At 44.1% G+C, this 72,089-nt stretch overlaps 1 protein-coding gene across 1 annotated transcript; it reads left to right on the forward strand.

The window, feature by feature from the left end:
- The first annotated feature begins 8,993 nt into the window (after positions 1–8,993).
- GRP (gastrin releasing peptide) lies at positions 8,994–51,073 on the forward strand. The gene is made up of 3 exons (XM_085640701.1): positions 8,994–9,352; positions 13,180–13,427; positions 50,755–51,073. The coding sequence occupies exons 1-3, from the start codon at positions 9,196–9,198 to the stop codon at positions 50,806–50,808; spliced, it is 459 nt and encodes a 152-aa protein (XP_085496827.1). The 5' UTR covers positions 8,994–9,195; the 3' UTR covers positions 50,809–51,073.
- Positions 51,074–72,089: the final 21,016 nt, after the last annotated feature.

Raw genomic sequence — 72,089 nt, forward strand, 5'->3', positions numbered from 1 at the left:
TACACAGCCTCTCACGCACCCACTCACACACCCATACAGCCTCTCAACACAGCCACTCATTCACATACCCACTTACATATGCATTCACACATCCATACATCCATTCACACAGACACTTAATCTCCAATACAATCACTCACACACCAACTCACTTAACCAAACAGCCACTCAAAGAGCCCCTCACTCACCCATACAGCCACTTACACACCCACACAGCCACTTACACACCCAGTCACTCTCTCATACAGCCATTCAGACACCCACTCACTCACCCATACAGTCACTCAAACACCTACTCACTCAGCCATACAGCCACTGATACACCCACTCATTCACCAATACAGCCACCCACACAGTCAGTCACTCACCTACACAGCTACTTACACACCAACTTATACACTCATACAGTCACTCACACACCCATACAGCCACTCAGACACCCACAAACACACAGCTACACACAGCCAGTCACATAATATTTGTTAGAAGTAGTATCACTCTTTAATAGTATACCTAGAATGCTAATCAAACTTTTGTAGTAACAAAGTATATATGTTTAACACTCATAAACTCTTTGAAAATGCTTACACTCACTGGATTATGTCATCAGTGATGTCATTTGAGATGTTATCAGTGATGCTACTGACCATGTCATGAGTTATGTAATATGTTAGGTCATAAACAGTGCATTGCAGTGCAAAAGTGATAGTTACCTCATGTAACTATAACTACTGAATTTCTATGGTTTTGTACAAGTGAAATCCGAACCTAACTGTAACGTCCCTGTAACCTTTGCTATTTTTCAGTGAAAAAATAAATAAATATATATATACAACCGTGATCAAGTTATCGGTGATAACGAAACGCGTTGGTTGTTTCTTCAACCTGGAAACCTTTGAAAATTAAAAGATTTGGGAAATCTAACTTTCTTGCGAGTGCGTTTTCAATAATCCGGAAGGATGTTGTGGACATAATTTTGCGTCGTGGCTCTGCCTATGAATCCGCACCGAAAAAGAAGCGCCATGGGTCTGAGTGACGGTTGAGCCAGGATATACTTACTGTTTAATTGTAAAACCATGTGTGGTAAATGCATAAGTGTGGTAAAGGGAATGCATGGTAAAGACATTGCATGATAGTGGTTGCGTAGTAAAGGCAGTGGCAGCAGGCAATTATGCTGATTGGAGGGGCAGGCAAAGGAGTAGGGGCATACAATAAATACACACAACAAAGTAAATGCATGAAATAGATTAAAAAACACTTACCTGCTTGTGCAAACATGTCCTACTTGCTCTGGTCCTCTATTTTCCAATGTCACATCCAGTGCGCCAGCTAACCTACTTAACCAATCTTGGTCTCAGCATTAGAGCAGCACCAGGATTAGAGGGAGTGGTGTCTCTTGCTGCTCCCGAGGACAGTAGAAGCCTGTGCAGGCTCTCAACCCAGATGTTTAAGACAGCTGGGTTGAAAGGTTTATAGTGCGTATGTCAGGGTGGCCGTTGCAAGATGGCCGGTTAAAGGGACATGCGCACTATATACTAGTGCCCGGCAGCCCACCACTGCTGACAAAAAATTCAATAGTAATGAATTAACTGAATTTTATATGTCATCTCTGGGGCTTTTCTGGGGGCATTTAAGTGGGGTGACGCTCCTCCGCTCCAATAGAGAAGCCTCCATTACGCAGTAAAGACCACATTGTAAAGGATGATTCCCAAATTGCATTCTACAGCAAAGCCTCAGGCTGATACTAGCCTTCTGCACATCCATGCTGGAGTTTTGCTAGGTCACACGAAAGACTTCCACCCAGCAGGACCCATCTACAGTGGAACGCTGATCCTTGACACACAAAGGGGCTGGCCTCAAGGGGAAATGCTTGGCACTCTGACAGAGCCCACTCTCGTCGTGGAAATAAAGATGATGCAGCACTTGAATATCACAATCCCTGTTCTTAAGAAATTCATAGTAAAAATTGATATCTCATGAGCTGCAGAGGATGGTTGAGATTTTTTTAGTGGTGGTGGTGGTAATTTTCGGTTCAAAAGTTCTCATCTTAGAAATTGTTGATGGCTACGGTTTCCCATACCAATGAGTGCGCACATCCCATGAGACATGGATTGGGAAAACAAAGAACTTCATGAGTTGGGACTTCAACAGCTCGCAACTATCCAGATGCATTTTATCATGGTTTGCAGGGTTCAGGTAAACATGTATATGATACTTGCCCGCCTCCAAAAGAGAACCATGATAATCTTTGCGGCCCGGTGGATATAAGTAGAGGCCCACAGGAGGGGTCGTGGTCAAACGGGACTCACTAAAAGTCTTTTCAGGACTCATCCCTCCTCTGGTCCCTAAGCCATGAAAACTGTGATGATGCTTGTCTTTTCTGCACTGGCAGGACAGTCTCCACTTAGCTGAGGTGACGTACTTCTCCAGTTCTCTTCTAGTCTGGCTCTCCCGTGCAGGGCGCACTTCAGCTCTCCTCTCTGAAGCGGGTAGAAATACTCTTCCCTCAAGGCAGTCCAGTGGCACTTCAAGCAGGAACCAACACCCAGGCTCCGTCACCAGCCTGGTAAGATGCCAACAGTCAGAAGATCCTGACTTGAAACATAGCCATCTTCTCACCTCCACTGGCGTGTTGCAGCTACTGTAGCTCTTTTTTTCAATGAAAGGTCTGGAAACACTGTCATGGGCAAACTGCCCAGTATTTATCATTTTTTTCAAACATATTTATTTTAATATTTTAAAACATAGAAAAACACAACTTAAGGCCTTCCAAAGACAGAGTATTCAATCAAGGACAATAATACTTTAGCAGATGTTTGACATTGGTAAGTACGTATACAGAATGTTCAGGCTAATTAAAACATCCCCCCTCCCGCTTCCTAATATCTATTAAGTATCAAGGCCCACCCTCCCCAGACTCATAGCAAATATAGTATTGCTTGTGCATGTCCCCCAAGACTCTGAGTAGAGCATCATTTTGGATTATACCTGGTACTCTTAACTATCATATTCGCATGAGATATCTGCGGGGTCTGTCTTTTATTATGATCACATTATTTTTGTTTAGTCTGGCCGCTGCTAGTTGTTTAGTGCAGTGAAGGTTCAGGTTAAAAGTTTTCTCACCCCTGAGGCGGAAGCCGGGGGCTTAGCAGTGTTCCTATTTTAAACCTGTGTATATTTTTAAAATTACCTTATTGCATCTGGCGATTTGACTGCAATACATCCTCCTGCACGTTTTCTTCGCCCCTCGCGCCCGTTGCACAGCGCGCATTGATAGATTCTGGCGCTCGTGGAGAAGAGGTTCGGCCATCTTGGGTGAGGGAGAGTTAGCGCTGTAGCTGCTGGCCCCCTCCCGCCCTCCCAGAGTATTTAACTAGGCGAGTAGCGCTGCGCGCTTGACTCTAAAGTTGTCTCACCCCTGAGGCGGAAGCCGGGGGCTTAGCAGTGTTCCTATTTTAAACCTGTGTATATTTTTAAAATTACCCTATTGCATCTGGCGATTTGACTGCAATACATCCTCCTGCACGTTTTCTTCGCCCCTCGCGCCCGTTGCACAGCGCGCATTGATAGATTCTGGCGCTCGTGGAGAAGAGGTTCGGCCATCTTGGGTGAGGGAGGGTTAGCGCTGTAGCTGCTGGCCGCCTCCCGCCCTCCCAGAGTATTTAACTAGGCGAGTAGCGCTGCGCGCTTGACTCTAAAGTTGTCTCACCCCTGAGGCGGAAGCCGGGGGCTTAGCAGTGTTCCTATTTTAAACCTGTGTATATTTTTAAAATTACCTTATTGCATCTGGCGATTTGACTGCAATACATCCTCCTGCACGTTTTCTTCGCCCCTCGCGCCCGTTGCACTGCGCGCATTGGTAGATTCTGGCGCTCGTGGAGAAGAGGTTCGGCCATCTTGGGTGAGGGAGGGTTAGCGCTGTAGCTGCTGGCTGCCTCCCACCCTCCTCACACCAGATATAAGGGCATGAACACCCGTCCGCGCAGCGGGCGGGCGCAGCGGGCGGGCGCAGCGGGCGCGCCGGTGGTGCGCCGAAGGCGCGCCAAAGGCAAGCCCGTCTGCGCCCGTCCGCGCCTGGCCCGCGCCTAGGGCCACGACTCCTGCCCCAGTGCCCTCACAGCATAAGCTAACTTACACTCGCATAGCTTTGATGAAGCTTCAGCCTCCCCCTCCTCACGCTGCACCAAACTTGACTTATCACAAGTACCGATGGTTGCTAACCTGACCTGTTCCCACTGTAATACTACGATTTGTATTAATAACTCGAACACGCCCCATAAACTACAAAGTGACGTCAACGAGGTGGTAATTCTTATGGCCCTCATTAATGCTCGGTCATTGAGCAAACATAGCCAGGAAATAGCTGACCTAATCACCGATAATAAATTAGACGCCCTTTACATTACGGAAACGTGGACTGATGATGCATCGGCCCCTGACCTAGTAATTGCAGTTCCTCCCGGCTACAAAGCCTATCGACAGGATAGGGTTGGCAAAAAGGGAGGAGGCTTGGACATCATAACAAGAGATCGGTTTGAGGTCCGAATATCACCTATCCCGGTTACCTCATGTGAAGCCATGCATTTCAATATAAAGTTCACAGCCCTTTTTAACTTCAAAGGAGTTCTCTGATACCGCCCCCCTGGAACTAAAGCAGCTTTTCTGACTAACTTAAGTACTATTACTGAATCAATAGCCATCGATGAGGCCACGACAATGATGGGTGACATGAATTTCCATTTAGAACTAGCAAATGATAGGGATACTGCTGCCCTTACATCAGATCTAGAAATATTAGGCCTCAGACAATTGGTCACTTCTCCCACCCACCAGGCAGGACATACGCAAGATGGCATCTTCTCCAACGTAGAGGGCCTGCACATATTAAACATTCAACCTATGTCATGGACGGATCACTTTGCCATATTTAGTGGCCTGACAATTAATGATTCATCGAGGAAGAAGGTCACACTCCCTAAGCCAGGCTCTTTCAAAGACTGGAAGAATATAAACTACACTGATCTAAAAATACTACTGGACAAAACATATCCAGCTCTATCAGATGAACCCAATACTGCCACCTGTCAATTCCATGAATGGCTGGGGGATGCTACGAATCTCCTAGCACCCATTAAATGCCATTCCAGGAATAGAAGCACACCGACCGCACCGTGGTATACAGAGGAACTAAGAGCTCAAAAACAATTAAGTAGGAATAGGGAGAGGCAATGGCGTAAAGCTTATGACACCGAAAGCAAGACTAAATATAAAGAATCATTGGCCATTTACAAAACTATGATTGTTGCAGCCAAAAAAACATTCTTCTCACAACAAATTGAAACTGCAAAAAATTCCAGCAGGCAACTATATGACATCACTAGAACCCTATCCGGTAATGCACCAGATCTAAACCCTCCCTCTTCACAATCACTCTGTGACGCTCTGTCTGAATTCTTTTTCTCTAAGGTCAATGACATCTATCAGGCCTTTACGTCAAAAATTAACACCACCACAGCCTCCACCTTTCACATTCCCTCAGGAAACATCTTGTCTAGTTTCAGGGCTCTCACTATTGACCAAACAAAAATCATTATTACATCCATTAAATCGGGGTCGGCTCTGGACCCTTGCCCTTCTTCAGTCCTTTCCTTGGTGATGGACACTACTGCTCCGGTCATCACTCATGTCTGCAACACAATATTGAGCTCCGGGACCTATCCAGATCCCTTAAAAAACACACTGATCAAACCCCTGCTGAAGAAACCTAGTTTAGACAAAGAAGAACTTAAGAATTACAGGCCAATAGCAAGCCTCCCTTTCCTAGCTAAAGTGGCAGAAAAAGCCATGAACCAGCAGCTTTCTGAGCATATAGAGAAACATCAGCTACTGGATGATACACAGTTTGGCTTCCGTAAATTTCATGGTACGGAAACTGCCCTCATCAAGTCAGCAGATGACATCAGAATTATTTGTGACCAGGGAGGGACAGCATTACTTGTACTGCTAGATCTCTCGGCAGCTTTCGACACGGTCGACCATACGATCCTGGTGGACCGTGTCGGAAGGATGGGCATTCATCACACTGCGAGAGAATTGCTCTCTTCCTTCCTGGCCGATAGAACGCAGGTGGTCACACTGGGGCCATTCCAATCGGCCAAGCGGTCACTTCCGTGTGGGGTGCCTCAAGGCTCCTCCCTCAGTCCGACACTATTTAACATCTATGTGTCGGACCTTGCAGGCGTAATCAAAGCATACGGGATGAGCCTAACCTCATACGCCGATGACACGCAATTGGTGTTGGCCATCAAAGGTGACGGCCGGGAAGCGGCAGAGCGTTTCCAAAATGGAATGAAGGCGATCGGAGAGTGGATGGCAGGCAACTGCCTGAAGCTTAATTCCGATAAAACGGAGGTGGTCATCTTTGGTTCCCTCTCTCCGACCTGGCCTACATCTTGGTGGCCAACAGCCTTTGGTAACCCTCCCAACCCAACCCCCAAGGTTGGGAACTTGGGAGTAATTTTTGATGATCATCTTAATTTCATGGCACACGCAAATAAAGTAGCAGCCACAGCCCACCATAAACTTAGAATGATAAGGAAAATCATTCCTTTCCTACCAGAGGCTGCTGCTAAAACATTGATCAGCTCCCTGGTCCTCTCTTCCTTAGATTATTGCAATGCTCTCTTTCTAAACGCCCAAACTAGAGTAACAAAAAAATTGCAGACAATACAGAACGCAGCAGCACGTCTGCTATCCAGAACACCAAAGTTTGCACCTATTTCTGACACCATTAGGACTTACCATTGGTTGACGACTCAAAACAGGATCAAATTTAAATCTCTTTGCATTGTCTATAAGGCACTCCACGATCAAGGACCACGTCCTCTCAAGGATCAGCTTATACCTTACAGACCGGCCAGACAGCTTCGATCCACTACTCTCAATCAATTAGTGGTTCCACGTTCCAAAACAGTCTCCTGGGGTGACCGCCGATTTTCAGTTGCGGCTCCCAAGATATGGAACACTGTGCCACAACATATCAGAACCAGTCCGTCACTCTCTTTGTTTCGCAAGAAACTGAAAACCTGGCTGTTTAGTCAGTAACATTGCTCATGATCTTTTGACGTCTTCCACACCTCAGGGAAAGATAGCTGCCTTAGTCTAGCGCCGAGACGCCTACGGGTATTCGTTCGCGCTTAATAAATGTCAAAATAAATAAATAAATAAAAAGCAGTGATATCGGATCTTTCCTTAGATCCCTATTTTCTTCTCTGCGTATCGCCATACTTTCAGCCCTCCCCACTGCACTACTTCAGTATACCATGTTAACACTGCCGGAAGTTGCATGGATTTCCCTCTCATTGTAATTGATCGTTTCGTCAATATAAGTAGTGAATTAGCAAATCTATACTGCGTTCCTTGAGACCTGCTCTTTTTACAAATCCCTAATATACCAAATTACACAGTGTTTTTTCCTATTCCTGGTGTCACCTCATTAAGGATTTTGTAGACTGTCTCCCAGAAGGGTGCCAACTTTGTGCATGTCCAAATCATGTGTAGCAGCCCCGCCGGTTGTGTGTGGCATCTGGGACAGACATCCACCGTACCCGGGAACATTTTACTCAGTCTATGTGGGGTCAAGTATGCCCTGTGTACCCGCATAAATTGGATCAGCTTGAATTTAGGGTTACGTGATACTTTCTTGGGGTATTCTAATCATTTCTCCCAATCCTTATCTGTTATCTCATGTCCCAGATCTGCTGCCCATTTCTGCCCAGTATTTATCATCAGGGCCAGCCAATCAGCTCTGGTGCATCTAGCAAACTTTAAGGGCACTTCCAGCCACCAGTAAAGTCCTACGTGTCTCTTTCGTGACAGTACATGGTCAAGGCATGCCAAGGTGGTGTTAGACAGGAGCCCTTCACGAGCTGGGTCCAACCAGTTCATTTGTGGGTGGGAATTGGGCTCATCCAGCTTTGTCAAATCCTTTCTGACGTAGGTGAGGTAGGATGAGAGTGAGGAGCGAGGACGATTCTGCCAGGGGCAACAGGAGAAACTCTGGGGAAGGGGGCGTTTTGTTACAGTGCAGGTTCCTTAGTTAACAAACGCTTCACCGAAGGCCCTCAGCCATTTTTTTTATGACATACATACACAAACCACAGCCAAACTGGACTCCGTGAACCGTGATGCATGCAGCAAAAGAAGCACACAGGCTACCTGTTCACCATGTTCCGTAGGTACGGCTCACCTATACCTTTTCTCACGTGTGCCAGTGAAATAACTAATTTAAGAGGGACCGGCATAACTATTTAAACAGGGCGGCAGGTAGGTATTTCAACCTAAAAGAGATAGGTAAAGGCCTGACCCTTCTGCTAACACCATGCTGTCACCGCCACCAACCACACAAAGCCAGGCAGGGAGTGCAGAAGCCATTTCTTAAAGAGTTGTGCACTGTGAGTACCCCCTCCACCTAAGAGTCAACTCTCCATTCCCAATGAGATATCGGGGTACACTGTACAGAGCATATGTACAATGAACTCACAGTCCGCACTCTAGCTCTTGTGAGGTCATTTTTATTTGGAAACCACCTTCTTACTTTTCGAGGAAGAGGAATGGCGCGCTTATGCTAATAGGGAAGTCAACGGAACCCTGTCGTTATCACCTGACAATACTCTTGTCTATTGACAAATTACCTGAATACAGTGCTGCGACGTGCCTGGCAAACAGTGACGATGGTGGCGTACACTTTAACGAGCAGCTGCTGAAAGCTTGGTGAATATAGGCTTATCTTGCATCTGACTGCGTCACATGTGATGTGTATGGAGGCGCGGGGGTGAAGATGGGGGTGGGGGGGGTTATCTGGCATCTCTACACATCAGGAAGTGGGGAGGTGTCACCCCTGGGTGCCAGGTCACATCTCGCGGCCAGGTCTGACACGCGCACCCTGTGTGCAGAGACGTCAGGCGGATGCAGCCTGTCATCGGGCGGGACCTGAGCGCAGCCCAGCGCCTGTATAAAGGCTCTTCCACCAGAGGAACTGAGACTTGAGAACCAGCCGCTGAGCGAGAGCAGAGCCGCGCTCCTCCCTGAGCCCGCCTGCACCCTCCCGCCCCGCGGAGCTCCGTCTGAGAGGGGAAGCCCCAGCTCCACTTCTCCTCAGCCTCATCGCGCCCCGCTCCGGAGCCGGCCCTGGCCATGACACGCGCGCAGCTCTCGCGCACTCTGCTCTCCGCGCTCCTCCTCGCGCTGCTCCTCTGCCGCGTGCCCTACAGCAGCGCGGCGCCTGCGCCGCAGCCCCAGGAGGGTGCCGCCCTGTCCAAGATCTACCCCAGGGGCAGCCACTGGGCGGTGGGTAAGTGGCAGGCTGCAGCCCCTTCGTCTTACTTTCATCTCTTACGCCCTTCACTCCTACCTCCGCCTGGCTATCTCGCATCTTTCCAAACTAAAGCAACTTTTTTTTTTTTCCAGATTCCGTCTTTTGTGCATTATATCCAGTTCATGTTACTCTTTTCTGTCTTGTGTTTACTCTGCTATTGGCTATGTTTTGTTCGGTTTTTTATGCGCATGTCTCGCCGCTTACATCCCTAACTCTTCACACTTCACACTTTATTTTTGCTAGATGTGTAAAAAGTATGCTCGCATTTTAAATTGATTTTCGTCTAACTACAAGCGGCACATTCCGTCAATTAACAGGTGACGTACTTTGCCCTGGTGACTGATCAGTTTTGTGTTGGTGGCCAGATAATTTCGCACTATCATTTTGCTTTAAACGAAAATTTAAATATTACAAGTTCGTTGGCTTTCCCAATGGAGATGATGTTTCCCTTTATCTAAATTTCGTTTTTGGCGGTCTTTGAATGCAAATACTAGTGTACAATTGTCCAGAGAACATCTCACACTCGATAGTCATGATGAAACGTATGTCATCCTGCCTCGTTTACAGGGTAGCACAAAACGAATGAAAGTGAGTTATGAAGAGGGCAGCGGCTAACGAATTTGTGGCAGGGGTGTGCATGATAGAGCTGCAAGAACAACATTTGGGGTGAATAAATCATTAACGTCAGTTCGTGTGCATTGGGCTGGCGACAGAACAATTTTGCACCAACGAAAAGGAAAATTTGACCCAAACTTACCCTCCCCTCCCCCACACGTCCGTCCAGTTACTGCAAAATGCCAGTTGCACTCACCCTCCAGTGCATGATTGCTATCAGCCTCACCTGAAATAAGCATTTTTCAATAATTGGTGTTTTTTGGGGGGTACAAAGTTGCGGGTACACAATTCTTAATTCGTTTGCAATGCGGGCAAACTGATCCCTGGAACTACCGGTCTACAGATATGTTTCCATGTAGTTACACAAGGGCGGCAAGTATACCTTTCTGGGGCGTTTGCCTCCAGAGGGCACACCTCTTGTCCCATTCACAGTTGCTGCTCATGCGGAACGAGAAGCGAATATTTATGACAGCAGTTTATCGTGGTACCCTTTTCTACTGAAAATGTTCATCCTCAAACATGAGATAGTATACTTTCGATGGAGTCTCATTTTAAATGTACATATTCTTTTAGTGGGTGCGACACAACTGTATCAGCAGCTTCCAGAAATCGTGTGCGCCTTCCAGCATTTCCCACCTGTGGCGATGTTTAATTTATGCGCTTTTCCCCAAACGGCCTATCTTTATCTTTTTAACTAAATGCACTCATTGTGGATCAATTATACGGCAAAATAGCCCATTGGGCCCTGTCCGTAGTAACACAACGGCACATTCTTGAAATGACGTGAAGCCCGACTCAGCCTCTCATCCACGTGAGGCTCACAGAATGAACCTCGTTTAGCTGCTAGCATATAGTAGTCACATTCAAAGTTTTTTAGCTAACCTTTCGTTTGCGATGCGTGCTATCTCATCGGACAGAGTTATTATGTTTTATTGACTTCATACATAGCTACATACCTAGAAGTAGACAGGGTACTCCAGCTGAAAGGAGCTCTTTCCCATATATTTCAAAGAGCCATGCAGAAAAAACACCAACAAATCTAGTTCTCGTTGCACAGTCCTGCATCGCCCACACCGAAAGCTTCAGAACGTCCCTTTGCTTGATGGGCCACAGCTAGGGATATGTGACGTCATTTTCTAGGTCGCTCTAGTAAGTCAAAGAACTATATCCTCACTGACACCTGAGGCGCACCTTTCCAAACGCGGACCAGCTCTTATTGGCGGTAAATGGTACCACCAACTTCCCGATATCCCAGTCTTTAAAATTAGAATGGATGCTTTTCGGAGAAGTGTGGCTCAATGATTAGAGCGGCAGACCCTGATGCAGAGGTCTAGCCCGGGACCAGGGTTCAATTCCCTGCCTCGGCGGTCTTGGGCTCAAAAATTCCACGGACCTGATAATTCTTGCCTCGGTGCCATTCCAATCATGGAGTCCCACTCTGCAACTCTGGGCAATAGCTTGCTTAATCTCCACAACGGCCCCCACAACGCTAAGGATGCCTGGCCTCCACCTTGGGGGTGCCCAGGAGTGGACGCCTCACAGGGAAAGCCAGGATGGGTTCTACAGTGGTATTCGTACAAGCGCCTTGGACCCTTGCGGGTGAGTAGTGCGCTATACAAGTGTCAAATTTATATTTTTTACATTTATACCTAGCTCTTCGTGAAACTCCCCTGCAACTTCTAAGAGCTCGATAGAACAGGTGATTCTATTCCTAACGTCAGCGTTTTCAATTTAGCGACCTTGCAAGGATGGTAGGCCAATTCGGCTACGTAGGGATGCGCGATCGTGACCACCAGATCTCCGCATACCTCAGTGGCAAGCGTTCAACCCACTGAGGTGCTATGGGGGATAATCAGTGGTGAAAAAGGCATTTCCACTGCAGACAGGCAGAGTGCAAGGGGCGGCTGCGTCAGACCCCCAAAGGGCCAACTGAGAGAACAGAGGGCAAACATACAACAAAGGCATCTCAGAGACAGGCATTCACACACTGGATACCAGGTAATGCACCACCACGCTGCGTCATAGGTTAGCTTCAGTTTTTCTGGACTTAGGGCACCACCACCAGGAGGCGCCAAGAAACTAGAAGAGTCCAGAAAAAAAAACGTCCGGGTTCTTGGTGAATGTCGAGTGCTGCAGCTGCAAACACACAAACAAACAAAACACTACCTGGAGCGCCGACCGCCCTTAGCACATCACCCATCTGCACACAAACAGGCAATTCCTTCACAGGGAGGATAATGCAGGCAGGGAGGAAGAACGAAATATACCTCTTCTGGGTCTTGGCGATTCTGCTTAGCAGCTGTTTGGTACGCTGCGCACGCTGCGATTGAAACAGGTCATTTGTGGTTAGCGCGCGGTCTCGACTGACGCTGCTCGTGAAACACTTTCAGCCACACTGCGAGTACTGCCACAGGGAAACTGCGAGCACTGCCACAGGGAAACTGCGAGCACTGCCACAGGGAAACTGCTCGCAGTGAAACAGCCTCTGTCCGTGGTGCTGAAACACAGCACCGACGGGAATGCAGGATGGCTGTGTCCGTACATAGAGTGCGGCGCCGGCGAGTGTGACTCGACTGCGTGAATACCCCCACCCTCCTTGGACGCCTCTCTGCAGGCTGAGCCAACAAGGAGCAGCAGAAAGCAGGAACCCCAAGTTCAGTGCCTGCGGGAGATTTGCGGCTTTATCGGATGGGGTAGCTTTGGCACAACATTTTAGTGAAGATTCTTCCCTTTTTACCACTCGCCACACTACTGAGTTTCTTGTATTCCAGATAACCAGTTACACATAGTTTCTACCAAATTCAGTGGCTTAGATGTACATTTACAGACCTCTTCTTAAATGACATGCAGAACCTTTTAGCTCACCCCAGAGTTCTATTCAAACTATTTGCGAGTGTCGCATTGTAAACGTTATTTTATGATACTTCAGTGCGCTACTACGGAACATAACACAGTTGGGCTTTTTATTTTGCCAGCAGAAACCCCCTGGGTTTTCTCCAGATAATTCGGTGGTCAAAAGCCCATAATTACCACTGGGTCCAGTAGACGTCAGTCAAACGGGTCAATTGCCATTTCTAAAATGTTAGTTATAAATATCAACTTGGTTACTTTCCTGCAGTTATAATTCTTTTTCAAAGCACTGAGGTCACACATTTTGTCTTTTCAACTTTCTTTAACTTTCCTTCTAGGGCACTTAATGGGTAAAAAAAGCGCCGGAGAGTTTCCCTATGGCTACGAGGGGGGAGAGAAGACCCCCTTCTCGGACTTCCCAGAAAGTCACAAGCAGCTGGAGCGGTATCTACAGTGGGAGGAGAGCCTGAAGAACCTGCAGCGGTTATTGGAAGTGAGCGAGAACAGAGCCGGCCAGCCCTGGAGGGAGGAACTTCCTGTCAACAGCCGGAAGTCCTGGGATTTGGAAGACGGCAGCATCAGAGAGGTACAGCGAAGAGGGCATGGATGAGTGAAATGTATGGCACGTTTTTAGGTCTCGCCTGACCCAGCGCATGCGCTGGTCTGTCGAGACTTATTGAGAGGGCTCCAAAAAGTGCTACCAGGCCAGCCTAGAGCTACAGTGTATGTGCGCGGGCGCGCGCGCCGCGCTTTACCGGATTACTTTCACTTTTGCAGCCTCAGGGCCGCTTTGATGTTTGATCGTGATCTCGATCGCGTTCACTTTCGTGGCCATACGGCCGCTTGGCATAGACAGTAGGTCTCGCTTTTGGGACCTTATAATTATTTAGTTATGCAACTGTTGCATGGCTAAACACTTATAAGTTCCCAAAGGCGAGACCTATTGGCTATGCCAATGCTTGTTTAAATGAACGGTTGCATCCTGTAACACAACATGTGGTATCCGATAATGACGTTATAGATTCTCTTCCAATGATCGAAATGTGTTGTGTGTCATCTCGCAATTGTGATATGCTCTGTTTATCAAGCCCTGGGTCCAGGGCGCGGTCATTACGTGAAATTCATATCTGAGGGTTAAAATAGCTGGATGGATTGACACACACACATAATTAGATTATTCAAGGTTGTGAATGTTGGTTGGTGGGGCGACTCAACACGAGATTGGTAAAACTGAGTTTCACTGTATTGGAAAATAGGAACATATTTCACTTACAGTGCTATGAACCTGAAAGCCTGCAACAACATGTTATAACATATGAAGGGGGCAGTGGCGGGTGGCATCTACTGAGGGTGGGCGGGTAAACAGAAAAAGGAAAAGCACTTATCAGCTCCTGACGGCGTCCTCCTCACTCCGACTTCGTCTGCTCGGACTGCAGTCAGGCCCCTGAAAACTCCCTCGACCAATCCAGGCCTGTTAACCAGCATGTGAGCAGTGCCCTTATTGGTGGGAGTGGATACTCTTGGCGCTCCTGAGGGCACTGGATGCCTGCACTTGCTCTCAACCCAGATGTCTTCAGAAATACAAAGGGTGCATGTGTGGCTGGCTGTCTCAAGACGGCCGGCCAAAGACACACGTGCACTTTAAACAAGTGCACAGGCAGCCCTCTGCCCACCACTCTTCACTGTTCACTCCGCAGGCCCACCCCGTCCTGACGCTCCATTCAGGACAGGACGATAAAAAAAAAAATTATAATTAATTACCATTTTATTCTATATCCCTTGGGCTTTGGGGGTCATGTAAGTGGGGCAACGCTTCTCTGCTTCAATGGAGGAGCTGACCCTGGAAGGGGGTTACACTTACTTTATACATCTCGCCTACCTGCAGCTTTTAGCTGTACGTTTGTGGAAGACATATATTAGACAGCATCAAAACTTGCAGTAGGCTTATTGCCAATGGTTAGCTTTCTTGTCACTCTCCTTTGCTTGTCTTCCTCTTCTTGTGTTTGTCCCGCCTCTGGAGCATAGCATCGTTACCATCCTTTTGACTGGGTGACTTGTATCCTTAGACTGCACACATTCAGGAAGCAACTTTTTTTTCATTTTCCTTAAGCACTTCACGAGTATACACATCTGTTTTCTTGCTCTCTCCCTCATATTCTGCTGCCCACCTTATATACCTCCCCCAATCCCACGTGCCCCAGGTTGCTCCCTTCTAACACACCCCACCTCCCACCCACCACAGCCTTTTTTTATTTTTTATTTATTTACTCCACCTTGCCTCAAGCTCCTACATTTTCTCCTGTGTTGCTGTCTTCTCCACCCACTCCTCTTTCCCTCTCCTTCTGCTGTAGCCCTGTACACAAATATATATATATTTGAAGACTTTTTTTGGAGGGCCTGCACCTGCCATTTGCTGCCGAGTGAATCCATTTTCTGGATGCACTTTTGCACACAATTAAAGTAGTTTTGTTAATTTACCACTCCAAGTGACGGCCAACATCTTGCATCGGTATATAAAAAAAAAATGCTGGCCTCATGGCAAATGTGCACGCATAAATGCTGACGCATACCCATGCATACTTCATCACGGTGGCCAGCCATAGCATCATGCTAGGTACATGTACTTGCACGCATACACATCATTGCCCCCTTTATTTTCCCCAATTCTGCACAACCTCGGCAAAACAAGCATTAGCAATTCCTATAGGTCCAATAGGCGAGGCTTATTGCCTTTACAAATTCTTGTTCCTGTTTGTGACACAGTCAGTGTTGCCCAGAGTTTTAAGTGGGATGAAAAAAGTTGCGGTCTCTAAAAGGGGTGTAGCCTATGTAATTTAGGGCGTGGTTTAAACACATAAAAATCATTTCTGTGATTTGCATGGTGCACCACCCGAACAGTATTTTGGTGCCTTTCTGAGCTTTCTGCTATTGCATCCAAATGTATAACACAACTGACATACACCTAAAACCAACCAGGACTATATTTTGTTGTAAATAATATTCAAAATGTTTTAATTATGAGACAGTGAATTAAACATTATTGAGGCCTGTGGAATGGGTCTTCAGAGTATCTCAATCACACCCATTATGTTCACTCAGTGCTAGACATGTATGCCTTTTTTCTCTCCACACCCACCCCCCGTCCATATGTTACACCTCATCTCTTTCCTCTTCAGCAGCCTGCTTTTCACTCCTTCTTGAATGCAATTCCTCGTATCTCCTCCTGTCACCATCACCGCACACAACACACCCACTGCTTTTTATTTTATTTTCACCGTGTCAATATTTTGACACCTGTGTACCCCATTCACACACATTTGCACAGAATTAAACATGACCCACTGACAGGTACTGTGAAAACACTCACTACCTTCAGCCTCAAGTCTGGAGCTCTCAACTGTGGCCGTTGTAAATACCTGGAGGTGATTCAGTTCAGAGCATGCGCTACACAAGAGGAATAGGCTACATGAAAATAAATACAGAAACACATCATCAGGGAAGGAGGAAACACTCCTAGTGCATGCAAGACTAAGGCTAAGATGAAGTAAAACGTGACACAAAAACAGGAATTCAATCCCTGATGTAGATCACCGTCATGTTTTTCACATTCATTATTCAGAAATCACTCGGTGTTTTTGCCTGCACAGTTCAGGACATGAATACAGAACCCAATAGGGACCCGTGTCAATGTCCGTTTTTAACTATTACCGGGGTATGAGACCCAGACGGGCACAGCCCACTTAACGCCCTGGTGTTGCCAACTAATTTAGTATATGTTCATTAAGAATAAAACAGGGCCCCAAAAATTCATACATACATTACGTCTGACTTGAATTAAAAATCGCTCTGTGGAAAACCATAGCCACTAGTTTTAGTCCTTCACTTTCATATCATGTTGCTGGAACATATTGTATTATTGTACTGCTTTGTTCTTATGACCTTGACTTTATTGGTTGATTTCAAAATACTTTGCAGGGCATCCTATTGACAAAATGTAGTACAACATGTTATTTTCATTGTATTTTCAAAACCACTTAAAACATTTTTTTTCAAGTCAGTACAATAGAAAGCTATTTCTCATTTTTTAATGTGCTATAAATAAGATCGCAAATTAGAATATGATAGTGAATGTCTTGAAATTCTATATCACCATCACTATTTTCTGGATTCTGTTAGGATTTTATGACAGATTTACAAATAATTTTTTTAATATAATAAATCTAGTGTTGGGTTGAGTTGATGACATTTAGTAGAATATATGTGGCAAGTCTCTAGATGTATTTCAAGGGAGAGTTCCTTGGTGGATTGTAGTGGAATTTAGGCTATTTGGGAATATTGAATACCACTCCTAAATTTCAGAAAATGGGTTTTCTAGACACAGGTCCACTGGGAGGTTGTTACGTAGCATCGCTCCTTGAACAAAGAGCATAAAACCTCAAAAACAAGAGAAAATGAAAAGACGAGGGCTTGAAGGTGCATTTGTTGGTAGAATTTGCATCCTTTTGATGGGGAAGCAGCATCTTATCAGTTAAGTGTTGAAGGCAGTACAGTACAAATGAATTTAAATTAGATCCAGCTGATGGTGTGCAGCCTGTTGAATCCAAAATATCAATGCATGCGTATATTAAAAGGTAAGTAAGTATAGATTTTTTATACCTAACTCCACATATATGTACCTTGGTGATATATATTTTACAGTCGGTAGATATGGTGTTAAGAGTAGAAAATCTAGACTTTCCTTTTCACTCTTACCTTTCGATAGTTTGTCTCTCGATATTCTTTCCACAATACTCTTGTATGTCAATATTCTTGGGCTTGGGATGCAGTAGTACAACCCCAGCTGAATAGATTGATCTGCAATCCCACTGTTGGCTTTCTCCGACAATTTGTGTAGACTCTTGACATTAAGGAGATTCACAAAACCCCCCACAAGTACGCACAAAAACCATTTTCATACTCCTCTTCCACTATTCTTCACCATGTCCAGAGAGAACAGTGGATAATCCACTGGTACAATTATTGGAGGCATCTGAATCAGAATATTCAACTTTTTATTTTTTTCTCTACCTGGAAAATAGAGAAAACCTCTCCTTGCAACCTTTACAATATGGTTGTGTTCTAGGCTCCCTTTGCCCCTGTAAACATGTTTTCTTAGGAGTACATTTATTTACTTGTATTTCCATGCTCAGAATGGCCTAAAAAGTTTACATTTGCAGCTGTTTCAAGCATTTTATATTGGCATACCCGACTGTCCTCTAATTTCCTTCTGTGACCCCAGTAGATCCATCTAATTTTTGGATTTTTTCAGAATAGTAATTTGTATTTGCGGATGAAAAAATCTGAAGATCCAGATTATTTTAATCCGGTTGTGGAATTCTCAAACACATATTTATCTTTTATTTAGCAGCTGATGTTTTCTGAATAAAAGTCATTATGACCCCTGATTACAAGTCGGACAAATTTAGGTACAGAGATATTGGATAGATGGAATTTATGATTCCGGCTGGTACTCCAAGCACCTAAATCCACCTACTCTGAGGTAACTCCCATAGAATGGGAAATAACTGTTTGGGCCTGTTTTAAAAAAAAAAAATGGATGACGTTCCACAGGGAATTTCCCGTTCTGTGGAGATTAAAGCTTACATTTACCAACCCTCAAATAAAAATATCATTGCATAGTTTAAAAAAATCTATGTCTGTTTTAGAATTGAATCAATATAGTGAAGTAAAGCATTTTCAGACTATTATAGCATAAAAGAAATGTAGTTGCCACTCTACATAGAGTCTTCGTTGAAAACAAGAATTCCATTGTGTCTCCCCTTGCTTAAATCGGGTAATTTCCCCCTTCAACGGGAGGATGTTCTAAAAGCATTATAGTCTGATCGCTGAAGTCTATGCCATTCAATATGCACTCTTCACACCTGCTACTCTTAAAAGTAGAATTTAATTGCTGCTACAGACCACTTCAAGGGCTACAATAGTATGCTACATGGAAAAATGAATGTGAGTGAGGCTTCAGTTATCTATTGATATTGTATTGTAATTGCATTTATATAGCGCTTCCTGGCAATGATGAGGCATTAATGCACTTTATTCCAGGCAGCAGGCCTGGTTATTGTGGGTGGTTGGGATTAGTCTTGTGCTCTAAAACACAATTCTATTTATTTACTCCAGTGTCTTTGTAGTGGATTAAATGAATAGGAGGTAGGATTGATCATTTGTGGGGGAGGGGTATGTTAGTTCATGCAGATTGTTGGTGGGATTAGTACATGAGCTTGAGGAAATCATGTATTGCAAGGCTGCAGGGTATGACTTTCAAAGGTGGACAGGTATGACCTTTGTAAGAGGTGTAGACAATTTTCAGAAGTACAGTAATAGAGAGTAATGAAAATATGCATGTGACTAAGAGAAGGTTGTACTCAGGAGGGGAGAATTGGAAGTTTTAAGTCAAGGTCAAAAAGTTTGCATGAAGGGTTTTAGGAACTTAGCATAGACGTCTGTGATGGCATGCATTCCGAGGATGCAAAACTATAGGAATAAACATCATTGTTTGTATGTTACTGTGATAGTAGGCACTTTTTAGTAGGCTCTAAAATCAGGTGAAAAGTACTTTGTCCACTGCTACTGCTACACCACCACTTTAGCAAAGACAGCTAATCAGCTAATCAGCTCAAGGGTTGAAAGAATACAGTTCGTGTTGGGCACATTTATAGGGAAATATTGAGAGCTTCAGGCTGCGCTTCAATGTAACTATATGAGAAAAGCAATGTCAGAGTCTGTACAGGGTAAATCATGCACATGTCTAATGCAAACATTGAAAAGGAGATTCTGCAAATGCTGGAAGAAGTCTTCTGATGTTTATCTCACTGTATTAATTACCAAAACAAAGCGGGGTCCATCTGGATGCTCCTGGTCAAGCATGGCACAGGATGGGTTGAGGATAGATTATCAGGCAGTGGAAGTGTAGTTTCAGGTGGAGGAAGGAGTCCTTGACACTGAAGTGAGGATTGTTAGACCAGGCTGCCTTTAGAAATTTGAAGAGACCTTTTGTTTAACAAGGAGACGCCGAATAGTATTCCTGAGCACCGTCATTTGGTGGAAGGCAGGTGTGAGGGGTGGGGATCCAGTTTCTTTATTTCAAGGACAGAAAGTTCCTAGGCCACACCTGTCCTTTGTCTATCCTTGATTTTTGCGCCAGGATCATCTCACACCTCAGTGTGCCCATATTGTGGGTGCTCAAGCTTGGATTCAGCCCAGTTCCACTTTTTGTGAGAAACATCACTTAGCACAAATGCTGTGTTTCCAGGGCAGCCAGAGAAAGATACCCAAAAGAGACACTCCACATTTAAATGTGTGACAAATGTGTGATTTACAAAATAAAAAATACACATAATCGCACAGAAAAGTGAAAAGAATACGATTTATTTGGGTTTCAGGCTACACGTTTCGCATATCGCTATGTAATAATATAACAAACAAAACCATTCAAAGGTATGCCTTGAAAACAATAGAAAAAACAAACAAAGTTACTGAAAGCTTTATAGAACAGCTGGAAATTATATAGGACAGCCAAAAGGTTGTACACAACATGGCTGCTTATTGTGCAAGGAGTTATGATACTCCCACAAAAGTAGTAAGTGTGCGGTGAAACAACTGGCAGAGCATGGCAGTGAAACAGCACTGTGCATTACCTCAGAGAGCAGTTAGTGCTAAAATACAAATCTTGCGACAACACTACCCAGCACCGGGAGTACAATACAGGATCATGTACAAAGAAGCAGGATGATTGTGGATAAAACGATACATGATCGCTTACAGTCAAGGAATTGAACTGTGGGTGGTGAGGTGAAACATGAAGTGACATAGTACTCTCTTCAGTGGCGGGTCCACAGTTCCTTTCTGAATCGCAGAAGGGTTGGGGCAGAGCTGATGGTAATGAGGATGTTGATCCAGTACCTGGAAGCCAAGATGGAGAAGGACTGCCCTCTGATTTTCTCATTTTACCAACGTATTGCGTCCAGCCTGGCAATCTCCTCGATTGTGCAATGATGCCCTTGTTAAGCTGAGGGTGTAACTTTCTTAGGCAGGTGTCCAGTGTTGTTAGTTCTGGTAGCATGGTAAATGATGCACCCAGCGCAGGCTTGGGAGGAGACCCATATGTAGGATGTGATCTCAGACCATAAAGGTGATGTCTGGGAGACGGTAGAGCTGGTCCATTGGTACCGTCTGAAAATGAGAGGACAGAGGCTTGGACCACAGTCTGAAGTCTGTTTCCTTGAGGAAAGACTTCACTTCCTTCAGGAAGGAGAGGTGGTGCCAAGCTGTCGTGGTTTTATTGGTGATGTGTTCTTTGAAGGAGAGGTTAGGCTTACAGGTGGAATCCGGTGATTTTGAGTTCTTTGCCAAGTGGGGAAAAATGTATGACTTGGAACCCTGAGGTGGAAAACTTCACGTGGTTGACAGCTAGCCTGCTACAGTTTAATCTTGTACATGCTGCCATATCCTCTTCCCCTGTTCAGCTGTGGCTTACACCATGGATGCTCTGCTGAGGTAGAAAAATCATGGGGCAATAATTCACAACATGGTTGCTCCTCCCTCCTCCCCATTTCGTACATTAAAATGTATAGCTGATATTGAATGACCCACCCCACCATCACCGTGTTACCTCCCCTCTCTCTCTTTCTCTCTCTCTCTCTCTCTCTCTCTCTCTCTCTCTCTCTCTCTCTCTTACTCACTAAACAAGCTTTGGCTAAGCTAATAGGGCTCGGCTGGCCGACTCGCTAAAGAATAAAAAAAAAAAACTTTTCATGTGGCATTTTGTAGGCATGTACACCACACGTGAGCGCGTCTACAAAGTGACACAGGTGCTCTTTTTCTTCTTTTTAGTTACCGATCCAAGTTGGATCAGTAACTATCAGGGGAAACACATGTGGAAGTGTGTTGTATTTTTTTAAAGCAGATCGGGGAAGCAAGTGGGGGAAGCAGCATGGGGCCATGGGTGGAGGGGGGAAGCAAAGTGAGGGACTAGGGTTGAAAGCAACATAGGGTGGGTTTGGGGGGGCTATTAAAGTGGGTGGTCCCCTTTTACTATTGGCTGCACCAGCAGAAATCCATTTCTGGTGCATGAACAGAATGGAATTCTGTAGACTCCCATGGGGTTATATCCACATGCAAATGAAGGAATCCTTGATTCCCCCAGCACCCTTTACATTGATCAGTAAAGGTTGTGGAAATTGACCTTCCAAAATGAGCTCGCAAGTTTGTTGAATAACATGCGCCTCCCAATGCCCCTGGAGAATCACTGACTCTCTTGGTCCTCCCAGCCCATAGTGGAGAGTGAGCGCGGCAGCGTTTGGTGTTATTGATTTTGCTGGGTGCTTTGTGGAGTAGGGAACGTAGTGTGAGCCAGGGTTCAAATACTTAGCCTTAATCTATGCCCAAATGTTGTCCCTGGCTGAAAGTGAACAGTTCTGTGCCTAGTTGGAGGCAGCTCATGAAAGCACGCTTGGGCACCGGGCATACAGTCAGAGGCTCCGCTGCATTTATTTGCATAAGCGCAGAGCAAGGTGGACAGCCATTGCATTGGACTGATTTTTGTCCCTTTTGTAGAATTTAAAACCCCAGACGAGGCAGCGATCATTAGTTCCTGGCACTAACTTTCATGCTAAACATAACTGCTCACAAACCACGTTTTTTACGAAAAGGTTTAAAGTTCAGAATCAGTTCTGCCAGGCCTCAAAGATGCACCACAGCAATTTAGTAAATAGCAAAACGTGAATAGTTTTATCATTGCATTAATGAAATATGTAGAAGAGAATTACATTAATAGAGGATGGGCTTTTTAACTTTTCACAAGTTCTCGGACCCACTTTGCAAGTCAATATGAGTGTCATTCTTTCAGGACAAAGCAGTTATTCCCCGCCAGGTATGTAATCCGTACTAATTAATAGTTTTAAAATTAATTAATTTGAATATCATGTCTTAAATAACGACACTCATTGTCTGTATATTTATCCCATGGTGCATAAAGGCAGATAATACATGGCCACATGTGTTCCTGGCCAGGTCTCAGTGTGGGTTATCACAAATCTATGATGCATGGCCTCTAATGACCACTGAGTACCTCCCACCCAGACACTCTCCCATGCAGGGCATTCCCACTACTGTGCATCCTTGATCTCATCCCTGTGCCTAAGAATTAAGGAAGAGAGGGACATTTTGCTAAACAGTATATTTTTTGTAAAAACAATCTATTTATGATAAAATATATATAACCTCTTAACTCTTCCATGTGCAAAAAGGGCAAACATATTCTTCGAACATCGCGAGAGTTCCATCGCGTCCCTATCACAGGCTAGGGATGATCTGCTCAACCACTGTACAAAACCCAAACGGATAACAATAGCCAGCCCCATACAGGGTCATAGATGTAGGAACAGTAGTAGGAACACCACTCTCAACTTTAACCATACAACTATGCACACTGCTCAAAATCCATATGCTACATGACATTTTAAGCACAATTAAGTGCAGGCAAACTTTCCACTGGAAGATGAGGGCTTCAGTAAGTTGCAAGTAATGGGAGACATATCAGCTTTTGCCATTTATTGACTACACACACTATTTGCCCTCATTCCTCAATTGTCCAGTCACTTCCCAGTACCAATCCTTACCTCACCATGGCTCTCCGCCTTCTCCCTGTCATCCTCCTTACCGCAGCCTCATCGCCTGAGCTTCAGAGTCTCAGACCTGCAAACACCTTCACATCAGGCAACAGCCCCATTATTTCTCTGTGTGGTCAGTGAGATGGTGACACCTCCACTGAGGCCAAATCTCAAGTTATCAACTAAGCAGCTGAGCTACATTCTGTATAAATGTTTGATTGATTGATTCAAAACCTGGCTTTTCGACTGACTCCACAGCATAGCACCTGGATTCCCTCTCGGGTGAGAAGCAGCGCTTTATAAATGTTTGATTGATTAATTCAAAACCTGGCTTTTCGACTGACTCCACAGCATAGTGCCTGGATTCCCTCTCGGGTGAGAAGCAGCGCTTTATAAATGTTTGATTGATTGATTCAAAACCTGGCTTTTCTACTGCATCCACAGCATAGCGCCTGGATTCCCTCTTGGGTGAGAAGCAGCGCTTTATAAAAGTGTGATTGATTGATTCTTATGAGTCTGATTCTGTTGTTGCTAAACGTCGCACAGCACAGCAATTCCTGAAAATGATCTGAAAGTTTTCTCTTTTTGGGTCTGGCATTAGCCGGGACCTTTTGTTTTTAATAAACATACGTATATTATTCTTTCCTACTTACAGGCACTTTCAGCCATTGCTTTTCATTCACTGATCTGCTGCACAGTCACTCAAATGTTGCTTCCTCCCCCACAGCAAACAGTATGGGGCACAGGTTATGCCCACTACAGCCAATCAGCCTACCTGGCTTTGAGTGGCAAAATGTCTGTTCTTGCACAATCAACAGATCCACAAAGTAGATAATCCCCTTCAGTGCCAGAGACTATTGGTATAATATGCACTTTTACATAGGACAAATATACATTTTGGCTTGTAGACAATGTTTGCTTTCATACGAAGTGGGCCTTCACATAGAATCATTCACAAACAAAATAAGAGTAGGCATAGCAAAAAGTTCAACAACCAATGCCAGACCTGTTGGCTTTGCCAATGCTTGTTTCTATTCCAATTAAGCCACAGTAGCTTCTGCTTATTCACCTGCACTGCTCTAAGAATATTTATTTTTTACATAATGTTGTTGTGAGTCACTGTTTCGTCATTCAATATCAGATGCTCCTCTGATGCAGGATCCCACTTACAAGCCATGCAGTGAGCTCTCAAGCATCATCCATGCTGTGTGGGTGGCGAAAGCTACAAAATATAGTGTGAGCGCACATACACATTCTCACAGTGGGCATTGAACAAACGACTATCACAGACACATTCAGTTATTTGTATGTAAAATATAAATTCACAAGAAGGTATCACATCAACAGGGTGTTGCCTGCAATTTGCTATTTGCTAAATCACAGGGTTTGTGACCACTAAATGTCTTTTAGTATTTAGCAAAATAGGCTTAGAAATGGAGTTTGGAAGGGGCGTGTTTAGCATGTTCCTTCCAATTGCAATTCAGAATGCTATGTATCAATGGGTTGCGACCGCAATTGCGCAGAGGTGGTAAAGCAAAGGAAAAGGAATCGCGTTGGGAGCCCTACCAATCTGCGAATTAGAAGTATTTTGTTTTTAAATGTAAATTTTTTCCAGTAAAGAACACGGGCTGCCTTTAAAAAAAAAAAAAAAATGTCTATTTTCTATTTAGCCTTTCCTCCTTGTCGGGTCAATAAAATCCGTAGAGTAGAGTTACATTGTTAACATCTATATGGAGCAGCTTGTGCTCGTTTGGCATCTGTACGTGTTTTCTACTTGTTTGCCGCTTAGAATATGCTTTTGGATGGTGAATTTTCATCCTGGCAAAACAAAAATTCGAAATAAGAGGTAAACAAAATCTGAATTTCAGTAGTTTGTATATTGCAACTTCTATTAAGGCTTCGGTTCCAATTGAAACTGGAAACAAACTCGGCCTGGCTCAGCTCAGTTAAACCCCTCGTTTCTGTCATCGCTAAGTATTATAAGTACTTGAAGTATTCTCCAGAGAAGTGGTGTGAGCCCTAAAACCCAGGAACCACATGCACCAGAAACTACAGAACACGGCCCAATTATTGCCACAGAAACACCGAAGAGGAGCGTGGCTGAGACATTGTTCTGTGGCATTTGAAGAAGGTGCGGGATGGGAGGCAGAGGGGGGAGACGTTTAAGGCTGGGATTAAGATAGGCCAATGTGAGAACATGGCTAGAGAGTTTCCTTTGAGTGCTGTGGCATCTTTTTCTAGATTTCTGCTGTGAATGTGTTAAATGCACGATTCATCACTCGAATTTGTTGCAAGAGAGAGAGATCAAATTAGGGAATGTGTTCATAAGGGAGTTGGCAACACGGATATATGCTCTCACTAGTACTTACATCCCCTAGTAAAAGGCCTGTCAGGTGGGTTATGGTCCCACACACGCAACCGCATTAAGCAGTCTCAGTTGAATGGAGTGACAGAGAGAAGACTTAGAATGAGACAGACACACACGAAAGACACATACACCCCCCCCCCACACACACACGCCCACTAAATGAAACAGTTTCAGAGTTTAAATAGCTACAAAGTACAACCAAATAATCAATTGAGTGTCACAGAAACGACTCAGAAAGAGACTGGCAGTGAGAGGCAAAATTATAAAAGATATATAATCCGGCAAAGATAGGGGGGTACGGATGGTTCTTTAAATCTCTGACCTGTAAAATACTGACGGGGGTACCATTCCCCATTCCCCCTCTCAGCTCTCTGCCCCTGCCCTTTCCTGGGAGTCACACGTGTGAGCAGTGTTAGTTGCCCTGTGTGCGTCACAGCTCAAGGAGGGAATTGAGAAAGGGAGGTGAGGTGGCCGCAGATTGTGAACCGAATGAAAGAGACAAAGGGGCTATCGGCCGCATCGCGGATGGAGCCATCTGCAGCGGCAGCTGGCGGGCCCCGGAGCCGCCCAACAAGCCCGTCCAAATCACGCTCCCGTCGAGGCTTGCTCACATGTTGATAAACACACCACACAGGGAGGGCAGTAAATCTCTCAGGCCTGTGAGTGCAGGGTGGGATAAGGGGCAGAGGGGATTTACGGCGAGTTGTGACAGGGCCTCTTGCATCCATGTCCTGACCTGCCAGGGGGACGCAAAGCACCACTTCCTGCTCATGGTTCTCCTCATTGAAGTGAGCATCTGCAACACAGATCCCTTTTATTTATTTTTTTTAAATTTCTTTATTAGAGTTTTTCAAATAATATGTCATACACGTATCAATACAAGGTCAAGCAAAATCAACATGTGCACAATCCGGTTAGTAACCAATGCCTGTGCAGTATGCCAACAATTATTGCACATCTGCAGACTTTGAATGATAATAGAGGATCACATATATCCAAACGTATATAATCAGACGAATATGTATGCTACACGTTCCGGCTTGTATCTCTTTATACCCTGGGGCCTTAATTTGAGTATCACTGCAGTGAAAGCCAATTTTATCTCTTTCCAGTATGCTGGTCCTGGGGCACAGGTCCACACCAGATTAAGGAACTCAGCTCCCAACATCTTACATCACGCACAGCAATTATCAGCACATAGGTGAAAATGGTGTAATTTGACAGGTGTATAGTATAATAACCCACATTTGTGAAGCGCGAACAATCACCCGTAAGGGTCTCTAGGCGCTGGGGGCCGTCGGGGAGATTAAGCAAACTATTGCCCAGAGTCACATGGTGCTGGGCTAATCTGCGGCCGGCGCCGAGTATCGAACGGTGATCCCCGGACTCCGGAGTCAGTCGCCCTGGCCGCTGCGCCACACCTCTTCCTCACATTTTTGTCACATTTTGTAATGGATTATATGTAGTTTGCTACTACGGGCAATTCATCCCATCTGTGTGCAACAATAGTGCCATTGTTTATCGGCAATGGGGGTTCCCAGCTCCTGCTTCCTGTGGGAGTGCTCTCACTCCTTCGCAGCTGGAGACTCTGCTGTGCGGCGTGGTATAATATAGATACTAGGTGTTTGGGACTGACTGCTTTAGTACACTGTGTAATGGGTCTATGGAAGGGGGTTCTAGTGGGAAGTCTGGTGTTGCAGCTTTTACATTATCTCTGAGGTATATGTATTGAAATTTATCTAAAGGAGTTGGGTCCTTCCCATCGATAAAAGAGTCCCGGGTAACAAAGGTACCTTCTCGATAGAGGTCACCCCATTTGCTGATCCAATATTTCATGTAGCATCTGTCTGCATGTTGCTTCATGTGTGACCGGGAGTGATGGGTAGGATGGCAATGGCACGTGTGGAGTGTAAAGCTGTGCCCCATGCCAAGGATGTACACGCGACTGTAGCCTGCACGGTATGGAAATGGGACATCATTGACCCCAAGTATGAAAAAGGGGGTATAGGAGCCATATATCCTTGTTCAAGTGCTAGATGTGATAGGTGTGGGGTGCGGTTGAAATGCACCTGAGCACCTAAATAATATAGTTCCAGATCCAGGGCTTCAAAGACCCCTTTTGAAAATGGTCTCGTTAGGGCATCCCAGTGCAGGGCAGGCGGGCTGCTTACCCGTCCATGCCAAATGGATCAGTTGCGTTTTAAGTGCTTGAAATAAGTGGCGGGCAGGGTGATAGCGACTATTTAGAAACACATATACAAATTTGGGTTGGATGATCATTTTCATAGGTGAGATGCACCCTGCCAGTGATAAAGGCAGCGACCTCCAGTGCGTTATGCTGTCGGTAATTTTGATCAGGGCAACCCCATATTTTTCCCATATTATGACATCCCTTGCTCTGGACACCTGAGTTCTGCCAGTTGTTGGTACTAGTGTTGAAGACACGCAGGGGGCCAGGAATTAAGCTGCCAGGAATTAAGCTGCCAGTCATGCTGCAGTTCAATGAACCATAATAAAGTTACAATGACAGCAGGCGAAACACGTGTCAGCTGTTCATTTCACATAACGTGAGCACAGCGAGTGCTAATATAAGACATGGTCTCCGCCACTGTTTTGGGCTGGTTGGTATCTTAAATAATTGAAAAGCTTGAGCAGTGCTATTTTACCATCTTAGGCGGTGGTGAATGGTTTCTAGCCAAAGGAACTTTAGGCTGGAAATGGAGTAGCATTTGTTTACATCTCTAAACTAAACAATAGAACAAAGCAAAATAACACACACAAAGCATAACTGGGCATAACACAACAAAACAGTTGAAACAGAAAGCAAGGCAATAACCACATTACATCACAACATCACACTGCAATAATGCAGCACAGAAACGCAAAAAAAAATATTGTCACCACCACAACAAAATGCCAAACAACAAACATTCTTACTCCAATAATGTCACCACCACAACAAAATGCCACACAACAAATATTCTTACCCCACAGTACTACCGCCAGAAATATGGTGGTAAAAGGAGTTTTCACCAAACAATGCCGTCATTTTCTATCAAGGACATGAAATAGCCACAGTCAAAATTGTTTGTGATCTGACCCGTAAACCAACACAAAGTCTTGAGAATCTATTTACTTTCTAGTGGTAAACATTATTTGATCTACCTGTCAAAAGGTGATGAACATAGTGCTTTGCGCTCCTTTGTGTCAAATCGGCAACCATGGGTGTTACATGGGCGTTCCCACGCTACCACCTAAAATGTGCACCTCCTTGAGGCAAACGCAAACTAAGAGAAAACATTTTCTCCAAGCTTTTGAAATTTGCATTTGTGCTGCACAGTACAGTACACACTCACATAGTTGGGAAGGTTTTAAACTACATCCGAGCATAGTATTTTGTACTGGAAGGGTGAATCTATGCTAGACATCATGCACACATCTTTGCACCAGGGTACAAAGGTGTTTATGTGGCACTAAGCAGCTTGAAATTACATCAGCACGTGGGAAGAGACCAACAGCACCATATCTTAGATGTGGTGGTGTTCTGCTCTCGTCCTCTCATGCAATGCAGTGCAGCACAGCAACATTAGTATACTCGGTGCAGGGAGCACAGACTGGCGTTCCGGAACTGTTGAAGATTACTCTCGGCAAGGACGCTTATCATGGACTTCCTCACTAAGTGTATAACACAGTTCTCTTGATCGTGTTTTGGTACTACAGGCTAGAACTGCTATAGGATTTTACTTTTTCCGAACGGCAGCAGTGATTTATCACAGATACCACAGATTGGTTATTGGAACTTGGATATGGATACGGGGATATAGGAGTGACTTTTGAACTGCTTACAAATATTTAATCCACATATATTGGTTCGTGGGTGTGATTTTATGACGTTGTGGCGGTGATATCCTACTACCAAGAACGTTTACATATCCAACTTTGACCTGCCTTGAAAAAGTCTATATTAAACGAAACATGTGTTGGCTGACCTATGCTGGAAGCTTTAAAGAATAAACCAACAGTGGAATATGAATTGATGGACTTTTGTTTTTGACTTCGTTCCTCGAGAAGAGAGATCATTGACCTTCGAATTATTTTGCTAAAAATGATATTTTGATCAATTGTGTTCGTTTCTGTTAACTTATCCATGACTTGATGGGTAATTGTACTTATCTAGGAGAGTGCTGAACAAGGTTCTAAGATACATCAGTTGCGGCAGTGCTGGTTTGCATGATATATTAGTAAATTTGTCCCACCATTGGTACACTTCATGTTCTTCTGAACATCAGTACTACTGTAGTGTTACAGTGTGTGTGAGGCAGTGCAGGCTCACCAGTTCATGTAGTCATTTTGTTACCAGCATGCCCTTGAAATCCTCTCGTGATGCGTCTTTGAGCTTGTCTCTCAAGTGATCCATGTCAGCTGTGCTCCAGATCCTCATGGCTGCTAGGCAGGGGTTTCACCTAGAATCGGCCTTCCATTGATATCTCGGTCAGCTGAGTTCAGGCTGCCCTTTTGGTCCGGGCAGATCCTCTTCACATTAGGCATTTCTTTTTTTTTTTTAAATACCTTTATTGACATTTTCCATTAATGTCAATAGGCTGTTTTACACCACATTACAGCTTCATAACGATATTACCAGTTTTGCTATTATCATATCTATCTCACTATGCCACACTATACATGAAATCTGTTGCTGTCTGTGTGTGGTTACAGTAATGAATGACACAGGTCCAAATGTCCAACTTTGGATCCAACAGCTGGAAATAACATTTACCCCGGTCCTACTGTATAACCCTGGAGAAATATGTGCCGGGATTGCATTTAATGTTTGCCATTTGTAGAATTGCTTGGTCGGTAAACTCCATCTCCCGGAGGACAATTGATAGCTATTGTTGTGAACATTATGATTGATGTTGTGGGTAGCTTAAGACACATCGGGAAGTGTTTTCTCATTGGATGTGTGTCGTGCTAAATCTACATGTTCAGCAAAGTTGACTACCTGGATATTGTGACTGGCTTGAGGTTTGCCACGTGGTAGGTATGGTGAGTGGTAAAGCTATAACATTTGTACAATTGTATCAGCTGATCCCATTTCCCTGCAATTGTTTTTTCACACACTCCACTCTTTTCCTCTCTACGAAATGACCTGCTTTCTGTTTCCACCTAACGTAGCAGCTCCTGTCTCCAGCTCTCAAGTGTAGGAGGAGCAGTAGATGTCCATCTCATTGTGATATTTCGGTTAGCTATCAATAGTGCAAGGGTCACATCAGGAAGTTCAACCACTCATCTCCCATGCAGTGGTGGAAGCCTCAGCCTTCTCCTCTAGCCCTATGGTAAGTCCTTCTATCAAAAGAAGTAGCAATGGGGTGCTCTTGTTACCCAGTATTATTTATTGAACTGGTGGTATAGTAATTCCATTCAAAGTCTAAAAACAAGTACAGAGGACGGCAACTGGTGGAATTCAGCACCCAGCAGAAGGTGTACAACCTCCAGTTCAACTCCCCAGCCAAGCAGAACACATCTCATTCCCGGGCTTTGTATACTAGGAGAGGGAGTCATGAATGCTCACTAGAATGTGTAATGGGAGGCTGCTAGCCATACATCCCAACTGGAGTCAAGCTGTTGGTACCTAAAACAAAGGCATGCTCCATTCATGTAGCCAGGTAGCATTGGTTGGCATAAACAATGAGTGGTTCAAGATCCACTATCAAGGGACTAAGACAAGGGCAGAGAAGCCAGAATGGTCTTAATGCGATTTAGGGAATTACGGATGTGGGCTGCATGTGGTGTGTACCCGAAGAGGTCACGGTTTCCTAGGCACATAATCTCTATATATAAAAAATGTAATAAAGCTACACAGCATAAAGTCAATGGGAAGGGAAAAGACCACAGTAATGTAGGATTGAACATATTTAATCAGAAGAATCAGTAGACACATATCAGAGCAGCTCCCAGCAATTGTCAATGTACCCATAGCCTAGTGGGTGGACGTGAATCACACTGTATTATGAATTGGGCACTCTATGGGTGCCCTCACAGCACAGCCTGACAATACCAGCAACCAAGTGCGCCGCGTTTCATCTCCACAGTGTCGTATCAGTGTCTGATGGTTATAGTCAGGCATTGTACACACGAGACAAATGAACCACTGGATAACAGAGTTGTAAGTAGCAGGAGAGCTAAATTGGCAAGAAGAGCTTAGTACCAAAGGACCATGATAAACTGTTCATACATGGTTATAGAAATCAGATGATGACCAGAAGGCATCTCTTTAGCAATTTCCCTGACTGGTGGAACTCCATATATTCTGTCTGAAGGCACTGCCAGTTAAATAACATGCTATTCCTGAGCATCCACGAAAAATGGTTTACGACAGGACCAACATTACAGTTTAAATGTAGGGACACCGTTACTTGCATTGGAGAGACGCTGTGCGACTCTTCTTCTATTTAGCTTAACATGACTAGAAGTCTCAAGGCCTCAAGGCCACTGATGTCACCCACATGATTTTGCTTTCTTTCCAGCAGAGTGTTTTAGTTTACTAAACACTGGGGCACTTAAAAAGTACACAGTGGAGCTTTGCTCTGCCTTTCACCAAGCCATAGTGACGCTGGTGGTTGTTGACAGGTAATAGATACGGCAGTCTGAACCCCTGGAGATAGTCAACAGATTCTTCTAGTGGGCAATCCATTCATCTTACTGTGTGTCTATTACATGGTTGTGCTTGCACGTGTTCGAAGGCCATGTGCTGTGTAAATTGTGTCCTGAGTGAGAGCAAGTTAACTGTAGCACATGAAGGAGGGTCGCTTTCAAGTTGCCTTTGTCAAGCTATACATGAATGGGGCAATCAGTGGTAATCGCGGCAAATGGTCTGGAATAGTTAGTGCATTCTAACATCCTATCATCAAGCCTTAGAAATCAGCTCTAGGACTTGCGGCGTCCTAATTCATATGCTATTGACCAGTGATGCTCCTAACTCTTCTGGGGCACTGGTTCCACCAGTGCCCCTAGTTTGCCATAAGTGCTGGCTTGAACTTTGACTTGAAGCAGGAGCGGAAAGAAGCAGCATTCCAGGACTTCAAGTTGCTGTTTACTCCAGCGCTGGGATGAAATCTAGGCCATGCCACGGTTCTTTGCTTCGAAGAAGGCCTGCGCTGCCTTAAATAGGATGTGCAAGGCATAAAACCCCCTGACCCAGATGATGGTGCAGATGATTGAGATCTGCTTTTTGGGCAACTCTAGGAGAGAGTCTGATGGAAGCCATGATGATTTGCATCCAAGCTAATTGGGACACCCTAAGTATCTCCCATAAAAACCTTTTGCGATGTCTATTGCAAGTAGGCGTGGCACACCTAGACTTTCTACACTATTATTGGGCATCTAGAATGCACTTGATTCCGTTTTTAAAGGCACCACAGATGTTCAGATTTTGAATTTAGACGTCGAGCAGCATAGACCCCGCCCTCATCTCCAGTTTGTTATAAAAACAAAATTAATCAACAAACATTTTTTTTAAAGATAAGATTGAAAACACTTGGGGAGATTGTGCAGGTATGATGGGGACACCCAAGTGTTCCTAAAGTTCCCACGGGTATACCATTATGCTCGTGAAGAAGATAATGAGGTCTAAAATCAAATCAAGTTACCTCACATGATATCTGTATATAACGGAAACTTTTAATACAGTAAAATAATAAATACAAATGTTAAATACTAAATTCATTTGATTTTGGACCTCCTTCTCTTCTTCTTTGGAAAAACATTTCGCTGTGCTAGGTTGAGACGCAACACGTTGGAGGTCTCTCTTCTGCTGGTTGTTTTTTGTGCCTATTTACCCCGCAATATAAGTAATTGCCATAATACTAGTATTTTGGATCACTCTCAAATCCCTTCAGTACAGAATCAGGCGGATTCTATCATTTGTGACTATCTAAGTGTAATACTAGGTCTGCCTGATGTCCAAGGCACTCTTTAAACATTTAGAGATGCAGCATTGACAGTAGATACAAACTTGACATTTCAGTATATCGTCAAATTAAAGTTACATTGAATACTGAGCCAATCCGTATTTCATGTTAGCGATAAAGTCCCTGAGCCTTGTGTGGCGCGTCCTGTGATCTGAGTCACCTCTAGGTGTTTGGGTGAGGCCAGGGTGTGTATTGGTGTTTATTACAGTGCATGATAGAGAGCTCAGTAGTTGAGGCTGAATGCAGTGAGAGTTTGTCACAGTGCCTGTGAGTTTGGTCATAAAGATGTGCAGACTACATGCACATTTAATCCTTGGCCTCTCTGCAGAGCACACAGATGGGTGGTTGCATATGTACCATTGTAATTGTGGGGAAGTCTGAGTAAAGTAGGTGGGGGATCTCAGAAACATGTGGGGGTAAAATGGTGTAATTGTCTAGCAGAGTTAGAGACTGCAGAAGAAAGTGGTGTAAAAAGGAGAATGGGAGTGTCTCAGACAGCCCAAGGTCTACTGCCCCTTGCAAAGACCTTAGTCATTTTTAATTTAGTTTCATATTTTAGAAACTGAAACATTTTCGGTTTTAGTTATTCACAACAAATCATTGTCATTATTCATTTAGCTGTTACTTTTAACAAGCATTGGCAAAGCTACTCTTACTACGCTAAATGAAACACCCAGACAGGACAATCATCTATATCTAGGTGGAATTCGAAAGATGCTGGCCAGCTACACCTGCTTATTACACGACCCTATTTAGCAACGTTGTGGCAGGAAGCTGTACAATTCATTAAATAAAAAATAGTTTAAAGTATGGATTTGGGTTATATGGTATTGTTTGGTCCAAATTCTACCATTCATGAAGAACTATAAATAATCTCGCGGGCATTAATTATGGTTGTCACATCAGCATCAATGCATGTACTTGCAAGTCAGGGAGTCCCCCAAATTCAATACTTGTTTGAAAGAGATTAGACAGGTGGCTCGGAGTGAGCTGATGGTGTGGATTTCCATAAAAAACAGGTATTGGAATTTCATAAAAAAGATTCAGAAGATTTGTGCTCAATCGACTGAAATAATCTGCGGCAATTTTACCAATGGGTAGGTTTTATAGATCCTAATGAAGAACAAGGGGCAACGCATGGGGTGTAGAAATTTAAAAGTATCACTACCAATTTCACACAACACAGGAACCAGTAGGCGGTAGCGTCACAAATAACATATGATTAATTTTTGGTATTTTCTGGTCAAGAAACAACATTGATCTCCAAGGATTCCAAAAAAGGATACGAATCCCTCACCAAGTTTACACCATGATTTTCTTCGTGGCCTGTGACCCCAACGCTGGAGCTTGGCTCTCAGTACATCCTTTTGGCGTTGTCAAAGTTCTGTATTCAATCAACATCACCCCTGTTTTGCAGTTTAGGTTCTCTGTTCTCTTTAGGTATTTAGGCTACATTTCTGCTGGCGGACCTAGACGCGAGGACAGTCGGGCACTTTTCAGAGAACATGTTGGAGATACAACTCGCATGAAGATGTTAACGAGGGAATAGCGACTCTGAATGGTAACCCGGCATGGACCATTGCGCCCCCTCTGAGGAGTCAGTGTATGAGTCAATGGGTTGCCCACAGAAACCTCTCAAGGTTTGGGATGTGTAGTGGAAGCACTTTAGCACTGTGAGATCGGTGTCTGGGGCTATTGAAGAAAAGTAGGAACAGCGAAAGGTAGGTGGTGGCTGGAGGTGGGAGTGTGTGGAGTGTGTTAACCTGTGATTGTAATTCTTCTCGGTCTGCTCAGAGGGTGGGTGTGCGGGTTATCAAGGCTGTGCTGTGGATTCTGTTATTTTCTGTGTTAGTTCTGCTCAGATTTTGATGAAAACGGATTTGTATGATTAGTAAAACAAAATTACTTTTGAAAAAATAAACAAGGGAAGAGGGACATATGATTACAACACAGCACAAAGTGCATGGAGCACTTGATCAGAAGATATGGAGCATCAGATTGGAAAACGCTTTTGTATAGAAGTGTGCCATCCTATAAAATTGTAACACCAGGACTAATGACTAGTCATGATCTAGGTTTTCAGAGCAATAGTGGGTTGCATGGTGGAGCCACAAGGAAGGCTGTGTCTAGTACTGTTTCCGCTGAACCCTCTTCTCTTTAGCTTTTCCGTCATGGGGGCTTGCCCGCTGCCATTACGTGCCTCCCAGACAGAGTGGAAATCCTACAAACGGAGTAGGAGGACATGGATAAAGACAAGACTCAGTACACAAGCCAACTGACAGCTTCAGCATCACTATTCTTCAGATGGGTGCCATCTTGAAGGTGGTGGCTGTGCTGCATACCATACTGGCCGTCTGTGGGCTGTGCAAGGATGGGCAGCACCAAACTTGAGATTACAGCCTACGATTCTCGGACACTGAATCATCAAAATGCAAGAGGTGGAGAAAGAACAATGGTCTCAATACCAGGCGAAAATTACAGCTAATTGAAGCCAGGCTTCTCGCGCATAACCCAGCTACTATCTTTTTGCAGGAAACCCACATCCATGGACTCTCACATTTCACCATGGTTGAATTGAGTGGGATTTAAACCTTCTTCTACAACTGCTGCCCGTAGGGGGCTGCTATTTTTATTTCCAAGGGTCTGAACACTGACATACACAACCGGCAAAATGACAAAGAAGGTCTCAGGGTTTGGGTAAGCTGTTTAATGTTTTCTGAACCAGTTACCTTAGTGAGTTGTATGCCCCGCCAGAGGATAATACGGACCCTTTATTAGGTCTTTTTCAAGCACAGTTACCCTTCAAATGTATGAATATATGTGAGGTGACTTTAATTTTCATCAACTGCCTGCAAGCATTACATTCCTCAAAGCCTTTTTCGTAGGCAGAAAAGCCTAAAGCAGCAAGGGTATTGGTCTCCTGTCCGAAGGATCTAGGTATAATAGACCCCAGGAGGGCAAACTGACATGATAAAATAGAATATACAGTGAGGCCTCACAGATCATCTTTTTTCTTAATTTCCTCTGTGTTTGGGTTTCTGACAGCTTTGTGGTTTTTTAAAATGTTTTTTGTGATCGCTTTGCGCTAGTATTAAGTATATCAGGCTTTAAGAAATATATTATATTGTATTATTGGAATTTTTGTTTTACAAATCGAAGTAACTGCTAGTATTGCCCCAAAGCAACTGAGTGCAAATACTAACACAGGATACAGCCGTGAGGAGTAAATCTAAAGTCAAAAAACATTTGGAAACGCAGTTCAAGAAAGCATATGAAAAGTATATAATGCATAAATCTGACTCGAACAGAACAGGTCTAAAGTGTTAGAAATGAGATATCCGTGAATATTATTATTCATCGGCCCTCAATCAGTCGTTATTTGCCGAACGACTGAGAGAAAGGGATAGGTCGCAACAAAGAGAGACCAGCAGGCCTGCAACCCACCACCAAGCCATGCATAAAAAGACTACTGCTCATAGCGAAACTACCCTACCGAATATTCAGCTCCCCCCCCGAGTCTTCTCCTTATGGGGTGGTTCTGGTGGGGGTTCCTTCACTAAGTCAGGATAAGAAGGAATCATATTTGGAGTTAAAAAACAAATGCATTTTCTGGCTTAACAAGAACCGCCCTTTGCCTTCCCATGTATCTGCAGAAATTATTTTCGCTAGAAGAGTGGGATGGGTGGGGAATAAACCAAAGTCTGTGGAAGGGGACTGCATAGTTATTAATTTTAGGAACAGAAGGGCGGTGGATTATATCTGTGAATGGTACCAAAGAGACTCAGAATCAGTAATTCATTCTTTTCCCCTGTCCTATTTCTACGCAATTGAGTATCCTTGGCGGGGGGGAAAACATCTAATTGGGGGGCAAAAGGATTGGAGTGTTCCGGGGAATATAACGCTTTCTAACAGGTTTGACGGGCTAATTGGTTTGGAAGATTGCGATTGACTGCAAGATGACAATTGTGTTCGGAGGGCTAGTAATGTAGACCATAATGAGGGTGATGTCGTCAAGAGCATAAATGAAACAGAAAGCTCTGACGCAAACATTGATCCCCAAGTGCCTACATGTAAAATTCTGAGCTGGAATATAGCTGGGTTGAGAAGCAAGTGCAGGGATAGGATTTGGCTGGGTGAGTTAAAGTCATATGATATAATAGCACTCCAAGAAACCTGGGACATAAACAATAATTTCACCATAGATGGGTATTCGCATTTTTTCACTCCTGCGATACAGGCCCAGTCTGGAAGAGCATAGGGAGGTTTAGCAATATTTTGCTCCCTGAAATTAAATGGCTCATTAAAACAGCTTGTTGCGGCCTGCAATAATTGTCTGATAGTGGAGCTATCACTGCCACAATCTGAGAAACTGCTATTGGTTAACTTTTATAATTCTCCTGAGAGTGAGAGTCTAAATCAATTTTTAACCTGCCTAGAGGATTTCCTAGTAACATATAAAGCTAAATACCCGAGCTCTGAGGTTATCCTCATGGGTGATTTTAATATTCATCCATGTGCTCAAGCGTGTGTTTTTGATAATCTTGAAGGTCCCCCACATTCAGTTCACACGCATTTTGAACACACTAAGCAAGGGGAGGCACTTGAGAATCTCTTGGCCTCTGCGAACCTTTACGAATCTGGGTGTGTCATGGGAGGTCCAAGGGCACCTACTTATAAAGGTACGGACCCGGGCACAGTTATAGATTATATATTTGTGACAGCGTTAGTTTTGCCTAGAGTGTTAATATACAAGGTGGGGACCTCTGCTTTTAGTGATCATAATCCCGTGACGTTAGAAGTGGCCTCGGGGGCCCATTTAAGCTTTATTAAAACAGGGATCACGGGTACTAGGCGTGAGATAATGCCAACTGACCAAGGCAGGAAGCTAAAATGGACAAAAGTAATCCCAGATACTTTTATGGGGAAAGTCCTGTCCAAAGTAGCGAGTGAGGTTACCATTTGCCTGGACACTGCTGCAGCAAGTACAACGATTGTGGGGGCTTTTGATGCTATCTGTAACCAAATTAACAGCAATTTGACTATGAAAGTTCATCCTACAATTAATAAAGGAAGAAGATGGTTTAATAACTCCTGTTCTAGGGCACACTCAGCTCTTCTTAAAGCATTGAAAGAGTGCCCTAGAAACAGGGAGCTAGTTAAGGAGTTAAGGAAGTCCTATAAACAGGCCATCAGGGTTAGGAAAAATCAGATCAAAGAAGAGGCATGGGATAAACTTTTGTCCCCGGAGATCCTGAGGGATAGCGGGAAATTCTGGTTAAACATTAATGAGCCCTTCTTCTCGGGAGAAGATAATTCCCCACTTGATTGTAACATTCCTGATGTCCAGTGGATAGCCCACTTTGAGAAGATCTATGGGAGTCAGATGGCAGAGAGTCCGAAAGATGCGATCCTTAATTTAGATTCAGTCCCAGCAGTGGTTTTTCAGGAGACTGAAGTGACAAGAGCAATTGAGGAGACTAGGAAAAACAAGGCGCCAGGACCGGACGGGGTCCCAGCGGACCTATTTAAAAGTTTTCCTAGATTTTGGGCCAGGATATTGACAAATGTCTTTAATGCTTCGGGTTTGAATTCATTTCCCGCTTCTTGGTCCAACTCTATTATTATCCCGGTCTTTAAAAAGGGCCAAAGAGATGATCCATCATGCTATAGGCCTATCTCCTTGATAGACTCTGCGGTGAAAATATTAGGCAGAGTTATTCTGGTGAGGCTGTCAGACTGCCTTTAGGGGAGAGGGATCTTGTCTAATGCTCAGTACGGTTTTAGAACCAAAAGGAGTACGTTAAACCAATGTCTTAACCTACAGCTCCTCATCAGTAAATATACCATAGCAAACAAGGGATCCCTTTATATGGGGTTTATGGACCTCTCAACGGCATTCGACCTAGTAAATAGGTCAAAGCTGTGGCAAATTTTACTGAATAGTGGTATTGACCATGCTTTAGTTAAATTCCTGGCCGACCTTCATTGTGGCTTATTAGCCACTATTCGAGTCACCCAGGAAGGGAGATGTACAAGGTATTTTAAATCGGAAAGAGGGGTCAGGCAGGGGTGCATATTGGCACCCCTACTGTTTACGCTTTATATAAATGCACTAGAACCTGCCTTGAAGGGAACAACATTGGATGTCCCGCGTGTAGGAGAAACAATTATACCAGTTCTCCTCTACGCGGATGACGCGGTTTTACTGGCACGTACTGGTGTTGGACTAAAGAAACTGCTGGATAAGTTTGGCACATTCATGGAGTCTTTAGATCTATAAATAAATGCTAAAAAATCTCATGTAATGATAGTGGGGATCAAAGTAGGAAGAAAAGAATGATGTCCTTTTTCTGTGGGGGAGATGAGGTTAAAAGGGTCCCTGTTTTTACTTATTTAGGGCTCCTATTTGATGAAAAAGGGTCCTGGGGTCCCCAACTGAAACATAAAAGAAATGTATTTGCTAGATCTACGTCAGCCCTTATGGGCTTTTCAAAACGTCTTGGGGCTAGACCCATAGAAGCTATTTTGAAGGTGTACAAGGCTAAGTACCTTGCAATAGCTACATATGGCTCAGAGATTTGGGGGTATAGCTCACAGGATCATCAAATTCAAGTGGTAGAAAATATATTTCTAAGAACCTTATTATCTGTACCACAGTCAACCCCTACTTTTTCGATCCATGCAGAGATGGGGTTGGGTTATGTTTCTGATATACTGAAAATAGCCCCGCTGATATGTTGGCTTAAGACCTGGCTTAATCAGGAGATTACATTGAATCATATGATTCTAAAAGACTGTCTAGCTCTAGACAAGGCTGGTAAAATTCCATGGATAGCATACATCGAATCCACTTTTAAAAAACTTGGACGTCCTGGGCTCTTTCTGGCCCCGGAAACTATTAAGAAAGAAGATGTGGATTTGATAAAAACCGCCATGGCTAACCTTTTATCTTTTGAAAGGGAGGAAAGAGAGTTGAAAAAACCTATGGTAAGACTCAATTTTGGGTTAGTGAGCTCACCAGGATTGGAGCCTTACCTGAAGTTAGTTACACGTCCTTTCCATCGGTACCTGTTAACCAGATTCCGATTTAACATAATTCACCTCACTCTGGGAGATTTCCCTAAATGGGGAATACCGGACAATGCTGAGCCTTGTAAGTGTGACAAATTTTCATTACAAGATACTCTGCATTTTGTTATGTTCTGCGAGTATTATGCAGACATTAGGAAGAAGTATTTGATTCCAGTATTAAGGGGAGCAGGGTTTGTTCAGGTTAGGCCGGCACTTATTTATTTGCAATTGTTGAGTAGTGCCCGGATTATTTTCCATGTTGCAAACTTCCTAGTGGCAGCCGTGCGGATTAATAATACGAAGAAAAGAGTAGATCCTATGGACGCTGTAGTTTGTTCATGATTGATGATGTGGTTTATTTCTAGTCTTTTGTATATGGATCTGTCTGCTATTTTTATGCGCAGTATTTTAGAATGGACTTTTAAGGAATTTTAATGTACATTTTAATTTTGGATTTGCACGAATGTGTTAAATATTGTATCTATGTCTTTTTATGATATTAAATTATCGAATAAAAGTATGTGACTGACTATTTACCAACGTTTATGGAAAAAACGATATTTCCAGGAAACTTTTGACATGGCAGGCACAGGAGAAATCTATGGTAAGAGCTATTAGTACAGTATATTGTTTTAAAAAAAAAGCCTGGATTGCAAACAGAAATAAAATAAATATGATGTTTATAGAGCACTACAAGAAATTGTATACTAAGAGCCAGGACATTGATCAAACAAAATTGGAATGGTTTCTTAAAGCACTCCCTATTCCGTTGCTTTTGCAGGAAGTTGCACTTAGACTGACGGACCCTTTATATAGAAGAACTTGATGGCATAATTTCATCTCTTCCCAACTGGAAAACGTGTGTCCTGCAGAAATTTGGTGGTCAAATTTCTTTCTCCCTTAAGACATTTTATTTTTAAAGGCAAAAACTCTGAAGACACTAACTTGTATCACTCGATTAGACTAATTAATTTTGACTATAAAATTACAGCTAAATGAATAGCCAACAGAATTAATAGCATAGCTGATAGGTGGATCCATATGGAGCAAAATGCTTTCTTCACAACTACACGTTTATACAAAATATTTAATAAAAGCTTTAGATGTTTTCGATACTAAATAGATTCTGGACATGGTGCTTTTATTTGATGATGAAAAAGCTTTTGACCTCGTGAATTGGGATATTCTCTTTTTTATTTTGAGAAGCTTTGGTTTTCTTAATCAGCCCAGGAGCGTTTTAAGCAGTCTACATAGGGGTGTGCAGGCTAGATTGATTTTGAATTCCCCTGATGCTGGCTCCTTTGAAGTGAAGCATGGAACCAGGCAGATTCTATTACATTTGCCTTTCTATCGAACCACTTGGTGTCACTCTTTACAATAATAGACCCACCTTTTCACAATATGGCTAAAATGAAACTGAATGTTTCTGAAGCCGGATAAGGAGATACAACAGAGAGTTTTAAAGATTTTTATTTTTTCAATTTCAAGAACTCGTCCAATAAAAAATAGATATATCTAAAACAGAAGTTTTATTATGTAACTGCGCCCCAGAAACATTGGTGACAGAGATGCGCGAGTCGTGTAATAGGCAATCGAAGCGTTATCCCAGGATCAACTTAGCAACTAATTTAGCCTACTTTTACGATGTAAACTATAGACTCTCTCACTCGAAAGTTAAATCTCTGCTATTGAAATGGAACCTCCTGCTTCTGACAATGTTGGTAGGGGGGCTCCAAGTGCTTCATTTGTAGAAGAATTGGAATTCACTTCATGCCTCTTTAATTGACTACCAGACACTCCATGCCCCTTTATCCCACTTTTGCAGGTTCCTGCTAATTCCCTTTGTCACAGTTATTCTGCTTTATTTCCCTCCTTCTTTACCCTGTGCACGTTTATCCCCTCTTGCGAAATTTCTAATGAGAAAAAGTAAGCATTAGTTCCCAAAAGAGAGTGCCAGTGGGCCCCAACGGCAACCACCGGCTCAAATTAAGCACTGGAAGCCCTAATTCGGATATCGATTATAAATCCATAGCAGATTTAGTTCTCTCCGATATGAAAATGTACTACTATGTATCTTTTGCGCATAACCCATCAAGATATAAAAATATGCATTTAGCACATAAATACTTTGATAATTAATGGTGTTGATTTTAAATGACAATAGCATTGCATACATTTTCAGGTTGTCAAAATCTCTAAAGAAAGTAATTTCTAGGGTACTTCAGTTGTTTTTTAAAATGAAAGAGCCGTTTTACAAATATTTTTCTATTCCCAATGTACATTCCAAGCTTCAATAGTCTGTAATTTTCGCCTTTTATTTACACCATTCACATTAATTGAAAGGATCCCTAATTTGTCTGTCATCACAGAGTGAGAAAAAATGACATTAGCATTAACGATAACATTGGAGCTCATGTGGTAACAGCTGATATAGTCTATTAAAAATGCGTCCATAAACCTAATATGCAAATAAAATACCGACCTCCTTGTCCCCTGAAACATGTATTGATACAACACAATACCCACATACAGTCCACCAATTTGTTGTACAGAATACATCATCTCTCGGTGTCAAATTATTTCTCTTGGTACACATTGGCTAAAGCAATGGTCAGGAAATACATAATGCATGTTATAAACAGCTGGATTTGATCAGTCACCTTTATCCACCATAAAAACATAAGTTAACTCCTGGTATGCCCGTGTTTTGATGCTTGAATTTCATGCTTCTCCTTTGCATGTTTTTAACGGTCACCCGCCTATCACACCTCTTAGAATTGCCTTTGGCAGGATGACATGTGCGGTTACTCCCTTCTATCAAGATTATCTCACAACCAGTATGGCGGACACCTCTCAAAAAGTTCCGAGCTTCTTTCACCCCTGTAAACGAGTGAAACTTCTCCTGATAGAGAACCCTTCTTTTAGTTTGCTGAACAAGGGAAAACAATATCCAGAATTATATTCCTTTTGAACTTCAAAAACCTTTTCCTGGATTGCTTTTGTAGGAATGAACTGTAGAATCCTGTAATTCGAGAAGTTAACCAAAAGTGGTTCTGGGATACCTAGAATTTGATGATTACTTTCTCTAGCTGTGCATTTCGATCTATTGTTGTAGGAAGTCTTCTTTAATCTCATAAATGTGCAGTTCTTTCTCTTCAGTCCTCTCACTAACTGGGTCATCTTATCTCCATGTTATCTTATCTAGACTCTTCTAAAGCAAAGCCGCGCTGTCTGTTTAAAGCTGTTTCACCCACATCATCTCCTACAGGATATTCTCTGGTAGCAAAACAAATTTAGACTGAATGGTCCCAGTCATAATCGAAGGTCGATCTGTGTAGATTAGGATCTGTTTTGACAATATGTCCGCTGTGGATTGCTGTTCACCGGTCTTCGATGATGACTCCATCTTCTCTGAGCGCGGGGAGAATGGTTGGGTAGTGTCTAGTACCAAACTCTTTTCCCTGCCTACGGATTTTTGCGGATTTTTTGAGAGCTGAAAACAGGAGAAATATGTCACTTGATGCCTTAAATTGTACATTGAAGCAGCTCATGGCGTCTGGTGGTTTAAGAGCACTCTTTTTTTTCTAGCACATTTCTTTGTTGAATTGTAATAACAATCACAGGTTAACATCCCATAAAGTACTATACGAAGACAAATATATGAAAGAGAAGAGAAAGAAAGAAAAATTGAACAAAAACATAATGATAACTAGCGGGTGCCATCTTTTTGATCATGTATAGTACATAACCAGGTGCACAGTATTAAGTCAAACATTGGAAAATAAGGCATCCTTCCTTCAGCAATTCCTATGAACATCAGATAGGATACTACACCAGTCCTCTAGAAGCCTAACACAGCTCCTGAGCAGACATAAGCACATCTATAAGGACTATGGGTTTAAAAGGTACATTCCCTCTGGCTTCTCCCCACCCCAAACCTCTCCTGCGACCCCCTCCCTCCAGTATACGTGCACTATCAATAGCTTCTGCCCTCACTGGCCAGTGCCAGAGGAGGAACCAGGGATTCACAGTAAAAGTGGAAATTACGATTCCTGGAGACATAAGAAGGGCCCCATATGCCATTAAAGACATGCAATTGATCTTGGACTTAGTAGATGTGCCGTTCATAGGTGGCAAAAAATATGGCTCAATTAGCTACTCCTGAGGTGCATATCTTGGCCACCATAAGGGCTGTCGGCATCCATTTAAGCCAATGGGAGGATGTATCATCTATGTCAGTAAAGTCATGTAGAAAGGCTAATTTGACAGAGTCCCTAAAAGGTAAATACCTAGTGGCATGTAGAATCCCCCAGACTGATCTCCAGTAGGGCACCAATATAAGACAGGTCCACAATATATGATGGAGAGTACTACCCTCCTCCGGACATTGACAACAGATATTATTCAGAGTCAGACGGGCTCTGTATATCTTGTAAGGGAACCAGTACCAGTTATGCAATATCTTGAAATAAGAATATTTCAATTTCACTTCCTGGAGTGAGCAGTCATGGTTCTGCAGGGCTGCCTTCTAGTTGGTATCAGAGTAGGCGATACCCTGTCGGTCCTGCCAGTAAATTTGTGATGCCGTACAGGTGTTGTGGGAGTAGAGGTTATCGATGAGTATTTGATACATATTAGAGACACCTCCCCTACTCCCCTAGACAGCCCCCATTTTCTTTGAAATTCCAAAATGGGTGAGTTTGGGAGATGGATCAATGTTGTATTTGTCAATACATCTACAACTACGACTGGGGCAAAGTAACTCCAATTTGAATGCCTCGAAGGGATGGAAGAGTCACCATCTATAAGATCTCCAATTGTCTTTATCCCCTGGTCTGCCGAAACATCCCGGATTGACAGTCGACCACCGGTAACAGCCTCATTGGACCAGAATGGTGCCTCTTTATGAATAGTGCTATCTATGCCGAGAAGAGGATGTGAGTCTTGTACAAGTAGTCCTCATGGCCCGTAGGGTGAGTCTGCAATGAACATCTTTCGGGGGCTCAAGTGTCATAAAAAGAATCCGGACGCGCTGACGTCTGTGCTCCCGCTCTTTCCCGGGACACTGAGAGTGTCTGATCATCTATAGGTGTCAGCAAGTAGGCCAACGGTGAGTGATGGTGAGCCAAATAGTTTAAACGCATATCAGGTAGTCAGAGACTCGGGCTGGGGTCCGCATGGAGTATTGTGGTCTTTAGGTTGGGCTTCCAGCCCGCCCAGACAAACATTGATTGATTGATACGGTTATTGATAGTACGAAGCAAGCGTATGGGAACCACAGATGGCAGGATGCCGAAAACATAGCTAAGCCTGGGGGCTGTTACCATTTTGATCTTCTGTACTCTGTCCCACAAAGACACCTGTGAAGTACACCATCGCGCAACGTCCTGTTCAGTACTGCCAAGTAGGGGCTGTATTTTATCAGTCACCATGTGTTGTCAAGACTTCTGTTAATCCGCAGGCCTAAGTATTTCAGGCCCGAGGTTTTCCACGTGAAATAAAAAGTGTAATGCTAAATCTCTGACCTAAATTCCTTTGTGGCAGCGGCTCACACTTGGCTTTATTTATTTTGCACCCCGAAAAGGCACCAATGACTGAGCTGAGGTGAGGATTAGATGTTAAAAGCCCTCTTGAAGAAACCTGAGAAACAGGGGCTTGGGGGGGGGGGGGGGTGTGGTGATCAACAGAAGGCGGCAACAATGTAAAGAACTCTAATGTTCCGGAGGATTTTATCTGACTGGTCATACTGCCCACTTCGGCAGATGTTTTATCACTTCCCTCTTTGCTGATTTCCCAGATTATTCTGGCCTCGCGCCACAACCGCGGATGAGCCAGGAGAGACTGCGGTGGCTGCTGCACTTAGCACTAGTTCTGATTGTGGCTATTCGTCTAGAAGTATTTAGAATTCAACGTGTTTTTGCTTCACGCCCTCAGTTTTAAACAAACTTTGATCCTGCACCGCATACACAGGTTTAGCTGGCCGTGTTTCTATCTGACATCCCCTGTTGCAAACGTCATCAATAAGATACTCAGGTTTCATTTGGGTGATCATAAGTGATACTCAATTCATGTATTGTTCAAAAATAAATTCATCCATCACTGCCTAAATGCTGTGACTCTGGGCAAAAACTGAATGAATAATGTAACTGGCGCTCGTGGAAAGCGCTCCAGTAACTGCGGATTGAGTTGTTGCTGTATAAAGCTGTAAAAATAACATCATGAAAAGTGTCCTTAAGGCGGTGATCTAAAGAAAGGGGGTGCTGCTAATGTTTTGCAATCTCAATCAATGCGGTAACCAGTTGTTCTGGACTTTCAACTGTGAAGTCTCTCTCACCGTTCCAGCCCTCTCACTAGAATACTGTGGTTCCTCGCCAGCCTCACTCATGCAGTTCTTGTTGAGTTCTCATCCTTTCCCAAGGATTTTCTTTTTAAAGAAGAGAATATCCGCTGCAAACACTACGGGTGCACATTTGGGCACCGCTGGAACGTGCTTCTCACCATGAAAGAATCCCTTCGTCTGGAATCAACCAGCCAGAGCTGTTTGCATTGACACTAATTAGGCAGTGGCGGCTCCTCCGCTAAGGCGCCGGATCGTCGCCCCACTCCTTTCAGCGGTGTAAATTAAGGAAAAATAAAATGATAACTCATTTCTATTATCATTTTATATGTTCCTGCTGCCGCAGCTTGGCATGGCAGGGGCTGCTCTGTTCACAGAGGAGCGGGGAGGAGTGGTGGCACTCTGAAAGTGTGCCTGAATGTTTGGCTGGCCGTCTCTTGCCGGCCAAACATTCATGCGCACTTTGCATATTCTCCTCCCAGGCTACATTACTGCCTGGGTGGAGAACATGCCCAGGCTCCCAGTACCTAGCTGCGCGTCAAACCACAGATCTCAGACCAATCACAACGCTGCATTCCAGCACTGTGATTGGCTCAGGGGAGCCTGAGTGCTTCCATTTCCTGGCTGGGATAGACGCGGTAAGAAGACGGAGGAGAGACGTCGCAGTGACAGAGGAGAGACATGGCGAGGAGGTACGTTTATTTATTATTTTCTATACCCCTGACCCCACAGCCACCCTCTGCCCACCACCCCGGGTCCATGTCAGCCACCACTGCAATTAGGGGTCGCAGCTGTGACCCTTTGCTTGCCCTTTGCTACCCGTAGCACTCCCTTTGCGACCCCTGGCCTCAGAGGTGGCAAATTCAGTGCCAGGAACACTGGGGTAGCCGGGGCTCCACTCTCTTTATTTTCTGTCAATTTTTTATTACACCAATAGTGAATAAATAAAATATATTATTCACCAACAGTGTAATAAAAATGGAGTAAAATAAGCTGGAATATGCCCTTCCATGGCAGCTGAGGTAAATTAAAAGTGTTTTTTGCATGCTTCCTGGTGAGTGTGTTTATGAGTGAGAGATTGTATGTGTGAATTTGGGTGTTTGTATAAGTGAAAGTGGAGGTCAAAGGGCGTATGATGTCACTTCTGCTACCCCTGGCATTTTAGCGAATTGACATTCATGGCTGTTTGTGGTTCTGAAAGAGCAGCTGTTCTGAGGTGGGCAGGTGAAAGAGGGTGGCTCAGCCTGACAGAGGGAATCCTCAGTTGGGACCGGAAAAAGGAGGAGAAAATGGGAAACATGTTGGTGTGCTCAGTAAAGGGGCAAAGCTCAATGAGCAGTGGGGTGATGCCCCTCCGCCTTAGCGGAGGAGCCACCACTTCAAAGACATTGAAAGGCTGGAAGTTAGGAGGGAAGCATAACTGGTCGCATCACCTCTCTTTCATCCAGCCACCATGAGAAATCCTCAAACCATGTATATTAATGAGGCTGGATTCCATTGGTGAGTGATTGAGAATGGATGCAGATGCAGGCCTGAAGGCTGGCCCCCAGGGACAGCAAACCTCCAGCCTTTCAGTCACAGTTTCAAAATACCAGGACTGGAGATTCTGTCCCGGTCCATTTAAGGGATAGGGGATAAAATAAAAAAATATAATATAAAATAAGTGACATCAGGGAGAGCCTGCAGTGGGCCCACAGACTGCTAGGTGCTCTGTCAGATGCCTGTAGTTCACATAGACAAAGTGGAAGCTGTCATTCGCAGAGAGCTCTCCCCTGGAAAATAAATGCTACTTCCTTTGAATGAGTTGCTTTACTATCAGTGGTCTGCACCAGTTTCTGCATTCGCCCTCCAATAATCAAATCTCTGAGTTGTACGAAAAGGAGAACATCCCTTTCCCTAATTATTCGGAAGTGCTGCGATGTGGATATATATAGGGTTGTAGAGTCAAACAAACTTGCAATATCTCCTTTGTACATTTCTATTGTGGTTTTCAAGCCTGCAAGTTTGCTCACCACAGGCTTTGCAAGTTCAAAGTTCTTTGATGCAGACAATGGAGGCGACTCAACGGTAGAGGTTCTAGGGGCTGACACACATGCGCACATGCTCACTTCCACCCATCGATAAGAACATACCTGTGGACATGCGCTCACCCATCTATTCACAAGCACACACACGGACATATTTACCCCCCACTCATAAACACATACATGTAGACACATACTCAAACCCATTTGCAAGCACATGCACACAAATAAACATACATTCAGGGGTACACACTCATCCAGACATTCAATTAAACACGTACCTGGTGGGCTACAGTGGAAAGGCAGGACTAGCGGGTCACAGGCGGGAGAAGCATGATAGCCTGGGAAGGAGATGTAAGCCTTGGGCAGCCCCATGCAGCAGGAACAGCCACCTCCTCTCATTGGCTAACCTTGCCAAGTGTCAGCCAATGAAAGGAGGGCCTTTCCAAAGTTGTCACAAGGCGGCGTCAGTAAGTGAGACTTGTTGATCCCGCCCCACTCTGTGATAAGTTGGCCAAGGGTTGAGTGAGGCTTTGCTGAGTGACAGTCAACCCTGGGCACTTCCGTGCTGAACTCTAAGGTACCCAGGGCTGACGACATCAGTGACGCTCCGCTTTGTCACCAGGGGAGAATCCTCACGCTTTGCCAGGCTGATGACGTCACTGCCCTCTGGGCATAAGCACGGCAAACCATGTCTGTCTGATCCCTGCACGTTAGCCAGGGCACAAGTCCTAAAAAAAGAAGTGGGGGGACGCTCCAAGTTAGGTGGTGTCACCGGAAGTGACGTCACGATAGGAAGTGTCGTCACGAAAGGTGAAGGGGGCAAGCTGCCACCTCGGCGTTGTCATCACACTTCCTTCCTATTCCAAACCCGGCCCCCTTGTGAGCGCGCGCCGTTTCCTCTCTTGCTTTTATTTGGTGGTGTGCTGGGATTATGTTTTCCTCGTGAAGCCCTCAATGCGGCCAGCTTTTGCGCAGGGGGGACGGCGTCCACCTGGTAAAATAAGTGGGGGGACGCCGTCCACCCGCGTGGTACCCCGACTCGAGCCCTGACGTTAGCGCATGACAAGTGCCTGGCTACATGATGCTGACATGATGAGGGGTTGTCACGCTGACCATAGCTGAGCCTGACAGACTCATCATGCACTGGAAAGGGGGGGGGGGGAGGAGGCATAGCCCCAACGCCCTCTGAAAGGCCAGCACTGGATGAATATGGCCACGGAGCTCTGTTTACTTTCTGTCGCTGCTGCTGCCGTTATGAGCCGAGACCAGGAGCAACAATGGCATTGTCAGGGGTACCAAAGGCAAGTCAGGAGTAGCATCTTTTAGCTTGCTTGTTGATATCCCTTTTGTGAGTCTTAATGATGTGCAGGATATTTGCAGATGTGTATATTATGAATTTAGCCTTTTAAAGAGTGCAACAGTTTTTGTGACTGTTGGATACGGTGTATTGAATTTTTATCTGTTTTTCATTCCTAGATGTTGGATTATCTAGTTCAAGTTATGAACATGAAAGAAAATTCTCCGAGCTGAAAATGATTGAGGAGAAGAACATTAAACCTGGGAGACGGGAAAGACACCCGAAAGAGACATGTCTGGCAAACATTTGATTGCAGCAGATAACAAATGCTATTTCCTTTCTGTAAACAAGATTTTATCTTGTGTAAAATACATGACAGTTGTGTGTTCAGAATTAACTAAATGTGTGGTTTCAAGCAGATAAGTCTTGTTTGTACTGCTTTGCTGTAAATAATTAATGTGGAATTGTCTTTCAATTACATGGCTTTATTTTACCACATCAGTGTCTGAGCTGTTCATCTTTTGAGGTCGAAGCAATATTGATTTAAAGTCAATTAATAAAAGTAAAGGTTGTTGAGCTACAGAGGCTGTAAAATGCGACAATTCAGGGCTCAGTTTCTTTTCGGAGGCAGGGTGTAATGCAGTAAGTTGGCACGCAGGAAGCACAGCAACATGCAGACAGCTTGATAGCAATAGGAGTCTTAGGTCCAAGGCATAGGCGTAGGTACATGTATGTGCAGCAGACCCCATTAGGAGCAGATGCTACTGGTAGCTAAACCCAGGTCTAACTACCTTGGGCACACCTTCAAGGATCCTCCAGCACATCCCAATCTACAACATCATGGGAAACAGAAGAGACAAGATAGCACATATAAGAAGTAAGGAAGGACAACACACATCTCCCTTCCTCACAAACCATATACAAACAAACAATAGGAACCCAATACCAAGATGAGCTACCAAAGGAAACAACATAACGCTAAACAGTTATGAGGGTAAAGATGCTGAAATGCACATCTCAAACCACATACGCTCGAAAACCATTCCAAACCATATAAACACCGACTTCTACAGAGGAAACAATTGATCAATCACTCAACACCCTCAATGCACACAACAAGATAAGTTAACCAGACCTGCTTGATGGAACACCAAGAATGACAGTGTCACTACAACAAGCCAAGAAAGAGACAAATGAAAATGCTTACATGCAGTTCTTAATTTGAGCCGGCAGTTTCCGGTGCTCGGCACTGGCACTTAATTGTCAACACCGGCACCATTACAGTCTGCCACATGGTGACGCTATTTGTTTTATTTAGAGATAAGCAAAACACTAATTGTTTATTAAATCAATGCAGATTAACAATGACTAATAGCTACTCCCCAAGCCATTCTTATAGCTTTGAGGGCCTGGAATAGTCTGAATTGTCACACTTGTAGGAGTGTGATGGTTAGTAGTTGTGGTTGTACTGTCATTGGGGAAGAGGTGTGGTGCCGCGGCCAAGGTGACTGACTCCGGAATCTGGGGATCACGGTTCGATCCCCGGCGCCGCCGGCAAATTAGCCCAGCACCATGTGACTCTGGGCAATAATGTAAATGTGTAAATGTATGTGTCTTGTAAAGCGCACTGCTGCCCTGAGGCGTCGTGGCGCTGTAGACCGCTGGGGAACCCGTCCTGGCTATCCCTGTGAGATGGTCCCTCCTGGGTATCTCCAAGGTGAAACCAGGCATCCCCGGCGAATGTGGGGGGCCGTTGTGGAGATGAGGCAAGCTAATGCCCAGAGTTGCCGAGTGTGTTCCTGGTTAGAGTAGGTACCGAGGCGAGAATTATCGAGTCCGTTTTGACCCTGGTCCACGACCCTGCCGCGTCGGGAATTGAACCCTGGTCCCTGGCCGATTCTCTGCTTGCGGATCTGCCGCCTCTAAGCAGTGAGCCACACCTCTCCACTCTCCACAATAGCTTGCTTAATCTTCCTGACGGCCCCCAGTGCCTAGAGAAACTTACGGGTGATTGTTCGCGCTTTACAAATGTGGATTATAATTATTATTAGCAGCGATGGCAGGGACAGTGGGTGGTGGGAGTTGAAGTGGCCTCCTGACGAGGTCCCTGGCACTTATTTTGATACAAATTAAGCACTGTCTACATGCACACCATAACACACACAACACAGAACAAGGTTCACACAGAACAATGTAGCTCTGGAGTGAATAACAGTCACACCAATAAACAACATGGAAGAATGTTTCCTCAACCAGAAGTGTGGCTCAATGATTAGAGCGGCAGACCCTGATGCAGAGGTCTAACCCGGGACCAGGGTTCCATTCCCCGCCTCAGCGGGTCTTGGGGTCAAAAATTCCACGGACCTGATAATTCTCGCCTCGGTGCCTATTCCAATCATGGAGTCCCACTCTGCAACTCTGGGCAATAGCTTGCTTAATCTCCACAACGGCCCCCACAACGCTAAGGATGCCTGGCCTCCACCTTGGGGGTGCCCAGGAGTGGACGCCTCACAGGAAAAGCCAGGATGGGTTCCACAGCGGTATTCGTACAAGTGCCTTGAGACCCTTGCGGGTGAGTAGTGCGCTATACAAGTATCAAATTTACATTTTTACATTTTAACCACTAACAGTGGATTCCTTAAACACGGTAGCAACACAGCACAACCCTGACAGCATTTCCTCATTCAGTGAGGTGGGAGTCTAGGATGGACTACAAGACAACATGAAAACCATATCCTTAACCACTGATCAAGGATTACTACAAGTCCATGGTGCAACACAACATGATCCTAAAAGCATCAGTTTGCAACACAATGTGACCCTGAAAACATGTACTTAACCACTGAAGATGGAATGCAGGATGGACCACAATACTACATGGAAAGCATATCCACTGTAGAAGGACATTTGCAATTTTAGGGTGCAACACAACATGACCCTAACAACATCTCCTCAACCCTGAGGGGTGATGATAGAGGCTACATACACCCTAACCATCAGGGGAGATCACAGAGTGCAATAGAACGTTTCCTTACCCACTGAGGAAGGACATGTGAATGTTTAGGGTGCAATGCAACATGGCCCCAACAATATCTCCTCTTCCCTGAGGGAGGGTGATACAGACCAGGCGTAGGCCAGCCACAAAGGGCGTCTATCGTAAAATAAAGAGTGAAACTAAACTGTACCCTTTCTAACCACTGAAGCATATGCATGTATAGGAGCATCCCAACTAGCACATGAGAGTTCACAGCAAAATATAGGGCACAACCCCTGGAATGCCTCCAATGAGGGAGCGAAACAGGGCCGGACTAGGAACCAAAAGCAGCCCTGGCATAAATGTTCAAACCAGCCCCGCTCCCTTCAACTCTCGTGCAACCACTCTGTTTCCATCCACCCATCTGTCTCCCCTTCTCTCGTCCCTTTCTGATCACTTTCTCTCTACCGTCTCCCTACTCCCTCTCTTTCCACCATCTTTTCTCCCTTTCTTTCATCCCTTTCTATCCCCTCCCTCTCTTTCTCTCTCTTTCTTTCCACCACTTCTCTCTCCACTTCTCTCTTCCCTCTCTGAGAACGTTTTCTCTAACTCCCCTACACCCTATCCCTTTCTCTCTTTCCACCATCTCTCCCATTCCCTCTCTCTCTCTCTTTTTTTCCCCCTTTACCTACCCCTCCTCCGTCTCTTTCTCTCTGTCTTTTACCTCCATCTCTCTCCCCTTTTCTCCTCCTTCACTACCTCTCTCCTCCCATCTCTCAACCCCCCTCCCTCTCTCCCTCTCTTCATCATCTCTCCCTCTCTCCCCTTCTCTGCTTCCTCTCCTTCCCCCTTCCTCTGTCTCTTCCTGTCTCTTTCCACCCTCTCTCTCCACTTCTCTCCTCCCTCTCTATCTCCTCCTCCTCCCTCTCTTTTCACCATCTCTCTCTTCCCCTTCTCTCCTCCCTCTCTACCTCTACATCTCCCCTCCTCCATCTATTTCTTTTCACCCATCCACCTCTCTCCTCCCTCTCTACCTCCCCCTCCTACCTCTCTTTTCACCATCTCTTTCTCTCCTCTTCTCCTCTTTACCTATCCCCTTCTCCGTCTCTTTCTTTCCATCCATCTTTCTCCCCTCCTCTTTCCATCATCCATTCTCTGTCTCCTTCGATCTTTTCTCCACACCTGCCTCCCGCTCCTCCTGCTTCTCCCTTTCTCTCTATCTTCCCTTTTATCCTCCCTCTCTGATTGATTTCCTCCACCTTCGCCCTCTTTCTCTCTCTACCTTTCCACCATCTCTCTTTCACCATCTCTACCTCTCCCTCTCTCTCTTTCCATCCAGCCATCTATCCATCCACCCACTTCTCTGCTCCCTCTCTATGTCCCCTCCCCTTCATCTCTTCCTCTCTTCCTGTTCCCTTTTCTCCTCTCTCTCCTCTTCTCCTGCTCTACCTCCCCCTCTCCTTCTCTCCCCCTCCTTCTCTCTTGCCTCTCTACCTCCCCCTCTGTCCCTCTTTCTCTTTCCATTCATCCACCCATTCTCTCTGCCTCTCTATCTCTCCCTTCTGCTTCTCCATCTCCCCCCTCTGCCTCTCTATCTCCCCCTCTTTTTCTCTCTCTTTCCACCATACCCCTTCTCTCCTCCCTCTCTTCGCTCCATTCTCTGTTGAAGCCTCCCTGTGTCTGCTGCAGTTACCCTCCAGGAGCTAGAGAGTGGGTGGGGGCGGTGAAGACACCAGGGGTGGACTCCAAGGGTTCCAGCCCAAGGGGGAAATACACAGTAGAATAAAAGGTCAGTCCGGCCCTCCACTTCAAAAGGAGCCTAAACAGGGACACAGCCTTTGCTGCATTTCACTAATGGGGAAAATCACTGTGAACCATTGGGTGCAACCAAATCCAGGGTGAAAAATCATCGAAAATCCCCATAGAGTGAGAAGAAAAAATGTGCCTTAACCTAAACAGTGATAAATCCTAAGCAACACTGTGAAAACAAGGTAACACGACAGGGATGAAAACCATAACAGAACATAGTGAAGCAAGGATATTTACAGTTAGCACTCACATGAGTTTACACACTAAACACACACCTTTATACTTCACACACTTCACTCTCCCAAACACAATAGGCACCCCCCACGAAGAAAAAACAAACTCTAACATTAAAACGAATATATTCAACTATCATCAGCTCTTTCTTTGTGCAGCTCTCTGATGCAGTGATGGTCCTGTTTGCGCTTTATAAAACACTATAAATAAATAAAACATGCGTGATAAGACCCCTGAAATGTAAAATGAATGTAGGCGCTTTGTGACCCATGTCACATCGAAAGCGCAAAACACACACGGATACAGAGGAGCGGGTGTACCCAGTCACGCTGAAAGGAAAAAAAAAAAGAAAATCACATTAAATCATAAGCATCAACTTGGAAATTAATTTTCACATTCTGAAGTAAAATACTGAATATTGATCATAGTATTAGCCCAAAATGCCAACATAAATGGAGAGAGAGAAATCAAAACCCAGGCCTTTTCTAAAAATAGATTGAATGAGTCAGTGTGACAAATAACAGGTAAACATCTTGCAATAGGCCCTGATGGGAAATCCTGTGAATGCGCTATTTAGATGAAGATAACAGTATAGTGTCCAAGAACGTTAGTGCAAGACCAAGTTGGCCATGAGGAGTTGACTTGCATCAGAGAGAAATTCCAGTGGAATGCACCATGAAGGACGTAGAGTGCATCATAGAGCGTCAGCACAGACTTGGTGGCTCATCGCTGACACCTAAGAAGGATGCACTGAAGGAGACTTCAAGAGCCAAGTGGAGATAAGTACAGCGTTTATTTCGTGAAGTACAAGGTAATACATAGGAAGCCCACACACAGCCTGTCCTCATGCATCAGATGCCCAACAAAGACTCTGCAACCGAAGTGGGACAGCAGCGTGGGCCATAAAGCAGTAACATAAAAGGAAACATAGCAACTGGGATGAATTTACTTTTGACAAATAAGCTCGGTCTGCAAAGCAGGAGCTCGCTCGCTCATAACAAGTTCTTAAAGGTGCTACACGCTCCATATATTACTGCAGTGTCTTATGGTACACCTCCCCTTTTTGAAAACACAAAGATAAGTGATCGTATGAAAAAATGTAAAATACAAGTATCTAAAATAAGCATAACAACACAAAATTCACATCTCTTATTTTTTTGCAATACATATAGTAATCCTTACATTTGGAAGGCATAGTAGTATGGCGTACAGCTCTGGTGGTAAATGGAAATGTAAGGCCATCATTAGATTGTTCAGGAAGAATGTACCAGGTTGCCTTGGTGTAAGTAACAAATCATTTGCATTATCAATCTGAGATGACCCTTGACTGTCATTTGAATGCTCTTGAATTGTTTCCGCAGATTCCCGAATGGGGAAAAATAATGATGTAACTCAATTTCATACCCAACATAGGTCCCTCTGACACTCCTCTAACACAACCATGGGGTCAGGGACTGTTCCTTGATATTTTAAATGGTGGGTGCAGCCTCCCTTTCAGGTTGTGGCCAGCCAATTACAGTGTTGCTGCTGGAGCGTGGCTTCGCGGATCCACTGTGTGGGATCCACGGAGGGTCTGCGTCCCTAGATGTACAATCTTTTAATAACTCTGCAACTAATGACCGGATTTACAACAAATCACAAAAAGGGTTCTTTCTGGATCAAGAGCTACCTCGCTGACAAATTTGGTGTCATTCCATCCAACAGTTCAGGCTATAGTCGTGTTCAAAATCCCAATGGAAAATTGCATGGGGAACGCACATTTTTTGACCCCCTTTTTTCTTGACCCCCGCTTGACAAATCACTCTTAAAACTTTCCATGCAAAACTAAACAAACCGGGCCACTTGTTTTGGAAAGTTTTGTGAAGATTTGTCAAACGGCACCAAAGTTATAGGCAAAACAAATAACTATAACTACCTGCTGGCCGCTGCCAGTAGGTAATAAACATATATATCACACAGGTGGGCTGAGAGCTGTACGCCATTTCTTGGGGGCAAAACCTGTTTCATTATGGAAGCATACAGAAATATTATTAACCATGATACAGAGATGTCTTGAATACAATTTGTTTCTCTTTAATAAGGAACTGTTTCATCAGACTCATTCTACATCAATGGGCACCTGCTTGGCCCCTAGCTATGCTAATAGGCATATGGGCGGCAAGAAGGAGCAGGTGATCCAGATCGAAAACCACCAAGAATGGTGTGTCCATGTGATTCACTGCAGTAGATATATTGACCACTTATTCGTAGTGTGGAGGGGCATGGAAAACAGTGCAAGGTCATTTTTGAGAAGAGTAGAAACCAACAACCTCAATTTACAATCTACTCACACTATTATCAGAGTAGAAGTTAATTTCCCCAATATCACTGTGTATATCAAGAACAACAAGTCAGATACTTTTTATTTAAACCCACCTCAGGCAACACATCACTTCACACTACCAGCTTTCACCCTTGCAGTTTAGTTAATAGTATCCCATACGGTGAGAGGTTTCATATAAAACACAATTGCAGTCAAACCACTGAAGAAGATAGTGCACTTCTAGACCTGACAACAGGATTTGCTGAGAGAGGATACTCAGAAACCAGTTTGGATCATGCTAAGAAGAGGGCCAAATCTAAAACTAGGGAATAATTGCTATTTGCATGTAAGACTAACAAGAGAAATAACCAAATTGACCCACATTTCAGGCTCATCACACCATATAACAAACAAGAAAATGCTATGAGGTCAATATTGCAGAAGCATTGGCACATCATTAAAAATGATCTAGTCTTGGGGAAAGTGGCCCCCGGCAGACCAGGGATAACATTTAAGAGAGCGAAATCCATGAGACAGGATTTAGTCAAAAGCAGTCGTGAAATAGCAACACCTGCCTAAAGCACTTGGCTGAGCCATAGCACTGGTTTTAACTCCTTAACTGCTGGCCCTCACCCAGTGCTAAGACATTTTTGGGCTATTTGGGGTAGTTTGTCCATAACATTTTTTCCACATAAGGTATCCATGACAAATTTGCGTCCTTTTTTTCTAACATCCTTAGGATACTAACGGTACCCAGGGTTTGTGGATTACTCTGGAAGGGACCAAGAAAATAGGCAAAATATTGCAAAATTTTCGGAAAGAAATATACGGAAAAAGTGCTTCAGATAAAAGTGTCAGATTATTTTTCTAAAAATGGCATCCGCAAACGGTTTACTGTACTAAAGTCACCATCTTACCAGTTTTCAGGTAATGCAGAGCTGAATTAGAAAACCAAAGTTGTACCACAGTTTTGGCATTTTTCTAAGAGGTAGCCTATATTCCCTATTTTCTGTACTCTCAACCTACTTCTAGCTTGTGGTGGAAACCAGTGTAAAACCAATGGGTGTGTCAAAAAAGCTATACATTTATAGAAAAGTATACAAAGGTCTAAATTTAGCAAGGGGTCATATATGTAGATCCCTCAATGCTTTCCCAGGGAAAATAACTGTTGAAATAAAGAAATATAGAAAATGAGTAGGAAGAAACGGGCATTTCTGACAACGTTTTCATCTGCAACTTTTTGTCTAAATGGCCGATTTACCTAAGCCATATACCATTAAGTCCGCTAGACCCTTCTGGTGGCGAGAATATATAGGGTTTGTAGACTCTCCAAGAACCCAAGGTACCCAGAGCCAACAACTGAGCTGTACCGTGCAATGGTTTTGCATTGAGTAATGAGTATAGACCAATTCAGATAGTAAAGTAGGCAGAGTGAAAAATGAGTATGTAGAAACCTATGCATTTTTTAAATGAGCACAAGACATGGATTTTAGGAACAGTGGTTATTTGTACATCTCTAAATTTGTGGGTACACGTACTAGCGTAGGATTTGGAGGGTATTTTTCTAAATGTCATGCTTTTTATACACTGGCTTACATTTGAAAGGCACAAATGCAGCAAAACCCAGTTGGTAATAATAAATGTTCTACTATCCTATGCTCTCCTAAGACTTCTGTGGGTAGGCCTAGTGGCTGCGACAGGAAAAGGCCCCAAACGCAACATGTACGCATCGCATTTTTCCACTGAAAACAGACCCTATTTTTGTAATGTGAGTTGCTCTAGATTTTGGACACTAGCTCAGTAGGTACCAAGGGACATGTAGCCCACCTATACACTTTTGAAAACTAGACTCCTAGGGGTATCTAGGGTGGGCTGCTTTGCATAGCTCTCACTACATTGTTTTACCCAGAATCCCTTGGAAACCTCAAACTTGGACAAAAATAATATTTCCTCCTATTCCTGTGATGGAAAGTTCTGGAATCTGCAGGAAGCCACAAACTTCTGTCCACTCGGCATTCCCCCCAATTCTCCTGATAAAAATGGTACCTCACTTCTGTGGGTATGCCTAATTTCTGCAACAGGAAACGGCCCAAAATACAACATGGACGCATCACATTTTTCCACTGAAAACAGACCCTTTTTTTCAATGTCAGTAGCTCTAGATTTTGAACTCTAGCTCAGCTGGCATCTAGGAAAACCTAGCCAACCTGCACAATTTTGTAAACTAGACATGTAGGGATATCCAGGGGGGCTGAATAGTGTGGCCCCCAACATATTTTTTACTTGGAATCTCGCAAACTTCAAATTTTGACCAAAAAAACACTTTTTCCTCACATTTCTGTGATGGAAAGTTCTGGAATCTGCGGGGAGTCACAAAGTCACCTGGCACTCCTCAAAGTCTCCAGATAAAAATGGTACCTTACTTCCATGGGTAGGCCTAGTTGCCGTGACAGGAAATGACCCAAAATGCATCATGGATGCACCACATGTTTCCACCAAAAACAAACCCTTTTTTTCCACTGTGTGTAGCTGTAGAATTTGGACTCTAGCACAGCCAGAACCTAGGGAAACCTAGCCAACCTATACATTTTGGGAAACTAGACACCTGGGAGAGTCCAAGGAGGTGTGGTTTATGTGGATCCCCAAACATTTCATCCCCTGCAAACCTCAATTCTAGCAACAAAATCACATTTTCATCACATTTCTGTGTAGGAAAGATGTGGGATCACCAGGCCTGCACATATTTCCTACCAACCAGCGTTGCCCCAGGTCCCCCGATAAAAATGTTGCCTCACGTGTGTGGGTGGCTCAAGTACCCGTGACAGGGAAGGGACCAAAAAGAATTATGGACACATCAAAATTATCTATTGCAAAATGACTTGATTTTGCAAGGTGGTCACCAGTTTGTTTGGTCCCAGGCTCGGCTGCAATCTAGGGAAATGTTTTAATTGGGGGTCTCTAGTTGGCAGAGGTATGCACCTTGTCCAATTAGGGACCCTTCCTTCTAGTCAGGATAAGGGAGTTACACACTTCAGATAACCCCTGCTCACCTCCTTGGTAGCTTGGCACGAGCAGACAGGTTTATCCCAAAGGCAATGTATAAAGTATTTGTACACAGACGCTAAGTAACACAGTGAAAACCCCACAAATGGACACCATGCCAGTTTAGAAAAATAAAATATCTCTATCTAAATGAAACAAGACCAAAACGGCAAAAGTCCACAATACATATATCGAGATATCACTGTTTAGAACACTTATTGCAAAAATAAAGCTTGTAGAAACAAATAGCTCCAATTGGGGCTATTACGACGTTGTGACATGCAAAAATCCAAAGTACGGCAGCAACAGCGAGGTGCGCGGACCAGCTATGGCGTCACACGGAACCCAAGTAACAAGTACATTGGAAAAAAAAGTCAAAAGACGGTGCACAGCGTCATGGAGGTAAGGCGTCTATGGGCTGAGGTGAAGCTGGCTCCTTATTGCCACAGTAGAGGCAAGGCGTTGAGTCTACGAGGAGGCAAGGTGTTGAGTCTGGGTTGGCAGGGGAGTTGGCATTGGCAGTGAGGGGTCAGTTCCATTCAGCAGTGCGGTGTCGATGAGTTTGGGAAGTCACCCACGTCGATAACTTGCAGGCATCAGAGCTGCGGTGCAGGTGGGGTGGTGCGTCTTGTACTTCATGACCGATGCCCATGGCCTTGTTGCAAGTCACCGCATCACTGATGGCGGCGCTGACAGCATCAGTGTTGCTTGTCTTGGGTTGTAGCACCAACCACGTGATTCCAAGGGCCCAGGAACTAGAATTGGCACCCTTAGGCAATCAAGAGTCCAGCAGAGGAGTCCAGGTGCTGGTTAGCAAGTTGTAGGTGAAGTCTTTGTGTCCCTGAGACTTCAGAACAGGAGGCAAGCTCTACTTCCAGCCCTTGGAGAATTTTATTAAGCAGGATACCACAGCAAGGCAAAGTCTAGTCCTTTCTGATGCCCACAGACAGAAGCAGCAATTGCAGGCCAACCTAGCAAAGCAACATACAGCAACAGGGCAGTACTCCTCCTGACAGTTCTTCAGCTCTTCTTCTTGGCAGGGTCATTTTAGTCCAGAAGTAATCTAAAGTTCTGGGATTTAGGGTCTACTACTTATAACCCATTTTTTCATTGTAGAATTTGTTTCAATAGTCTCTGATCTCAGTAAAAACCATTTCTGACCTCCCTGGTCCATCCTCTCTACAGGAGGTGGAAACAGCATTGTGCAGAGTAAACACAGTCTATTCAGGTGCTAGTGAAAACTCCAACCACCACTCTAAATGCAGAAAGGTCTATTCAGCCTGCCTTTGAGTCACCTAGGAAAAGCAGGATACACCTCGACTCCAATTGTGACTGTCTAGAGTGAATGCACATCCCCAGCTCCTGTCACTCCAAAACCGGACTGTGAATACACAAACAGGCAGAGGCACATAGGATGGTTAAACAAGAACATTCCCACTTTATATAAGTGCCATTTTCCAACACACAATTTAAAAACCACCTTTACTAAAAGGTGTGTTATTAAATCCTGAGCTCAGAGAGCCTAAATTCCAAATCTCCAGCTATTCCCAATTGAAAGTTACACATGTAAAATGTTACAGTGTAGCTCCAATGATAGCCTATGAGAGAGCAAATCCTTGCAATAGTGAAAAATAAAATGCACAGTATTTCACTATCAGGACATGTTAAACACACCAATACAATTCCTACCTTTAACATACACTGCACCCTGCCCATGAGGGTACCTAGGGCCTACCTTAGGGGTGACTTACATTTAAGAAAAGTAGAGGTTCTGGCATTGCAAGTGGGTGCACTTGCCAGGCCGACATTGCAGTTTAACTCCACGTGCACAGACACTGCAGTGGAAGGTCTGAGACACATTTGAAAGGTTACTTGTGTGGGTGGTACACTCAGTGCTGCAGGCCCACTAGTAGCATTTGATTTACAGGCCCTGGGCACACACAGTGCACTTTACTAGGGATTTATCAATATATCAAATATGCTAATCAGGGATAACCAATCATTATCACAATTTACACAAAGACCATATGCACTTTAGCACTGATCAGCAGTAGTAAAGTGCCCAGAGTCCTACAGCCAACAAAAACAGGGCCAGAAAAATAGGAGGCAAAAGGCAAAACGTTTGAGGATAAACCTGCAAAAAGAGCCAGGACTAACATGAAACCTACCAAACCCAGACATTTCTGAAAACCAGACATGTGGGGGTGTCCAGGGATCCCCCAACATTTTCTTACCCAGAATTCCCTGCAAACCTCAAATTTAGCTAAAAACTAATTTTTCTTCACATTTCTCTGTTGTAAAGTTCCAAAATCTGCAGGAGGCCACAAACTTCCATCTACTGGGCATTCGCTCAAGTCTCCTGATAAAAATGGTACCTCATTTGTGTGGGTGGGCCAAGTGGTAGGTGGTAGGTTTCCCTAGATGGCCGTGGAGCCCAGGACCAAAGACGCAGGTACCCGTTGCAAAAGCGATTATTTTGATGTCTCCATAATTGGTTTAGGGCCTGTTATTGCCGCAGGCACTTCCCCCACCCACACAAGTAAGGTACCATTTGTATTGGGAGACATGGGGGAACGCTGGGTGGATGGAAGTTTGTGGCTCCCTGCAGATTCCGGAACTTCCCGTCACAGAAATGTGTGGAAAATGTGAATTTTGAGCTAAATTTGAGTTTTGCAAGGGATTCTGGGTAAGAAAAGGTTGGGCGATTCACGCAAGCCACACCTCCCTGGACTCCCCGGGTGTCTAGTTTTTCAGTAATGTCGGGGTTTGGTAGGTTTCCCTAGATTTCTGCCGAGCCCGGGACCAGAAACACAGGTAATCCCTTGAAAAAACAGGTTGTTTTGCAATAGATCATTATGATTTCTCCACAATATATTTTGGGCCATTCCCTGTCACGGGCATGTGGCCCACCTACACAAGAGAGGTACAATTTTTATCTGGAGACTTGGGGAAACGCCAGGTGTATGGAAGTTTGTGGCTCCCCTCAGATTCCCATACTTGCCATCACAGAAATGTGAATCAAATGTGATTTTTTGGGGCTAAATTTGAGGTTTGCAGGGGATTTTGAGTAAGAAAACGTTGGGGGATCCATGCAAGACACACCTACCTGGACTCCCCCGGGTGTCTAGTTTTCAGAATTATCTGAGTTTGGTAGGTTTCTCTAAATTACCGGTGAGTCCGGGACCAAAAATGCAGGTAACCCCCTTGCAAAAACAATTCGGTTTGTGATAGATCATTTTGATGTCATCACAATACGTTTTGGGCCTTTCCCTATCGTGGGCACTTGGGCCACCCACACAAGCGAGATACCATTTTTATCCAGAGACTTGGGGGGATGCCCGATGGATGGAAGTTTGTGACTCCCCGCAGATTCCAGAAATTTCCATCGATTAAATATGAGGAAAATTAGATTTTTTAGCTATATTTGAAGTATGCAGGGGATTCTGGGTAAAGAAAACGGTGAGAGCCATGCGTGTCATCCACCTCTGTCCTCCCCTCACTGTCTACTTTAAAAAAATGTGCTGGTTTGCCAAGGTGACGGCTGAGCTAGGGCTCAAAATCCACAGCTCCCTATAATGACACAAAAAAAAGTTCTCAATAAACACCATCATTACTGCCACTAATAGAAATCTAGGACTAATTTGTTAAAATTAATCCACCACTTGCACTGGTTGGCTTTAGCACCTCTAGAAATTCTGGCTTCAAAGCAGAAATACTTTTCAAAGTCTCTAAACATTAAAACCAAGCAATCTGAAGGTGAGCTATAAAGCCACTTCACAGCACCAACCGCTTTATGGTTGATTCACATACTATTCACGCACCTCACACAAGACATTCAAATCACCGGCCAAAGGCCCAATCCAATAGATCAGTGCACTCACCTCAGCATACCGCCACCATGAAAAGGCCCATCACAGTCAAACACCACAGGATAGAATCAGTTTGATTACATTTTACCACCTGTCAAGTAACCGCCTCTTTCTTTCTGAACATTATCGAACGCATGCCTAGTGCACCTTTACGAATAGCTTCCATGACAGCCATATGAGGCTTAGGAAGCCATGTCTTTCATGTGCTTTTAGTGTACTCACTGAACTAAATCCTTCCAGTTTGTGTATGCAAATTGAAGGGTGTCTGAGTATGCCACATGGCCAATTCCTCGAACTGAGCGAGCATATCTACCTTTGAAAATAAGGCAAACATGCTGGGGAATTTTCTGAAGTTTCATAAAGAGATCATAAACTATGAAGAAGGGTAGTTTTTGAAACACAGGGTAGTCAGTGACAATGTGGCATATGACCCATTCACCGCTATGTTCAGAAAACTGAACATCTACTAAGTTATGACGGAGGATAAACATGGCAAGCAGGTCAAGCACTGACCAATACGTACTATAGTAATTCAATGCGAGAGTGGCACCAATGGGTTTGAATTCATTTGTGAAGATGAAGTCATGGCATGTGTATCTGTACTACCTTTATTATCTATCTTCTACCTATGCAATATCCCTGGGAAAGCACACCTACTGTAAGCTTTTCTTACCCATTTGTGTCTCTGTCCTTGTCAGAGTCTTGACTAATTGTCAAGTGAGCCTATACTAATGCCTTCTTTCCCTAGCGACTTGTAGCTCGAGAAAACATGCCTGTTATGCACCATCAACGCACTAAGGGCCGAATGTACAATCCTTTTTTGCGGCCGCAAACGGGAGATCGGCCCGTTTGCGACCACAAAAAAGGTTCCAGGCATGTACAAATGCTATTTTGCAAGTCACTGACTCGCAAAATAGCATTTGCGACTCTCGCTATTAGGAAGGGGCATCCCTTCCCAATAGCGAGTCACCATGCCATGTACTGTTGTTTTGCAACCGCATTTGCAGCCGCAAAACACTTGCAGCTTACCACCTACTTCAAGTAGGTGGTAAACCACTCGCAAATGGGAAGGGGTCTCAGTGGGACCCCTTCCCCTTTGTGAATGGGTACGTAAATATTTTTGCCTGCCCTTAAAAAATTAAACTAGAAAGTTTCATTTTTCTTTTTTAAATGCAGCCCGTTTTCTTTCAAGGAAAACGGGCTGCATTTAAAAAAAATAAAACTGCTTAATTTAAAAGCAATCACGGACATAGTGAACTGCTGACCCCAGCAGGCCACCATCCCTAGGAGTGCTTGCCATTCCCAATAGGTTCGCAAATTGCGACAGCCTCCTTAATTCATGAGGCATGCAATTTGCGACCCCATTGGGAATTACAAACAGTGTCTGAAACACTGTTGTACATTAAGTTTAGCGAGTCGCAAATTGTGAGTCGCAATTTTGTGCAATTTGCGACTCACTAAACTTAATGGCCATACAGGCCCTTACTGTGCTAACTCAAACTCCTTCAAGTTTGTGGATTCAAGTTGGGGGTGTCCGAGGATGCCCTGCGAAGCCCGCTCCTCGAAATGAGCGAGCATATCTACCATTGAAACTAAGGCAAACATGCTGAGGAATATTGCTTAAGATACCTAAAGTAATAAGCCAAACAAATATCCTGTGGGACTTATTCACAGACACTGCTACTTTTGCTTTGACACTGAGTGAAAACTCAATTACTAACTTGTATCATACCCCGATGCTATTGAAAAAGGGTACAGGACACAATATATTGTATGATGATTGTTTTCAAATCTTATACTAAAGATGTGAAAACCATATTCATACAAGCTATTGTGTCCTATTGTGTCCTGTACCCTTTTTCAATAACATGGTTATGATAAAAGTTACTAATTGAGTGTGCACACTTTCAAAGCAAGTAGAAATGTTGGTGAATAAGTCCCACTGGACATTCGTTTGACTTATTACACATACTCTGGTTCTCGATGGCAATCAGGGTGGTCCTTGTTAGTATACATAGCTTCCCTAACAAGCCCTTTAAAATCCAGTCAAGGCTTGAACAATTTGCCACACAGGGTACTCTGTGACAATGTGGCTTATGTTTTGTCCCCCAGTATGTGCAGTGTAGGGACTATAATGCACTTATCAATTGGCAAACAGAACACCTACCACATTCTGAGGGTTGATAAAGGTGTGGAGAAGGACAGGATTTCCTGAAACAGACAATTGAAAGTAAAGTAAAGACATGAATCTTCCTGTGGTTGTCTGACAATAAACAACATATGCATTTTATGTTGCCATCGAGATCAGTTAGGTAAACAGTTTCTGATACCAAGTGCAAGTTTTATGACTCGGATTATATGGCTGAAGAACCTGGTCGTTCTTGTCATCGCCGCCCATGTGATCAAGTATACAGGTGTGCTTCTGAACTTCGGCCATCTGACCCCAAACCGTGAAGGGGGAAGTGCTTTCATCATGAATTGTAGTTAGCATGTACACATCATGCCTATCCAAGAACTTGACTGCGAACAGTTCGTTGGAACACAAAGCAATGCTCTGGGTTTCATGGAGCTTCTTGCGAACAAGCTCCTGTGAGAATCCTTTTCAGAGACAATGAACTGTACCGCAGGCAACATGGCAGCTTTGTAGAGCTCACTGAACAGCGCTACTCCAGTATAGAAATTGTCCACATAAAGGTTTTAACCTTTGTGGAGGAGTGGCTTAACATGCACCCATACAATCTTTCCTGTGACCCTAGCGAGGGAGGGCAACCTACGGGGTTTAGAGTGGAGTCCTTCCCATTACACACCCTCAAGCTGTACACTTAGCCAGTCAAGCTCCCACACAGCATGTACAGCTTGATGCCATAGCAAGCTTGTTTGCTCACAATATACCGACGGGACAGCAGCTGCCTTTTGTACAGGATCAACTACTCATTCATGGCTATATTCTTTCCAGGATTATAAACTTCTGGAAACCAGATAGTGGCAGATAAATGTTCCACAACATGCTGAATTTTGAACAACCTGTCATGGACTGGATGGTCCTGGGGCTATGCAAAAGAATTGTCATTAAAATGCAGCATGCGCTGTAATAGCAAAAAACAATCTCTGCTCATGTACAGTGCGAAGATGGGGGTTAGCCAAACTGTGCGAGTAGACCAGTAGGACAGCAAGGTTGGTTTATGCACTACCCACATATTGAGCGTAATGCCAAAAAATGTCTTCAACTCCCCTAATGAAGTGGGAGTCCACTTGTGTACCCTAGAATAAGGCCCGAGAGTGCCTTCATGCTCCCTCAGAAATTGTTCAGCATGCAAATTTGTTTGCTGCACAATATCCTCTAGGAAGTCAGCATCCCAAAAAAGATGGATGTAGTCAATTGGCAAAAAATGTCATGTATCAACTTTACATCCAGCGTCATCAGTGAAAGACAGAATTTGGGGCTGAACTAAATTGGGAGGCTGCCAAGAGAGCACTCTCTGCTTGCCCCTGCATGTCCCTTCTCTCTGGGTTGGTCTAACCTGCTTCTGTTGTCCTGCTGCACAGACTGTGCTTGAGAAGGGGTAGACTGTCATCATCATCTTCCCCAGAATCACCGGAAGATGATTCGTCATATGGAACTGCGCTGCCTGCAAAATCACTCTCAGATTCTGCTCTATTGTCCTCTCCCTCAGATGCTGTCTTGGTATCTGATGTCAAAGTCACTGATCCTGCCTCAGAGATGGACTACGGAACCAGATTTAATGTCAGGGCAGCAATCATCCAACGAGACGCCATCTCTGTTAGTGCCTAAAACCGTCCTTCTAAAACACTATCCTATGTAGAAGGCAGATAAGTTGTTGATTTGAAACAGTAGGTGGGTGTGTGCGTGAGGAATATGTCATTACTACGCATGCTTTACATCGCATGCCATTACAACGTGGTCGTTACAACGACCGCGTTGTTACATAGTGAACCATTACATCGCAAGTCGTTACAACAACTTGCTGTAGGGCGCACGCTGGACTTAGGAATAGTATAATTTACTATTCCTACTCCTGTTTGTGCAACAGCAGGGAAGGTGTTGGATTGTAAATCCAACACCTTCTGCCCCCTACAGCAAGTCGTTGTAACGACTTGCGATGTAATGATTCACAATGTAACATCGCGGTCGTTGTAACGACCGCATTGTAATGGCATGTGATGTAAAGCATGTGATGTAAACGCTGTTTCCCATGCGTGAGTGATGTGTGTAACAGTCAATAATGATGGGCACCTTATTTTACCTTACCTATCCAAAATCAGACACTAAAAAAGACCAAATAGGACACAGTATTACTTCACCTTGCAACATACCCATCATTACAGTATTTAGCACTAATTGCACCAAGTGCAAGAATGATTTTGGCAGCCCCCCTCCCATGACCTCCAATAAACATCTGTTATTCCGTTCCAAGGTGCCCACGGGTGAATGTGCACTTTGCAAATAAAGGTTATGTTATGACTTCCTCCTTAACGAAGTCCAACATACAGCAAAAACACAGGAGGTAAAGGCAGAAAATGCAGGGTAGACCCATGGCAATGGTGCCAGGTCTAACACTAACATTTTGGTGGATTGCTATCCTCTACCTAGGATACAGGAAATACTGGCTAACTGAGGGAGTGCCAAATGGGTCTCAGTCATTGATATGACATCCACCTATCATCAGATTGCTTTGGACAAGGCCTCCCAGGAGCTGACAGCTTTTATCATGCCCTTTGGTGCCTACAAAAATCTTAGGTTACTTTTTGGGATGGCATCAGCTGTTAGCGTCTTTCAAAAGCATATGGATGTTTTGTTTACTGACATAAAAGGGGTCCAGTCCTACCAGGATGACATACTTTTCTTTGCTAATTCCCTGGAAGAACATAATCTCATTCCAGACAAGGTGCATCCTAATGCACAGGGGCATGACAGTCAGAAAGGATAAATGTGAATTCACCACCCAAGATTTGGTGTACTTGGAGCAGACCATATCAAATTCTGGTATTTAACCCGAAATGTCCTCAATAAGGGCTACCAAGGAGGCAGGTGCGCTTACAGACCATGATGTGCTTCTCTCCTTCTTAGGTCTTGCTGAATAATATGTGAGGTTTGTTTCAGGATATGCTCTAGCAGTAGAACTTCTCTGGTTTTTACTTAGGAAAGGCCACAAATGTATTTGCCCAGATGAAGTACAAACCGCTTTTGTAACAGTAAAAGATGTAATTGTACCTGCACCAGCATTGTCTGCATTCAGGGAAGAGTGTACCTCTATAATCACAGTACATGTCTGTCTTCAAGGGCTAGGTGCTGTTTTCCGGAGTTAAAATATAGGAGCTAAAGAAAAAACTGTTGCTTTTGCCTCTAGATCACTCAGGAAGCTTGAGAAACAACACAGTACTATAGAACGCGAGGCACTGGCATGTATCTGGGCAGTTAAAAAATTCAAGATGTATGCTTGTGGCAGGTGGTTTGAACTTCACATGGATCATAACCCTTTAGTTTTTATTTTTACATGGTGGATTCATAACAATGCATCAGCCAGACTGTGCAGACTTGTGTCAAAATTACATGAGTACATGTTCACTATTAGTCATGTGTCTGGTGGGAAGAATTTCAGAGCAGACTGTCTTTCCCGAATGTCTTTACATGATTTTGATGAAGAAAATGGCAATGATGACTTTGAATGTGTTGCTACTATTGATGCCACTCCTGCTTTACATGATAGTGACATCACCTTTACTGCTGATGAGTGGTTGAAGACATGTCAGGAGGATGACGTGGTGAAGCAAGTTGGCGCATAGCTTATTAAAGGTTGGTTTCTTGTTCGATGTTTACAGAGTGACTTGAAAACCTAGGCACAGGTAGCCGGCAAACTCTCATTAGTTGATGGGCTTATTTTGAAAGGTGATTTGCATGTCCCCCCCTCGAAAATGCACCCTTTCATCATTTAAAAAGCACATCAAGGACATCTGGGCACCACTAAGACATGGATGCGCATCAAGGAACTCTACTGGTGGCCTGCATTAGATAGTGAAGTCAGGTCGACAGTGGACAAGTGACCTGAGTGTCTACTCTCAGACAAACATTGGAAGGTAAACAAAGCACCGCTGCATCCCATCCCTATTGTTGGTTCACCCTGTGACAAATTGGGTCTTGACTTGTCTGGACCTTATATTAACCTGCCTGGGAAATGAAGTATGCCATTCTTTTAACTGATTATTTTTTCCAAGTGACCATATATTTCTTTTGCAGACTCTTCTGACACCGCTATCAAATCCTTGGAAGAATTATTCTCAATTGAAGGGTCTCCAGGGTATTTAGTTATACTGACAATGGGTCACATTATGTGTCAGAGCACATGTTTCAATTTTTGAGCAAACGTGGCATCAAACACTTAAGAGTTGCCCTTTACGCAACTTCCAATGGTTTAGTTGAGAGAGGGAACAAGGTAATAAAGGAAGGTGGCCAGACAGCGATCGCAGCCTTTTTAGCTGTAAAACAGTTTCTCACATTAAAAGGGAGTACAACACCACACCTCATTGCACCACAGTGGTTTCTCCATTCTTAATATTGAAAAGGAGGAAGGTTCATACTTGGTTTCAGAATCAGCTGGCCATCAAGGATGCTGATGTCCAGTTGACAGTTAAGGTGAAGGTTTTATCTAGAGTTGAAGCGAAACAGGCCAAAATACACAGGTTGGTAACAACCCTCTCAACCGTGACACTTTTCCCAAAGTTGAAGATCATGTCTTGATCAAAAAACCTGCATGTACCAGGTTTTGTGAAATTAAGAGACCTGTTAAATACAAGGACTATGTGATGTACTAGTTCCAGCTTTCTGTTTCTTATCTTATTGCTTTTATTGCAAATGTTTTTGTGTTTTGTTGAGGGTCCCAGCCAAGTTACACCACGGCATGTGCATATTCAATTCTATGTGATGCTTTAAATATGTATTGCTTTGCTAGGCACGTGCCTGCAAGGACCGATTGGCAAGATTCCAGCTGAGAGGGTCAATTTGTTCTGGTATCTGAGTAGGACGGTCTCTGCCCGCCGTGGGTGAAGTTACCTGTGAATAAACCCACTATGTTTCACTGCACGGCTCCAGCAACTCTTATTACAATCAGCACATTAACTTCTTTTTGCAACCGGAGGAGGCCTGGGATTGGGTGGAATTGTTCATCAAGCGGTCCCGTAGTCTCTCACATTACCACCTCCATCAGTGCCAAGGATGGATCAAATAACTGACATTGTACGCTGCCTGCACCTCAAATGACCAAAGAG

This window comes from Triturus cristatus, chromosome 2_1 (assembly GCF_964204655.1).
Source record: "Triturus cristatus chromosome 2_1, aTriCri1.1, whole genome shotgun sequence".
NCBI classification, from domain to species: domain Eukaryota; kingdom Metazoa; phylum Chordata; class Amphibia; order Caudata; family Salamandridae; genus Triturus; species Triturus cristatus.

What these genes read in the sequence shown, in the direction of transcription:
- GRP (XM_085640701.1), top strand. Translation starts at nt 9,196, where the DNA reads ATGACACGCGCGCAGCTCTCGCGCACTCTGCTCTCCGCGCTCCTCCTC. An exon ending in GGGCAGCCACTGGGCGGTGG is followed by an intron (nt 9,353 to 13,179) that starts GTAAGTGGCAGG and finishes CTTTCCTTCTAG; the next exon opens with GGCACTTAATGGGTAAAAAA. An exon ending in AAGACGGCAGCATCAGAGAG is followed by an intron (nt 13,428 to 50,754) that starts GTACAGCGAAGA and finishes TTTCATTCCTAG; the next exon opens with ATGTTGGATTATCTAGTTCA.